Source organism: Nelumbo nucifera, chromosome 4, assembly GCF_055504915.1.
Source record: "Nelumbo nucifera cultivar China Antique chromosome 4, China Antique-T2T, whole genome shotgun sequence".
Taxonomy (NCBI): domain Eukaryota; kingdom Viridiplantae; phylum Streptophyta; class Magnoliopsida; order Proteales; family Nelumbonaceae; genus Nelumbo; species Nelumbo nucifera.
The window spans coordinates 32,105,490-32,177,578 of record NC_142652.1 but is presented as its reverse complement, the minus strand read 5'-3'; the positions used below and the strand labels follow the sequence as shown (position 1 = coordinate 32,177,578).

Genomic DNA, 72,089 nt, shown 5'->3' with positions numbered 1-72,089 from the left:
AAGGCCAACCCTAAACTAGAGGCAGAAATAACATGGTCGAGGTAGACAGGTTTAGTTTTTAGCACAGAGATAGAAAAGAGGTTGAGAAAAAACATCTTTCAGTAGTCTGTCACCTCACAAGTGTTTTACCGGAATCTGACCCTATACCTAGAGTTCACAAAGGAGTGAATATGATTATGAAACAAGGAGAGCAAGGCAACCACCACTTTCCAACATGAAGAGGAAGGTGCTCTATCATTTAGGTTGGCATCCTAGCCATTGGCATGTCTTCCATGAATACCAGGCAGCACATTGTGCCACAGCTTCTAGAGTAAATCGAGAATTTCCACAATCATTTCCCCAATAAAGATGAATTCCTATCCTGAATCCTTGCCATCCCTAGACCCACTTGAGACATTTTAGAGCATACAATATCCCAACCTAAATGTGGTCTCTCTTAGATTCCTCCAGTTCTTGACTACAATGATAAAGGTAGTATACTCCATCCAGTGTGTTCTTTTGAAATGAGAATGCTATCTTAGTATTCCTGTAGTTTGTCATCATCCTTGTTGAAGCGATCAGATCAGATAACTGATGAGGGGGAAGTGGATTGAACTATACTAGTTGAGGAAGTGCGGTCAGTTTGAGTATTGGTGTATGTTGAACTTCAAGATGCTGAAAGTTCTTTTTCTTGTTTGACTTTTGGTTTTTTCATGTCATTTAATTAAGGATCACTAGATTGTTATGTTTGGTATTAGGAAAAGAAATTCATGGAGTGTTTGGTACCTTTTGTTTAAGCAAGATTCAATATAGACTACTAGATGTGGAAAATCATATCATTTTGGCTTCTGTTATAGATTGAGCATTTCATGTTTGGTTTTTTGTTGTATGCCCTAAACCACCAGAGATCTCTTTGTGACTTTTACTTCTGGATACACCTGATGGTCAGCAACTCAGTATTTATTGTTCAGTTCGTAGGATTTATGTATGGAATGATTTATTTGTTTAAATTATCACAGTATCTTTCTAGTCATGCAGCTTCTAAGATCATGTATTTTGCAGTACACCCCTGCAATTGATATTTGGAGTATAGGATGCATATTTGCAGAAATGCTCACAGGGAAGCCTCTGTTTCCTGGAAAGAATGTGGTGCATCAATTGGATCTCATGACTGACTTGCTTGGCACTCCTTCTGCTGAATCCATTTCCAGGGTTGGTTCTTTCTTTCCATTAATTTCTTTTGTTGCCACAAAATTTGTTAATAGCAAATTGTCAAAATTTTCAAACAATTGTAATCAGCAAGCTAGTTAATTTACATATCACTTCAATTTTCTGTTAATTTCTTTTGTTGAGTTATATCAGTTAATTTAGCCAAACTAGGGGTGAACAGCACATTTATTGGAGGTCATGTCTTGATGATGTATGTGGGTACATAAGAATGGGCTTTTGGGTAGTTAAGGCTAGTCAAACAAATATGGGTCTTTTAATTGATGATTGAAGGTTAAACCTTTTTGCTTTTTTGGGCAGGAAGAGGAATTGGATTACTAATTAATCAGCTCTTTGTGACTTTGATGATTCATAGTGATTGTTTAACTTCTTTTGTCAATTTTAACCTGGTTTTGATCTTTCGTAACATCTGCAGATTCGGAATGAAAAGGCTAGAAGATATTTAAGTAGCATGCGGAAAAAACCACCAGTTCCTTTCTCACAAAAGTTCCGTGATGCAGATCCATTGGCTCTTCGTCTACTTGAACGTCTGCTCGCATTTGATCCTAAAGATCGTCCAACTGCTGAAGAGGTAAGGATTTGGTACCTCAGATAGTTTGACATTACAAGTTGAATTTCTATAAACATGCTTAAATTTTCTGTAATCTAATTGTTTTAATTGTTTATTATCTGATACCGGTGTTTCCTACATTTGCAGGCATTAGCTGATCCATATTTCAATGGTTTAGCAAATGTGGACCGTGAACCATCATCAACACAACCCATTTCCAAACTTGAGTTTGAGTTTGAAAGGAGGAAATTGACAAAAGATGATGTGAGAGAGTTGATTTATAGGGAGGTATGATCGTATAGTTTTGCAATTCTTGCTTTAACAGTAATTTCAATTTCTTGAACCTGTACTCATAATTGCTATTCCTTTTAAAGTGAACAGATTTTAGAGTATCATCCTCAAATGCTGCAAGAGTATCTTCGTGGTGGAGACCAGACTGGTTTCATGTACCCAAGGTCAGGCTTCCATATTCATAAAGCTCTAGAGTACTGTATTTTGTAAATAGAGTGGCTTCTTTTTGTTTTTTTTTTAGATTTTATCCTCAGAAGCTTGCTAAATATTTGTGACAAATGAAGTGATTCATTTACTGCAACCTAAACAGCAGTATGCTTAATCTATCTTTTTTCTACCATTGTATTTCTCAGTGTGTGTTTTTTTTTTTCAAACATTGAATACCATAATACTAAGGTTGTCCAGTCACTTTCCTTTTTCTCCTTCATTCACCAAAATCCTTGTGTTATTCTTAATAAATTTAAGATGATCCACTTTCCAAGTTTCATTTATATCATAACTTGTTAATTTGTACATAACTTTTTTCTCTTTTTGTTTTGTAATATAAATTAGCTGTCTGATTTCAGGATCCATCTGAATAAAATGAAATATTCATTTTAGACACGAGAGATCTGGCCTCTCTAATAAGGTGGTAGAGGACCATGGACAATTGGATCCATAACAGCTATTTATATCTTTCAAACCTTCTATTGACCTAAACTTCCTATACAAATAAATATAGGGTTTCAAGTTTGGCTTCTTTTGCTTTACCATTTTCCTGCTTTCTTCTTTGTATCATACTTCCATTGAATTGAATCTGATAAAATCCTCAACATAACAAGGGAGATCGGTGCATGCTTCAAATGGACAAGGATCAGCTAATAGTTTAGCTGACACGTTGGCTAAACAAGGGACTGTGTGGGAGAGAATGTTCTGGGCAGTTTTGTAAGAAAGATTACTGGGGGCTCAACACCTACTTAGGGGTTGACAGCTGTACTTAAATCTGGAAAGTTATTCTTAAGTTATATTAATGAAGTTACTGTTTCCAATAAAAAAATGAATCTGATAAAATAGGCTTCAAGTATCATTCTGTTTTAGCAGATCCATTCATGCTGATTTGAGAAAACATAAATCTGTACTACATGTACAAATGTTTTGAAAATCGTAATTGTATCGTAAATCGTAGAGAAAGTTGAATTGAATCGTGAATCGTATCGTAAATCATAAGATTATTTCTATTTTATACAAACTTGTCAAAAAATTAAATCTAGATATATTAAAAGGCTAAATATATATAGGAAGGTGATTTTACCCTATTTTTGATCTATATCTACCACATATGTACTTAAAACAATAGAATTTATCACTTATACAATAGAAGCCTAAGATGATATGATCATGTTTGACTAGAAAATCAAACAAATCTAAATACAATGGTCCTTTAACTTGCATATGATAGAAAATAAACTCAATTTCTAGTCTTGAGAAAATAAACTCAATTTCTAGTCTTGAATAATGTAAATAAGTCATTTTTTAGCAAGGGCTTTAAAAAAAGTCTCCCATGGAAAAACTAAACATAAACAAGAAAAAGAAACAAAGTAGAGAACTAATTCTTAATTGAATTTATTTGAATTGTAGTGAATCGTAAGAATCATAAGATTTATGAATCAAATCGTAGGATTCAAACAAAAATTGTAAGATTTTTGTAGAAAAGGATTCAGACATAAGATTCAAATCAAAACCCTTGGGAATGATTCAAATTGTGAATCATATCGTAAATAGTAACATTTTGACAACATTGACATTTTAACCAAAGAATTAGGTTTTGTCATTGGTATTACACTGTATTCAAAATTATATTATCCTTTGAACACAATATATTGCCAGAGATAATGATTTATCTTGCCAATTAAAAAATAACTATGTCAGCTAAGGTACATCACTACATGTCTTAACCGTAGCCTCAATTTAGTGTCATGGAGTCATTATATAGTATGTAATAGTGAATCCCTCCACTCTAACCCATTGATTACATATCAACACTATGTCAATGCTTTTTCTTTATTCATTTTGTAGATTTCTTCATCCAATTTAGTCCAGCTTTATAGAAACATTAGATGTCACTTTGAAATCTTAATTTGATGAGATAAATGCAATATCTTCTGTCTTAAAGAACATAATTCATTTTACTTCCATGGGAATCAAAGTTAATAGACACTAGACAGCATCTTGTATAATCTCAATCCATATTTATTGTCATGGAGTCAAATATGTTCAAATATACATCTCTTTGCTTCAAGAACAACTAACACAGTTGTACCTTTTTCTCAACCCAGTGGAGTTGATCGGTTTAAGCGACAATTTGCACATCTTGAGGAGCATCCTGGTAAAAGTGAAAGAGGAACTCCACTTTTAAGGCAGCATAACTCCTTGCCAAGGTAGAATCTTGAACAGAATCATGTGGATGATTTCCCACGAGTGTAGTGTAGCTCATTCAATCATGTGTGTTATATGATTCTTCTGCCTTTCTTTCCCTCCCCACAAAACAGAGAACGGGTTAATATTCCAAAGGATGATGATGCTGACCAAAATAACAATTATGAAATGCGAACAGAAGATTCTGTTCTCCGTACAACCCTTGACAGCCCCCCACGTGATGCAAATGAGGATGCACCAGCTATGCAAAATGGCCCCAGTAAACCAAACTACAGTGCCCGTAGTCTGTTAAAGAGTGCTAGTATCAGTGCCTCCAAGTGCATTGGTGTAAAAGGAAGAATAGATACTGAGGTAAAAGTTGTTCCCCATCTATTGGCCCTTGTTTTAAGTTTCTGAACGATCTTGTAACTATATGCAAATGTTTTTTGGGATGGTACGACATATTACTGGTTTTCAAGAAGATGAAGCCTGTGTTTAAATTTTTCAAGCCATAATCTTTAACCAGGAGCATAGACTGCATCTTGTTCAATGATTAAACAGTAACTTTTGAATCTTGTCTTGGTGGTTCAATGTTCTGATATTAATATTGTATGGCATTAGTCCAGTGGTCAGCCATGAATATGACCAAATGATCAAGTCATGACATATAGCATCTGTTAAAGTGCCTAGTGTCTATAGAATTATGGAGAGTAAATTATTGTTCTACATTTCAACCTAATGATTATATTGGATGGCCTTACTGACTTGGCTTTTCTTACAGGAGGAATCAATTGGCAAAAATGATGACGGGGTTGATGGTTTATCAAACAAGGTTGCAACACTCAATGCCTGATCTATACCTTTGGTCAGATCAATTGAGTGGGATGACTATATTTTTCCTGGCCTACATGCTTCATCTCATTTTGTACACTAATGCATCCCTCTCTACAATCTGCATCCAAGCCGATCGCAATGTTTCAGACAGATGCTAGCTGTGCGATGTCACTAGAATTCTTTCATCAGTTATGCCTGGTTTTATTATTGCTATTCTATTTCATTCTTTTCTGCACAAATTTTATTGCCTGGTAGCAACAACAAAGAACTACAGTTCTTCCAGTGCTGATTAGAAAGTACTTAGGGCTTGGACTTGGATACACTTGTGGCTCCATTGTCCAACTTTCCATACTTCAGTATCCATGCCATTGTATAATCTTTCTTCCTTTTTCCCCTTAAATCTGTTGAATGGGCATTTTCTTTCTTTTTTTGGGGCAAGCCTCCAAATGAACCTAGAATGAATCAAATGATTAAATTCAATGATCGAAGTTTCGGTAGCAATATTGTGTATGAATAGTTCAATTGCGAGAGATCCAGACTGCCAAACCGTACGAAACCACTGAATTTGGCAGTTCGTTGTTTGGTTTTAAAAACGGTTTGTTCTCGATTGAACTGAATTTATAATATATTTGTGTATAAAATATATTTATTTGACATTTAAGCATATTTCATAATTCTTAACAATATACGTATTTCATACATTGTTCGAGAAAGTATGAATGTGGTTTTTATAATTGTAACTAGCAGGGACTCATGCGATGTGCGAGATTTATTAAGCGAAAGATAAATAATAGAAATGGTTATTTATTAAAATATTGCTTATAGTTTCATGGATTTACTGAAATCTATCCTATAGTTAAAATTTTACTAAAACACTACTTATGAATTGATTTAATAAATCTTTCATTAAATGACAGTGGAAAATGAAGTGTTGACCCTAATAATCATTTAAATAAATTTAATCAAAAGAACATAAAAATAAAAATACCATTTTTTGCCATTTATAAGACATAGACAACCACTCTATTGGTTATATTTGGTTAATTTTGTTTTTTGTACAAAAAAAGTATTAAAGGTATTTTTGGAATAAAAAATAATGGGCCTAATGGCAAAACAAACACTCCTTAATAAAAGGTTGATTAAATAAATGAGTTATAAAATATTTGGAATGTTTTAATAAAATGAAAACTATAAGGTATGATATTTGGTTCAGTTCGATCGTAGGCTATCTGCCAACCAAATCGACCTGATCTAGTTGGAGAGTTGGTTAGTTGAAACTGACTGACTTTTTGTGAAAACTAATCTACTTAAGCGAAAGTTAAATACTAGAAAGGGTCATTTACTAAAATACCTCTTTTAATTTCATTGACTAACTAAAATCTACCCTATAATTAGAATTTTACTAAAACACCACTTATAATTTGCAATGGAATTAGTCAATCTTCCATTAGATGACAGTGGAAAATGACAATGTTGACCCTAATGTTCATTTAAATAAATTTAATCAAAAAAAATAAAAATAAAAATACCATTTTTCCCTTAATATGACACATCAACCACTCTATTGGTTAATGGCAATGAAAAAAAAATCATGGGTCTGATGGCAAAACAAACACTCCTTAATGAAAGGTTGATTAAGTAAATAAGTTGTAAAATATATTGGATGTTTTAGTAAAATGAAAACTATGTAGGTTTAAGTAAATATGTAAAACTATAAGGTGTGTAGGAATGGCAACAGGGCGGAAATCATATTCCCCGCCCTTGACCCCGATTTTGAAATTAACCCCCACCCCTGATCCCCAACGGGGATGGGTTCCCCGTGGGGACCTGAATCCCCAAAATGTTTTTAGATAATAATATTTTTTTAAATAAATTTATTTAAAATAAATAAAAATTTTAAATTATAAATAATGTTTTAAATATGTTTTGATATATAATATAAATAATATTATAGTATATTTAATATAAATAACATTTAATATATCGGCGTCAGGTCGGGGCAGGGACCTTAATCCCCATCCCCGACCCTGATTGGGGATTCCTATTAATCCCTATCCCTACCTCGCCCCCGCTCAACCAAAATAATCCCCACCCCCGGCCCCCATCGGGTCGGGGAAGTCGGGTCCCCGTCGGGGATAGGGAAAATTGCCATCCCTAAAGGTGTGTTCTAGTAAATGACCCTAATAGAAACAAATAAGAGTATACAATTATTTAATATTTTTTAACATTTTAAATAATTAATAATAATTCATATTTTATATACTACTTTTAATAATACAAAAATGACAATAATTAATTTCAGTTAGGTTTATTCATCAAACTGATGAAACTGACCAAACCGATCAAATCGACTTGAGTTGCTCGTTTTTTCTAGTATTTTAGGTTGGCTTTGGTTAAAAAATTTCCCAATTCGACCAAGTTGGATCAATTTCACATTGGCCATTTGTAAACCGACCAAAATCGAACGACCTAACCATGGATATATATATTAATATTTTATATTTTTAATATGTAAAAGTGCAAAATTTCCCATATTTCTAGTCTAAAAAGTTTTATATCATAAATTTAATTCTTAAATTTATTTTTTAATAATTACATTGTAATTTTTAAAATTAAATTAAATTTTTAAGTTTAAATCTTTTGAACCAATTGACCAAACCAAAAGATCAACCAAAACTGATACAATTTGAGTGGGTTGGATTTCACAAAAGGTCAATCAGTTTCAGCTGACCAACTCCCCAACCTAACCAAGTCAATTTGGTTGGTCAAATAGCCTATGACCGAACCAAACCAACTCACGAACACTCCTAATTTTAGCTAAATTAATAGTCTCATCTTTGATAAATAAGAATAGTTTAATCCCCAATAATTATTACAAATTTATAGCAAAAATACACAATTACTGAAACTATATTAATAATTAAAAAATACAATAAGTACTAAAAATATATTAACTTAGTAAATAAATAGTATAATCTTAAATAATAATTTAATCTCTAAAAAATAATCAATAAGTTATAACAAAAATATAATAAATACAATAAGTACAATAAGTTTAATTTTAAAATTTCAATAATAGTTGTTTAATCTCCAATAATTATTAAAAATTTTCTGTTAAATAGAAAAAACAAAATAAATTTATACATAATCATTAAAAATACATTTATCACAAAAAACAATAAATAATTACTGAAATACAATAAATATTAATTTTAGTATATTTAACTATATAATAAATACAGATTAAGAGTTTAAAATTATTATAAATAAATATTATTTTTGAAAGTTATTTTCTCAAATTATTACTTGATATAATTAAAATTAGTTATTTACAATATTATGTAAAAATATTAAATTATTTTTAGTTTCAATATTATGTTATAATTATTTTTCTAACTTTCAAGATTTTATAAATTTATTACATCATTTCTTTATTTTAACTATTTAAAATCTAGTTATGTTAAATATTTTGTTATTTAAAATATTTATTTATTTAAATAGTAAAATAATATGTAAAATATTTAAATTTTAAAATATGAATTTTTTATTGAATTCAATTATCCATAAAATCATATTTTATACTATTATTACATAATTTCATTATTAATTTCGTAATATATTAAATTATTATTAATTTCAATATTATGTTATATATATTTTTCTACTTTGAAGAAATGTTTTAAGTTTATTACATAATTTCGTTATTTTAACTATTTAAAATCTTGTTATGATAAATATTTAGTTATTTAAATATTTAAATAATCTATAAAATATATAAATCTTTTGTTATTTGTATTTTATTTATTTAAAGCTATTACATATTATTAAATATTTAGAAAACATTTAAATTGATAGTCTTAAAAAACATTGTTTACATTGTTAGTATATAATTTCGTGATATATTTTGTAAAAACATAAAATTACTTTTTGTGTTTTTAATAGATATTTTAAAGTTATTTTATAATTTTGTTAGAATATTTCTATAATTCTTAAATTTTTTAATCTAAACTTTCTTTAGATAGATATAAATTAAAAGTAGGGGAGAGGATAAATAGGAATTATAAATAATTTAGGAGAGAAACTCTCTACTAAATTAGAGATAACTTTGGAGATAAATAGGAATTAGAGATAATTTTGGAAAAAGTAGGGGGATAGTGGGGGAGGTAGTTTAGGAGAAATTTTAGGAGAAGTGATTATTTAAGTTATTGGGAAAGTGCATATCATTGGTGGCACCTGTGAACATTTCAGTTCCAACAGTTATGCTTGTTATCTGGGCTTTTTAATTGGGTTAAACCCAATAGAATGGCCCAAACTGTATTATTAATCAGACCAAACTGTAATAGAACTAAGGTTCAAAATATCGTTGTGTATCGGCCGTATCGACCGATATGTATTGTATTGGGGCCTTTTCAATACTCCCCGCTCCTATAGGGAGTGTATAGGGTCAGGCCATAGTTCAAAAGGTAGCCGGGACTTAAACCAACCCCTCTGAATCGAGAAAAAATTAAATAAAATATTAAAAAAACACCAATATAGGCCAATATGTTCTACTGGCGTATTGGCATGTATCAATATTTAAAACGTTGAATAGAATGATTTAATCTCTATATTAAAACGATTTGGTTTGGTTTGAGAATTTCTGAAAATATAATTTTTGACCATGATCTTAAATTCAACTGTATGAATATTTTTCTAAAATCACGGAAATGCATGAATAGAATAGAAAACCAAAACTATGCGTGTAAATTGGTATTTGTGCATGCTGCTGCTAATAATATTATAATATGTGGTCATCTGTCCCATGAGTGCTTTCTTCTTATTTCTTACTGTGGAACTAACTTCATCCCGTAAGCTCTCCATGTGCCAATCGTTGTTCTCTCAGACAAATAAACTCGGCACTTGTTACTGACACAATTTACACACACACACAGACTGGGGGTGGGTTGGTCTGGTCCGAAGATTCAAAGGAGGCCATCAATTTTTGTTTATAGAACTCTACAACTTTATAAAATAGCAGAGAACATAAAACCATGAACGAGATTGATATTATGTACAGGGTTATGATCGCTGTCATGGTTCAATAGTTCGTTTCACCACTAGAATGCATTCGCATTGTACTTGGGCGTAGATCGTAGATGAACTTTAGCTGAATTTGCAGATCCTAAAGCAGCATAACATGTATATGTTAAAACATTCAAGTGAAATTTTCTTGAATCGAGAAACAAGATAGAAACTAGAAAGGAAATCAAACTGACTCCAAAGTAGCAGAAGACATACAGCCAGTTATAATTTTGATTTCAGCAGCCCTCCTCTTAAGTTACTTGACAACAATTATGGAAGTGTTTGGCAAGTTTTTTCGTGTGATCTTTATGGCTTTTCAAAGTTTGGGAGATCACATTTGGTTTTTCTCTGTTTGGCAATGAAAGACGGGAAACCAGAAAGACTTGTGTTCTAAAAAGCCCATGGAAGCCCAAAGTTATAAAAAATCTGGAAACTTCCTGTCTTTCAGCATCTAAAATCTTTTATTTAACAGCTTTGTATATCATGATAGACTAGAATACTTACCAAACGGTTTAAATTTTTAAAGAGGAGACTCTAAAAGCTCATTACATCTTTTGGTAATCTAAACTGTCAGAAGATCTTCCCAAAAAGACTTGTCAAATATTCAAGATAATTATTTTTACCAAAAATTGAAGAGATTATTGAACAACTAAGGCTCAATTTGGAAGGAATACAAATATAAATATGTAGAGTGCAAAACCTTCAAATTTGTATTGTTTTGTATGCATTTGTACTATACATACTTGTATTTGTACTCCTTCCAAACTGAGCCTAAAGGAAGAATAAGATTTTGATTGAAAATGCAGCTGTGTGAAAAAACAGGAGTTGTGCCCCTTTCTTCAGTTTTCTTGTTTTTTGAGCAAAATAAGGTCTTCACCTTCACTCTTTTTGTTTTTGTTTTTGTTTTGTTGCTTTTTTGTTTTTATGTTTAAAAATGACATGCCAACCTTTATTGAGGAATATCTACAAAAATTGTAAGACAAATTATACTGTAGAAATTTTGAAGTTTCATGGACATTGTTTTCCAGAGACATCAACCAAAAGCTATTCAATAACCAAAGAGAGTGATCAAAATGTACTAATATTATTTATGAAACTAAGTTAATGAGTTTGTTAAGTCCCAAATTAAGGGTGCAAATTCAGGCGGACTGGCCCGGGGTTAATGTCAACCCAATCCAGGCCCATCCCTAAGAACAATTGGGTCTAGGGCCCAATGTTAGACCGAGCCCAAGGTCAGCCCACAATGAAATTTGATATATTCAGATTGGGTTCAGACCAGGGCTGGACTTGGGTTGGTCAATCATGTTACATTAAAATATGTATATAACACAAATATGTATGCATATATGTATGTATGTATACATATTTATATTTATTTATGTATTTATATATGTGTATAGTTAGGTTGGGCTCAGATTAGAGCTGGATTGGCTAAGGTCAGTTGGCCCAGATTCAACCCAAAAACTAAGGTGCTGTTTGGGTAGACTTATACTTTTGTATTTTTAACAGTAACAAAGTATAAAGTACAAAAAATGTTTTTACTTTGGTGTTTCTATTTTGAAAACTATTTGAGTAAAATATTTTATAAAGTATGCTTTTCGGAATAAAAGAACCATTTCCTGTTTGGTAAAAGTACGTTCATAGGTACTTGCAGTGATGGTTTCTAGTGATTTGGTGGCTGAGACCAGCAATGGCGGTGTAACTACAGTAGCTGCGAACGGAGGTAGGGCCAATAGTTGTATCGGAAGGTGATCACTCATGACCACCCGTTTACACGAAAACGAAAGTATAAAAGCAAAAGAACAAAGTATACAATAAAAACACTATATTGTACTTTTCATATTTTTGTACTTTCAAAAGCATGAAAGTGCTTTATAAATTTAGACCCATAGATTATGAGAAAGTGTAGCCAAATGCATTCGGATTTCCTACCCACAAGGATCCTACAGATGTTCCCATTATACAATTATAGTGTCCTGTGGGTAAAAGATCTGGATTGCTCTTTTACTCTCCCATCTTTGTTGACATGGACTGAGATTCATTACTTATGTGTTAGTTAAGGTGTTATGTGGCATTTAGAATATGAACAAGGGTCAATGGTAATGTTGGCGACAATAACGTATTGATCGAGTCTTAGAATGAAATCCATGAGTAGCTAAAAAGATGAAAGTGTCACCATTGGATTTTTAGCATATAAGTACATTAAATTATTTATATAATTAATTTTAGTTATGTGTTATAGATTAAATTATTAATTGATAATTTATACGCAAGTATGTTTCATCTAACAAAAATAGGGTTTTCTGCTCTAACGATCCTTGAACTTTACCCTATAAAAAAAATACTTTAGATCTTAAGGCTGCATTTGGAAACAATGCGAAGGGAGTGTAAATCCCGGTTCAGGGTAAATTTGCATTTTGATTCATTTTTGCCTATGTTCGGCAACATTACATTTATGCATTGACAAATGACAGACCAATGCATATTGATAATAAGATGTAAAAGTACATCAATAAAAAAGAAGTAAATTTGCATTCAAGTGGGTTTTTGATAAAAAAAAAAAAAACATGTTTTATTGGAATTCATGTTTGCATCCGTTACAGCTAAAAGTCTGTTTGGTAAGAAAGTATTTGTCAGTGCAAAACTAACCCACTTTTGCAATTTATATGAACCGTTTTACACTCTACATATTTACATTCACACTTATTTGCATTGTTTCCAAAGGCAGCTTAAAAAATTTAAAGGTTCATTTTTGCCCTCAAATTACAATGGAAATGCCACTTTAAGACAAAAATAGATGATATTAAAGATGTGAGGGATTTGTTAGACAATGAATAAAATTATAAAGCATGCTTACGTTGCATTACGATGGAAAGGCCACTTCATGTTCACGTTTACAAACTAAAATATAAATTTCTACTTTAACATTTCCATGAATAAATAAAATATGCATTTTCTTTTACTTATTTAAATGGAAAATTGGGGGAGACCTCCTCCTTTTCTTTCTTCTCCTCCTTTTTTGTCTTATTTTGTAGGTTGAAATCATGTTTAATTAACAAACTACCGAAAAATATTCAAGTGCACAAGAATAAAGTGAAAAAAAGTAGTAAAAAAAAGGTTGTATGTGTTGTTGGCAATTCATAAAACTAGGCTTGCATATACATATATATTGACCAGCATCTAAATGTTTTAACTAATGTGCATGGATAGAGCTTTGTCTCTATATGTTAATTACAATGTTGAGAATATTTTTAACTCCAGCCCTATACAGACTAAAGAATGGAAGCCTATCAAATGGAAAGCACCAAAAGGGGGCTCTATCAAAATAAATTTTGATGCGTCTAGAAATGATAAAGGTGATTGTGCAATCGGCTGCATTGCAAAAAATCAATGAGGGAATGTTCTAGAGACCAAAGGTTATTTTATTGGAAAATCCTCAATTAATGTAACAGAGGCTTGGGCTGTGTGGGAGGCCCATAATATAGCTCTTAACTATAGGGGTCTCCCCATTTTCATTGAGGGAGACTCTCTTTTGGTGATTTCCTGCTTAAAGAATAAAGTGAATTAACCGTGGAGACTGAAGACCATCGTTGAGGAGTGTTTGAAGTGGGCTGGAGATTTGGAATGTGGAGTCACTTACAACCATGTTTTTAGAGAAGTCAATCAAGCTATGGACTGGATGGCAAATCGAGCTCTTTCATTTCCTCTTATCACTCTCAGTTTTTGTTCTTCTTTTATCCCTAAGGATTTAAGTTCCATTTGTGTTTATGATGCTTGGGGCCGAGCTACCCCTCATCTTGTGTGGCTCCTCCTATTTCTACAAAAAAAAATGGATATGGTCTAATACAATGGCAATTGGTATGTTATGAGTTATGACCGACAATATACATGGATTATAGTGTGCCCCGTACCCCTTTGTGATATCGATAAGTTATATCCGTATGAATTATACCGTATTGATATTTTAATCATTGTATAGTTATTGTGTTGGCCAGTAGCATGAGTCAACCAATTAGTAAGTGTAGTAGTTTTTTTTTATAGAAAATAGGGGACTTTATTGATTAACTTAAGGAGGGTACACAGTCAGATAGTGCTAGTTAGTGGATGTGGAGAGACAGGTGGGAAAGTAGAGCTCCCTGGATTACATTGTTTGCGTGCCATGCCTTGGACACAAGTTCATGGGTAGTACTATTAGCTTCCCTTGAGGCGTGATACACTTTGCTTTCTGTAAAATGATTCCTTAACTGGTTAATGCCAGTGTAAATCGCCCTGTCAGGAGAGAAGCAAGCAAGATTATCATTGTTGACTGTCGTGGTTACTTGCTTTGCATTTGACTAAAAAATGACCCTCGTATGAGGTAGAGAGGTGGCTAATTTGCAACCTAGTCTTATGGCTTGAGCTTCTACTAATTCTGTTGAAGTGCAACAGATTTTTCTTGTTTGAGCTTTCAAAAGCGTATAATGCAGGCAATAGTGGCTTCCTTTAAATTGGATTTGAAAGAGGCGTCATAGTTGCACTTAACCCATCCCGGAGGGGAGGCTCCCATTGGGTGGCTTGGACTTGAGCTGAGTGGGGATTGCTGGACTGAGTAGAGTGGCTGCCTTTGTTGTTAATGTATTCTTCTACTTGCTTGAGACTTAACATAGCTATTTTATGGGGATCATTAGTGACTTGGTTGAACATCTCCTTGTTAGTTGTTACTCACCTTCCAAATGTTCCAACAAGTAATCATGTGAATAAATGTCTAGTCAACTTTGTTCTCTGTGTTCCACTAGCTAAAATTTTTTCATGTTTCGACCCAATATGAGAAATTTTGAAAGATCATTTCTCATGTTCTGTAATTCAAAGGGGTTGACACCAGACTACTTGTGAAAAATCATAGGACTAGATCATATGCAAGATAGTTTCCGATTCCTTTAGTTATTGCCTCATTGGCACATCTCCAGATGAAGTTCTTGACCTTTGGTGGTACTTTGGCTTGCCAAATTTCTTTCCATGTTTCATTTTTGGGGTTTATCATTGTGAGACCATTCCGCTCCTGCTAGCCTAAATGATACCTAGACTTGGCTGCATACTTACTGATGGAGGGTGATTTGGCCCGACCTCATAGCATGGGTACACGTGTGTGTGACCTTGCTCAAGCGGTGACTCAGCGCGACAGCACAGCAGGCGCAATCGCAACTCGGAGGAAAGGTCCCACCGAGTTCAGCTCGGCAACTCGGCGGAATAGACTACTCGTCAGGACCCGCTTGGCTTGCACCACCACCCTGGGGGCTAAGGCACCCCGAGCTGCCTCCGAGCTCGGGGCCCCCTGACCTTTCCTGATACCCAAGCTCCTCCTAGTGGATCTCGGGCCACTTCCTGGCAGGAACACACTGACCTTATCTTGCCCCAGGCAGCTCGTCGCTTACGAGATAGCCTGGCACAGGGTACCTCGCAGAAGGGTAGTTCGGAATATCACAGGAAGACCTCCTGCCCGACCACCGTACCCGACAAATCTGGAGACAGCAGCCATATCCCTCGTCAGACAGCGTCGTGCCTGCCATCTTCAGAAAATGCTTTACACCTGACAGGCACGTACCCTGCAACGACGGCCCCGCGCGTGCCACCTCAGCCCTGCTAGTAACGGCTGCAGTAGGCTGACAGTGGCGGTTATACCTGCCCTGTCAGAGGCCAGTGGGCCGGATGTAACAGATTTCTACTACAAGGAGCTTAATATATCAAGGAAGACAGGTATGATCAGGATCTTCTTGATCCTCAATACTTGCGCTATATGCACTCTTAGTTTCCATCTTCTCCTTGCTTCTCCTACCAAGTACTGACTTAATCATCGGAGTGTCCCCGCCGGGTAACTCCCCCCGGGATTCTTCTTCTTCTCAGGTATCTTTCAGGAGCCATGTGAGTGCCAACTAGGAGTGACCGGATTGCGCACCATCATTTGGCGTCGTCTGTGGGAATAACGCTTTAAAAAGCCTTTCTCTAAACCTTCACAATTCTTTCTTCCTTAAGAAAAAAAAAACTCAACACTTATGGCTTCCTCAAGCAACGTTGGACGAAGCATGGAGATAGATAACTCTGGGGAATAACCTCAGGTTCCCACGGTCTGCATAGGGCAGTTCACCATTCCTCTCTCGGTGGACGGAGTCCCCAGCCTGAACGTGCCGCGAACAACAGCATCTGTGGGTGTTCCCCTTCCTTCCTTTGTAGAAACGACCTTTGTTGAACCGATTGTCGTTCCTCTGGCGACCAGCCAGAGCCAGCTCGACGACCTGATGCAATGCATGTGGGCCATGCAAGCCCAGGTGCAGCAGCTTCAGCAACACGATCTCTATCAACAGCAAGTGTTGCACCACGTTTCCCATTACCATTACCAGCAGCAGTTCCCTCAGCTGCCTCAACCTCAGCTTCAGCAGCTGCAGCTCCCGCCTCGGCACCCAGCCTCGCAGCAAGCTAGGTCTCGCCACCAGGATGAGCGCCCCTCTAGCCAAGGAGAGACCCCCCAAAACCCTCCTAAAAACCAGGCCTCCTCCTACGACAGACGAGAGAGACCGACTACCCCGGTCTCGCCGCGGGCAAACAGGTCGGGAGGACCCCAGCTCGCCAGATCTACATCACCTTGGCAATCAAAGTTTGAAACCCCGCTCCTTGAGAACCGGTTTGAGATCCTGGCAACAGACTCCAAGCAGGATCCCTCTGTCCGCAGCCATCACTAGCGGACCGGGCTACTTCCTGCACAAACCATTCTGGACAGCGCAAAGGTGAGCAACACGAACGCCGAGCCCACCAAGAAGCAAAGACGCCGCCGCCCAGCTCGCCGATCTATCACCCGCGATTTGCCCAAGCTCGGGGTCAAAGAAGAGGTAAGCTCGACCGAAGTCAAAGCTCCCCTCCTCTCAGTTCCATCCCCCCTGTCTTCCGAACTCCTGGCAGTCCCAATGCATAAAGAATTCAAGCTCCCCCTCTCGACAAGTATGACAGGTCGTTTGACCCAAATGATCACGTAGATGCCTTTCAGTCGCAGATGCACTTAGCGAGAGCCAACGAGTCGTGCATGTGCGTGGCCTTCTCCACCACTTTCAGAAGAGTAGCCCGTACATGGTACTGGAACTTGGCACCTGGGTCGATAAGAAGTTGGGCGCAGTTCGCGCAAACCTTCACGTCCCACTTCGTCACCAGTAAGCGGTGCCCGCGAACTGAAGAAAGCCTTCTCAACATAGTGCAGAGAGAGGGAGAGTCTATCCGGGGCTATATCAAGCGGTTCAACGATGCGTGCATGCAGATACTGCGTCTGGACCCCACCGTGCGCCTTGCAGCAGCCAAGAAAGGCGTGACGCGTAAAGAGTTCAAATGGCACATGGTCATCAACCAACCGGCGATCATAATCGAGTTTCTTAAGCTTGCGGACAGGTTTATAGCCACGGAGGAAGAGATCAACCAGAAGGGTGAGGGCGCACCCGAGAAGAGGAAAAGGGAAGGAGAGCCTTCTAGCCAAGGAGACAATCGAAAGAAAAAAGATGCAGCTTGGGGAACGAAGCCGGGTCAGTCGTTCCGAGCTCCTGTGGCGGACCGAACTGATTACACCCCACTGAACGCGAAGCAGGCTGAAATCCTGATGGCGATCAAGGATGCCCTGTATGTGAAGTGGCCACCCCGTCTGAGGGGGAATCCCAATGAGAGAAATAAGAATCTGTATTGCAGTTTCCACAGAGATCACGGTCATAGTACCGAAAATTGTAAAAACCTCCACGACGAGATTGAGGAGCTCATCCGTCGCGGATATTTAAGAAATTTTGTACATAATAATAATAGTAATAATAATAGTAAAACAGGTCGGCAAGGGAAGCACGGTAAGGATGCTCCCGAGTCCAGCAGTAGGTCGGTTGAACAGTCACAGAGGTAGCCTCCGAAAGAGAGGCCGGTTCAGGGCACCATCAACGTGATAGTGGGAGGTTCAATCGTCGTAGGTTGTACTTCAGCAGTAGCTCGGACGTCAGTTCGTGAAGCCACCCGGGAAGAACAGAATCCTCCAAAACGACCAAGGACAGAAGAGCCAATTTTCTTCACAGAAGATGATGTGCGAGGGGTCCACTACCCCCACGATGACGCACTTGTGATAAAGCTAAGGATCAACAACTTCGAGGTTAGGCGCGTGCTCGTCGACTCGGGTAGCTCAGCAAACATTCTCTTCAAAGCCGCATTCGACCAGCTTCAGTTGCAGAAAAGTGACTTGAAGCCCGCGGACACTCCTTTAGTGGGCTTCAGCGGAGAAGAAGTCCGGCCCCTTGGGAAAATAACAGTACCTGTGGAAGTCGGCACATGGCCCTGCGTGGTCAGATTCAACCACAACGTTCTGGTGGTCGCGACCCCCTCCCCATACAATGCCATAATAGGTCGGCCAATCACCCATGTCCTACGGGTAGTGGTCTCCACCAATCATTTGGCTATGAAGTTCCCTATAGACTTCGGTGTGGGAGTGGCGCGGGGCGACCAGCTTGAGTCCCGCAAGTGCTATGTCGCCGCCCTGAAGGGAAAGACCAAGGTGGCCAACGACCTTGAACTGGAGTGGCCTTCGGAACAAGGTGAAGAACGAGCCGTGCCCACGGAAGAAATAGTTGCAGTCCCGACCTCGACAGCAGACACAGCCCGGACGCTTCAGATCGGTGCTTCCATCCAGGAACCTCTACGATTCGAACTGGTAAGTTTCTTACCTCAAAATTTAGATATTTTTGCATGGTCCGCGGCAGAGATGCCCAGTATAGACCCCGACCTTATAACTCACAAGTTGAACACTGATCCTGTAGTTAGGCCCGTTAGACAGAAGAAATACAACTTAGCCCCGGAGCGGTGGAAAGCGGTCGATGAGGAAGTCGAGAAGCTCCTTGCAGCTGACTTCATAAGAGAAGTCCATTATCCGAGCTGGGTAGCCAACCCCATTCTGGTAAAGAAGGCTAATGGCAAGTGGTGCATGTGCGTCAACTACACCGACCTAAACCGAGCCTGCCTAAAAGACTGCTTCCCGCTCCCCAGAATTGATCGTTTGGTGGATGCGACCTCAGGGCATGAGTTGCTGAGTTACTTAGACGCCTATTCGGGCTATAACCAAATAAAGATGGACCCGGCGGACGAAGAAAATATTGCCTTCATCACAGAGTTCGGTTTGTACTGTTACAAGGTTATGCCCTTTGAGTTGAAGAATGCAGGGGCAACCTTTCAAAGACTTGTAAATAAGTTGTTCGCGCCATTAATCGACAGAAAAGTAGAATGTTATGTAGACGACATGGTCGTCAAAACTCAATTTTCGCATGAATTAATACAAGACTTGATGTCTGTTTTTGAAATATTGCGTAAGTTTAATATGAGATTGAACCCAAACAAGTGCGTATTCGGTGTGACCTCGGGCAATTTCCTAGGATACATCATTAACCGGAGCGGCATCGAGGCCAACCCGGATAAGATTAAAGCCATCTTAGATATGAGACCACCCCGAAAGTTGAAGGAGGTTCAAAGGTTGAATGGCCGCATAGCCGCCCTGAGTCGCTTCATGTCCAAATTGACAGACCATTGTTTGCCGTTCTTTAAGGAAATCAAAAGCAAAGGGTTCAAATGGACCCAAGACTGTCAGCTCGCGTTTGATGAGCTCAAGAGATACCTCGCTAGTGTGCTGATCCTAACCCGGCCCGATGAGGGCGATGTTTTAGAACTGTACCTCTCGGCAAGCGACGAAGTGGTCAGTTCGGTACTAATAAAAGAAGTAGATCGGGTTCAACGACCCATCTATTATGTTAGTAAAGTATTGCAGGGAGCAGAGACGAAATACCCAGAGATAGAAAAGCTAGCATACGCACTGGTAATTGCAGCTCGAAAGCTCTGTCCGTACTTCCAAGCTCACACTGTTATCGTTCTCACCGACAAGCCTCTGAGGCAAGTCTTACTTAAGCCCAGGGTCTCTGGTCGGTTGACGAAGTGGGCCATTGAGCTCAACGAGTACGACCTCTAGTACAAGCCGCGAACTGCCATTAAGGCCCAAGCCTTAGCAGACTTCATAGCCGAGTGCACATTCAGCTCCGAAGTCCCCAGGCCGGTTGAGCACGAGGCTCCCAGCTCAAATGAGCCCGAAGCTCCTAGACTGGTCGAGTCCGAGCCCTGTGAGGTAGCCGTCAGTGTGGCATCTTTCCTAGTTCGGCCAAGCGCAAGCTGGGATGAGGAGCCCTGGATCCTTCACGTAGATGGCTCCTCGAACCAACAAGGCAGCGGAGCCAGAATAGTTCTGCACGGCCCAAGTGGCACAAAACTGGAGTACGCACTACGCTTCAAGTTTGCAGCATCTAACAATGAAGCGGAGTACGAGGCTTTGATAGCTGGACTCTCCCTAGCCAATGAAGTAAAAGCCAAGCACATCATTATCTGCAGCGACTCCCAGCTCGTGGTCAACCTAGTCACTAGCGAGTACGAAGCTCGCGAGCCAACCATGATCGCCTACTTAGCCAAAGTCAGAGAGGCCCTGCTCAACTTCCAGTCACACTTTATCACGAAAATCCCAAGGTCGGAGAACGCTGAGGCCGACGCCCTGTCCAGATTAGCCAGCACCAGCAACATCACCCTGAGAACCGTGTACATAGAGGACTTGCCTCGGCCTAGCATTCTCGGGGGGACAAAGGAGGTCGCTCTCGTCGTTCAAGTAGAGTCGAGCTGGATTGACCCCCTCACGAGCTTCTTGCTACAAGAGACCCTCCCTGCAGATCGCAATGCAGCCAGAATGGTGCAGCGCCAGGCAGCCAAATACGTCATGATAGACGAACGGCTGTACTGGAAATCCTACACGCTCCCCTACCTGCGTTGCTTGTGACCTACCGAAGCCGAGCTCGTACTCCGCGACACTCATGAGGGGTATGCGGCAGGCACTTGGGGGGCAGGGCCCTCGCCTAGAAGGCACTCCGACAGGGATATTATTGGCCAACAATGAAGACAGATGCTATTGAGCTCGTTAGAAAATGTGACAAATGCCAGAGACATACCAATATTCATCACCAACCCGTCGCCGATCTAAAGTATCTCACCAGCCTGTGGCCCTTTGCACAGTGGGGCATCGATCTACTCGGGCCATTCCCGCCAGCAACGGGTGGGAGGAAGTTCTTAGTAGTAGCAGTGGACTACTTTACCAAGTGGGTAGAAGCCAAACCCCTTTTGACGATCACAGCCCGAAATGTTCAAAACGTATTTTGGAAAAGCATCGTGTGCCGCTTTGGATTACCTCGGGTATTGATTTCTAACAACGGCAAACAGTTCGAGGACATCAAATTTCAAGACTGGTGCCAAGACATGGGAATCCGACAGAATTTTACTTCAGTCGCACACCCTCAAGCAAACGGCCAGGCAGAAGTCACGAACAGAGCCATCCTCCATGAACTAAAGGCGCGACTAGACTAAGCTAAAGGATTATGGGCAGATGAACTACCCAGTGTTTTATGGGCCTACCGGACCACGGAGAAGACCACCATGGGGGAAACACCCTTCAATCTCACCTACAACACCGAAGCAGTGATCCCCGCAGAGATCGAAGTACCTACGCTGCGACTAGAAGCATACAATGATAAGACAAACGTAGATGAGCTACGTACCAACCTCGATCTACTCGACGAAGTAAGGGACCTCGCATACATCAGGACCGTAGCCAACCAGCAGAGAGTAGCTCGGTACTATAACGCCAGGGTCAAGAAGCGGAACCTCCGTGTGGGTGACCTGGTCCTTCGTAAAGTTATGGTACCGGAGCCCGGCGCTGGCAAGCTTGGGTCCAACTGGGAAGGTCCTTACCGAGTGAAACGAGTGCTCGGGGAAGGGACGTACGAGCTTGAGACCCTTGAAGGGAAACAAGTACCTCAAGCATGGAATATTGTCAACTTAAGATAATACTATCTGTAAGAACTGAGTAAACCACGAGCCACTCCTCCAGCCTAAGGGCTAAAATGCCGAGCTAATGAAAAGACCTCGGCAGCATATAAGACCTAGTTGCCTCTTGAAAAACCTGTTCCTTTATTGATCGACGGGTTGTGAGGTTGGCAGAGTGAAAGACGCCGATAGGGAAGACCCAAACAACCAATGGAAGCAGAACTCAAGAAGACCATCAATTGGTGCATGTTCTGGGTGCCTTAGGCACGCTAGAGGGATGTTTACGAAACATTCCTTTGCCATGCAAGGAAGCTGACCCAACAGAAATTCTCCCTATGGATTTACCTTTTGTGGAGGAAGTGAGTGCTCCAAGTTTCTTAGATTGTAGGCCCTTAGACAAAAGTGGTAATGGGTAAGAGGTTCATGTTGCTCGAGGTGGGCTTGAAGCCCCCATTGACTTGAACATGAAAATTCCAACCCCAAATCCAAGCCTCATGCAGATTGATGATAATGTCTCTTTGAGTCGGTCTATGGGTTATCTTGATTTATCAATAGAAGAAAATCCAAAGGCTAAAAGAGTTTTGAACTTTGAGCAATATGAGGAGGGATCCATTGAAAGCCTCCTTAAGCGATGCAGGGACGAAGATTGCACTAATCACGTGCATGGGCCATGCAAGATGGTCAAATGTTGTAACACGCCCAAATCTCATAAGGTATCGTACTCCCAACCCCACTCTGTTAAATCCCAATTGTTATTTTTTATTATTCATGAATGTTTGTTTTTGTAAGTGGAGGCTTAGTTGCTTTTCAGCCTTCGGGAATGTCTCTACCTCAGATGGCTCTGCCCATAATTTAAAATACTGAAAATTAAGTGCTTTGGCATTGCCTTGGTTTGGGGGTTGAATTTCAAGACTATTATTTTTGTTTTGATGATAAACAAACAGATCCCGGGAGCTGTTTCAAAACAGCCCCGGGGGAGCCAATGTTGATATTATGCAGAAATTGCCAAGGGCTTGGTGAGCTCAAGGCAGTTCGCTACTTGTAGAATCTCATCTGCTCCCACCATCCTAGTGTACTCTTTTTAATGGAAACTAAAATTGCTTCTGAGAGAGTGATTAAGAGTGTGCATTTGGGTAAGGGTTGGTCCTGGACCTTGGTGGACTTGTTGGGCCTTTCTAGGGGTCTATGTTTGGGTTGAAAAAGTGTTGATGTAAGCAACATTATTTTGAAGGCAAGTAAGTATGGGTTTCATACTAGTGTGACAGAAAAAAAGATGGAAAAGCCTGGTTTCTCTCTTGTGTTTATGGGGAACCAGAGGCCTCTTGTAGACAAGAGTTCTTTAATTTTGTTTACAACTTCACTAATGATGTGAATGGTGTGTGGGTGATTGGAATTGTCTAATATCCCCTAGGGAAAAAATGTGGTAAACATGTGACCATAAATAAAATTAGAGGCCAAATTCAGTTGATTGATGACTGTGGTCTATTTGACATAGGGTTTAAGGGGTAACCATTTACGTGGGCAAACAAATTAGTGGAAGAACATCTTGATAAAGTATTTGTGAAGGCTGATTGGATTCATATGTTTCCTCAAGCCTGTGTAGAACATCTTACAAGGGTCTAGTCGAACCACTGCCCAATCTCAATAAATCTCTTGCATAAGTCCAAATGGTGGCCTCGTCCCTCTACATTTTTGGAGGCGTGGACGACACATAGAGGTTGTAAACAAGTAGTTGACGAGGAGTGGAAGGGTTCTAGGGTGGGATCAAATGTTTATTTTAGCAAGGAAGATCTCTAATATCAAGTTAAGGCTTAGAAGGTGGAATAACAAATCCTTTGGCTCGATTCAAGACAACATTCAACAAATTAAAAGTGGGCATAATACAGTCTAGAGACTGCCCCTAGTCATGACAAAGATTCAAAGAGAGATGAATTAGAAAGAAGATTGGACTTAGAACTCAAGCGAGAGGAAATGTTGTGGCACCAAAAATCAAGAATCTAGTGGCTTAAATGGGGAGATAAAACTCAAGGTTTTTCCATGCCTCTATAATTCAAAGAAGAGTGAAAAATCGGTTGGAAGATGAAGAAGTGATTTGGGATCACATTACTAGATATTTTAAGAGACTATTCACAAGTGAAGGGTCTAGGAATAGCAATGAAATTCTTAGGCACTTGTAGTTTTACTAATCAACAAAAAGAATTATTGGAAAAAGAAATATCGATGGAAAAAATTTCAGTTGCTCCCAATCAGATGGTGCCATCCAAGGCCCTGAGGCTTGATGGACTACCAAACCTTTTTTCAAAATTATTGGGACATAGTTGGCCCAAGTATTTGGATGCAGTTCAAGAGTTCTTCAAATCAGCTTCCATGCTTAGAGAGTTGAACAACACTTTAATCTCTTTGATTCCAAAAGGTCAAAATCCAGAAAGTATAATGCAATTTAGGCCGATAAGCTTGTGTAATACCCCTTATAAGATTATTTCAAAAATCATAGTTAAAAGGCTAAAAGTGGTTATGGATAATTTGATTGGCCCTCAACAGTGTGCCTTTATTCCTAGGAGACAAATTTTGGACAATATATTGTTGGCCCATGAATTGTTGCATTTCATGGATAGAGCAAAAGGAAAGAAGAATTATATGACCATCAAACTCGACATGTTGAAGGCATATGATAGAATGGAATGGAATTTCCTTGATGAAGTGATGATCAAACCAGGTTTTGGGAGCAAATTCAGAGGTTGGATTAGGTAGTGCGTCTCTTCAATAACTCATAAGGTATTGATTAGTAGGTTGTCGTAGGGTGATCACCCCCTCCAGGGGTCTTAGACAAGGGGACCCTCTCTCCCCGTATTTGTTCCTATTGGTATCAGAGGCACTCTCTATGTTCCTTTGAAAGGCTAAAGAAAAGAAAATCTCTAATATTAGAATAAGTAGGGGGTGTATTGCTGTCTCTCACTTGCTTTTCTATGGATGATAGTTATATCCTTGTGAAAGTGAATCTAGCTGAAGGTGATGAAATCTTATTAATTTTGAAAAAGTTTGAAGAGGCATCGGGGCAGAAAGTCGGTCTTCAAAAGTCTGAGGTCTTCTTTAGTAGCAATACCCACCGAAAAGTTCAAAGAATCTTATCTAATTTCCTTAAAGTTAGATAGGTCAGGTTACCAAGGTGAAGTTACCTAGCATATATCTTAGGCCTCCCCTCGAGGTTGGGAGATCCAAGAGAAATTCTTTCAATTATATAGTGGAGAGAGCCTCTAAAAGGGCTAGGGGCTAGAAGGAGAAACTTCTCTCTGGTAAGGAAGTCTTAATAAAATCAGTCTTATCGACTCTTCTAGTTTATTTCATGTTAGTCTACCTTCTTCCAAAGATTTTGTGTGAGGACATCAATTGTATACTAAGGAAATTTTGGTGGGGGCAAATTAACCATGTTGATAAAATTAACTAGGTAAGTTGGGTTAAGTTGTGCAAGCCCAAACGAGAAGGGGGTTTGGGGTTCAAAGACATAAAGAGCTTTGATGTGGCCTTGTAAACAAAGAAATGCTTGTATTTCATTAAAAATCCAAACTCACTCGTGAGTTAGGTGTTGAAGGCCAAGTACCATCCAAGGACCTCCTTCTTAAGAGCTAACTATCCTACTTCAGCTTCTTAGGGTTGGAAGAGTTTAATGGAGGGGAAGAAAATTCTAGAAAATGGTGTGATGTGGCAAGTAGGAAATGGCCTTTCTATTGATGCATGGAAGGACTCATGGATCCCCTCTATTATGGGTTTCAAAATGCCTATTGAAAAACCTTTGGACTGGGGGTGTGAAAAGGTGAGTGATTTCATTTCTATGTCTTACCATGAATGGGATATGGATAAATTGAATAGGTACTTCCCTCATGCTGCCAATGCAATTTCATAAATTTACATCTAAGGAAGAAGTAGAAGACAGAGTTGTCTAGACTCTTCAGAGAAATGGGGAGTTCTCAGTCAAGTTGGCCTACCATCTAGCCCATGGCCTCAATGTGAATTTTGTTGTTAGAACTATTGATAGGGGTGGAGGGATTTCTAGTCTAGAGGAGTCCTTACTTTGGAAGCTGGTTTGGAGTAGTAAGGCTATTCCCAAAATAAGGTTGTCCATGTTAGGAATGGCAATGGAGCGGGGCAGGGCCGGGTTTTGTCTGCCTCGTACCTAACCCTGAATTGAAATTCCCCGCCTTGAACCCCAGTAGGGCTAAAAATTTCAACCCCATCCCCATCCCCGCGGGGAACGAGGATCCCCAACTTTAGCCCACCCCACCCTAGTCATTCTTACTTGTATATTTATAATTTTTTTAAATCTACTTAGAACTATTTTATTTTATGTAATATAGTATAGTATAATATAATATATAATAATATAATATGATATAATATACATTAGCATATATTAACAATTTTATATGTATTATGTTATATAGGCGGGGTTGAGGTCGAGCTTGGGGTGGGGTGGACAAATATTGTCCCCGACCCCCTGAGTTTTGGGTTTTCCCCTAACCTGCCCCAAACCCTGACTAGTGGTAAAAAACCCACCCTGACTGGGGTAGGGCCCCACACGGACGGGTCAAATTGCTATCTCTAGTTCATGTGGAGAGCAATACATCATAGTCTTCTTGTTTTGGCCTCCCTTCTTTGGAGGAAGTGGATCACCATTGTGTTCGGTCTATAACCTTTGCATGGAGGTAGTGGATCACGTTCTATTACACTATGAAACCAATGCTCTGGTTTGGTTGGAATCTCTTTTGGGTTTTCGGCTTTAAGAGGATGGTAGGTGCACTTTGTAATCTTTACTTCTCCATTGGGCAAAGGATAGTCATATTTTGAAGGTTGATAAAAAATTAGTTTTTTTTTTTTGCATTTTTTGTCACATTGTGGCAGTTTTGAAATAGAATAAACTCCTTGGTTCATTTAAACGTAATTGTTGATCCCTCTATTTGTGTTGCTAGGGTGAACAAATTACTATCATATGTACAAAGCTTGTTAGATCTCCTAGTTTTACGTCTGACCTCTCCAAAAAATCATAATGCTAAGGATCACCATATTGGAGCTCCCCATGATTGTTTTGCCCGATTGTTTGTTGATGGTGCTTTCTCTTCTACCAATGGATATGCAAGAATTGGTTTTGTGGTTTTTGATCACCATAAGAAGTTTGGGGTGGCTACCTCGTTTGTGGTGAAGCTGAGATCCCTCTCATTTCAGAAGCTCAAGCAATCCTTGAAGGCCTAGGCTAGTCAAGTCTTTGGGTCTGGATTAGTGCATTTGCTTTTCAGATTTCAAAATCCTGATAGACAGCTTGGATACTCCTTAGGACTGTAAGTTGGGCCAGGTTCAGTTGGGTTGAGGCCAACCCTAGTCCAACCCTAAGTTCTAAACCCCCAACCCTAACCCTAACCCTAACCCTAACTAAATTCCTTCAATCTAACCCAACCCAGCTAGACCTAAAGTCAACTCCAGGTTGGGCCCAACACAACCTTCTTTCCATCCCTTAAAACCACATAGAATTTCTCAATTTTAGATCTTAACTCAACTTTCACTACATATATTAATCCTATGTTTCATTAGTATTTGTTTGCTGACATTTTTTTTGTTCTTTTGGTACAAAATTCATAAAACAAGTGTTAGAAATGACTATAGTTTATTATGAATTGTGACTTATAATAGATCTTTTATGGGCGGCAAACAACATAGAGGAGATGAAGAATAAACTTTTCAAAAAACATAAAATAATGTTATTAAGGTTTTAGTCTTTCCGATTAGGATTAAGTGAAGTGATTATCTCAAAAGAAATACATGATACTATGTGGTGGGTGCTATACAAATATCATTCACCTAAACAAATTAATATATGTTATATATTACATATACTATAGAGCTGGGTTCATGTTTCCTAGGGGGTCAACCCTAGCCCAACCCAAACTAAAGTTAGGTTCATGAATTTCAACCCTAACCCAACCCAACATTTTCGGGTTGGGTTCAGGCCAACCCGGCCCAAGTTGCAGCCTTAATCGAGATCTCCTCCTAGTGAAATCCGGGCTATCCTATTGGACATTCTGGCTGTGAGGCAGGGCTTTAATTTTGTTGTGTTTTGTTTTGTAAATAGGCAAAAAACAATATTGCTCATTTCTTAGCCAATCAATCTCGTGTAAAAGGTTCGTGGTTTTGTAATGCTCCAAGTTGTCGTGCAATTCGATCTCTTTGGATGTTTCTCCCTTTTACGTTTTAATGAAACATTCATTTAATTAGTAAAAAAATTGGGTTCACAAGAGGTCAACTATCCTCAAAGTAATCAATTGTGTTCCAACATATCAATTATATACCAACGAGTCTTTTGAGAAATAGTGAGCGGAAAATTTCTAGAGGGAGATCTCAGGGAAGGTTGAAGAGAGACATTAGAGATTGCAAGGGCGCCATTCTTAATACATAAAATATAATAAATAAATGAATGTATATGGGGATGTAGCTCAGATGGTAGAGCGCTCGCTTAGCATGCGAGAGGTACGGGGATCGATACCCCGCATTTCCATTATATTTTTCAAGTCGTCACTAATTCAATGAGTCCGATTCTGCTACCCACAAGGCCTCAATAACATATAAGTACGAAACAATGTGATGTTCCGGATGTGCGGCTGTAGCGATTTGTGGGTAGCAGATTCGGTCACGGACCAGATGGCCACATCATTTACGAAAATAGGGTACGGGAATGAAAGACGAGAGTGATGATCAGATGTATCGCTCTCATCCGAATCCATCAACGACTATTGGAAACTTTTGGTTTCTCAAGCTTCATGTCAACACATAAACACGTGTATATCCACGAGAGCAACGATCATAAATTCATAACCAGGTGCTTGCGACAAACTGTTAGAATGGCTGTTGCACTCCCATCTTTTCAGAGGCGAAGAACTGTTCCTCCCTTCTAGCGTCCGAAGTCTGAATCTGAACAGGAATGGATCCTCCGTTTAAGCCTAGTAAGTATATCTATGTCTGAAACGAGCTGCTGCTGCTTTTGTCGATTATCCAACAAAAATTTGATAGAGAAATGTGTGGTCTTTAAGCTAATTTATTCATTTATTTATTTCTCCCCTGGGCTTATGAGATGAACTAATTTAGTGTGGGGTAAGTGTTACTGTTTGGTAGGGTTTGGTTTTATTGGGCTTTCCTGGGGGAGAGAGTTAAAGTGGGAGCTGTTGTTGGTCTGGTTTGGTTTTAAATTTTGGTGCTTGGAGTAGAACTAATTGAGGCTATTGTTATAAAACTGTTAAGGGATTAGGGTTTTAAATTGTTGTTTTCTTTTACAGGCTCGTGTCATGTGTCCAGTATCATTTGTTGAGCCTGATGGCTTGTTTTGATAATGGTTTGTGATCTTTTGATTTCTGAGTTCCTTTTTCTTGTCTACGTAGCCTTCTGAACGGAGCTCAGCTTTTTTAGTTAGGCGTGGTTGTTTTCACATGCTTAAATGTACCAAGGGGAGCCCCCACTGCTCACCTAAGTACTAATCTGAGGACTCTGGAGGTAGAAAGCAAAACATAAAAAAGGAAAATAAGAGAAAGCCCAATCTTTATGTTATATATTGTAGTCTATCCAGGATTCTCCCCATTCAACTAAAGATAAGGACTTAGAGATACCGTTGAAAGAAAGGTGAGTTGATGGTAACATAGATAGAAAGGTGATGTGGAATTTAGGGGTGCAAGTGTGCAACTGATTTGGGCTTTTATTGAACAGTTCAGGGTTGAGTTCGATTAGGCTTGGTAACATTGTAACAATGAAATACACTTCAGCCTATGTAAGAGAGATAACAACTCTACTCTGATAGAATTGCCTTCACCTACCTACTAGTAGCCGTCGAAGCTCTACCACTACCAGTATAAGCTCTATGACTCTACCACTACCGGTAACATTGTAACAATGAAATACACTTCAGCCCATGTAAGAGAGATAACAACTCTACTCTGATAGAATTGCCTTCACCTACCTACTAGTAGCCGTCGAAGCTCTACCACTACCAGTATAAGCTCTATGACTCTACCACTACCGGTAACATTGTAACAATGAAATACACTTCAGCCCATGTAAGAGAGATAACAACTATACTCTGATAGAATTGCCTTCACCTACCTACTAGTAGCCGTAGAAGCTCTACCACTACCAGTATAAGCTCTATGACTCTACCACTACCGGTAGAAGCTCTATCAGTACCTGTAGCAGCTCTACCACTACCCGTAGAGTTTCTACCAGAAGGGGTACTACCAACATCACCAAACAAAACACAAATCACAAGTGTCATGTACTTTCATAGCTGAAAAATTAATATACAAGCGAATACTAAGTTAATTCATTCCATTCCCTCTTACCAAGTCCTATATAAGGTATTAACTTTTTTTTGAAGAGTAAAGAAAATATCTTTATTAAAATAGAAAAGCGAGTGCAAGCTGATTGGGTGTCAAGATGACACACCAAGAGAGTTAATCAAAATGGAAAAGATTCACATTACAAGCTTGGATCTCAAGAACATCCCAAAAGTTTTCCATCAAGTCTGATGGAAAACTTATATTAATACCCATCCCCTCTCATTAAATCTTATATTTACTGTATATTAAATAAATGAGTGGCTGAAGCTATTGGTTGTTATGCTTGTAAATTCCCTGGAAGCTTATAAAGTGGTATGCCTAGTTGCATGCAAATTCAGTTAAGAAACTAGCACTCACATTCGAGCTTTTGAGCTGAACTCAAACTTATTGAATATTTAGTCGAACTGAATATGAACCGGAAAATAGAGTTTGACTTGAACTTGAAATTCAAATATAGGAGTCATAGTTGTCAAGGCAACAAGGCGCCCGTGGAGGCTTGCCTTACCTAACTGCCAAGCAATCTTGAATATTGTGTTATAAAATACTTTTGTATTCTTAATTTTTTGGGATTACAATTATAAAAAAGACATTATTAAACTAAAATATTCATTTTATTTGTTTATATACTAATTTCTTTATTATTATTTCTTATTTGTTAGGGTTTAATCAACACAAGCATTGCTAACTACTGTATTGAATCCTCAAAGACTTTAAAACCTGAAAATAAATAAGAAAGAACTTAAAATTTTGTCTAATCGACACATTTTCTTCAACTTCTTCTTCTTCTTCTTCTTCTTCCACCTTTTCTTTTCTTCTTTTATTTTTTATTTTTTTTATCAATAACAGGTAACTTTCATTAATCGTTAAGAAAAAATAAGTACAAAAAATGGGGAGATAAACTGTCCTAACTCCCCCAGACGAGGCTGGAGCCCCCAAAGAAAAATTAAAAGACAGAATTAAAATTGAGCCCAGAACAGAGATTCCCTAGTCACCTCTTGCTTGGCTCACCCATCAGCAAACGAGTTAGCAGATCTCTTCAGCCAACTGTACTTTAACTCAATGTCCTTAGCCAGCCACTTGAATTTTTTTCTTTTCATTGCTGTAACTCCACATTCCAGTTTTATCTTCTTTTGACCATCCTATTACCACCTCCGAGTCACCTTCAATTACAAGCCTCCTTATATTCATTTCTTTTGCTCTTTGAATTCCTTCCAAGGCAGCAAAGACCTCAGCCCTAAGGCAATCACCTTCACCAATTGAGCCTGAGAAAATGGCTGAAACATTCCCATGCTCATTCCTGAAAACTCCTCCAATACCAGATTGCCCTGGGTTCCCTATACTATTGCCATCAAAGTTCAGCTATTCTTTTCTTCTTTTCCTATAATCAAAATAGGGGTTCATCCCCTATATTTTTTGAATTGTCTTTTCTTTCTTCTGTTTTCTTCTCTTGAATATGTTGATTTTCTATTCTTTAACATGAAGTTTATACTTTTCTTATGAAAATTATGGATAATTATTAAGTAAACATGGTTATGGAACCTAGGGAACTACCCTAGGATATATGTTTTTACAAAACCCATCTCCTAGGCGACTAGGTGACAAGGCTCCCCTTGTTGCCTAGCCTCGCCTTGGCACCTTGAGAACTATGATAAGAGTATTTCAGCCGAGCTGAGCTAAGACATGCCAAAGTTTGACTCAGCTTGATTCGATTGCACCCCTGATGTTAATGATAGCATGGAAAAACAACTCTGATATCAAGCCATATGGATCTATTTTAATTGCTCTTAGAACAAAGATAGAATCTGGCCAATTCAGACCATCCATCAGATTCTTTTCGTCTGGTTTGGTTGGATTATGGGTAGCTCATATTTGGAGTCCATCCCTTAGTTTGGGAATTTATTTGGACACATCCCAATCTTGACAAAGTGATCTTGTCCCTAATTATTTATTACTCAAGTACCTATTGTCTTTTCACTGAGAATGTGACTGATTATCAAATATAGGATGTGCTCAAATCCGTTCCCCTTGGTTTTTGTCATCTTTTCTACCTAATATGCTTTTTCCTCTTAGGATTGATTATGTAAAGACCTCTCATGAAAGGTACCAAGCTAATATTGCCATATTTGATGAACAAACATGTCCAAAACAATAATAGATCTTAGTTTGCTAAACCTCCCTAAAAATGGTTTGTCTTGGTTATGTTGCCTATCACAATATGTGTATTTGTCAAGTCAATATTATTTATTGTAAACTTGTCTAGCTGCACTTTCTCAAGTCCATATGCTTTACAAGTCACTACACTAAGGATAAGGTTTGAATTGAGAATGCTCTAGCATTTTATTAGTTCAGTGTGTTTGCAATCAAATTTATTTACATGGATTGGCTAATACCTTGTACCATAAAATGAATTAGATTTCAGGTTTTTCTTTGTAAGTCAAACTATTCAATTACCAATAACAAACTAAAAATTCATATGAGGATATTGAATTTTTCATACGAATGCTTTAGGTTTTCCAGAAAATTTGATGCACAAAAACCGGTTACATGAATATGCACAAAAATCAGCTATCCCACTTCCTGTTTATAGCTGTGTTAATGAGGGAGCTCCGCATGCACCAAAGTTCAGGTCTACAGTTTTGATTGATGGAGAAACTTATACATCATTTAGGACATTCTCAAATCGCAAAGCTGCAGAGCATGATGTTGCAAAAGTTGCATATGAGCATATACAGAAAAAGACTAAAGAAAGTTGTCCTATAATTCTTGAGGTATGTTCAATGGCTTTTCCTTTTTGTGATTGGTGTGCCCGGGATGCGTCGTCAAACACCCGTGGCACCAGTTTAGAGATTTGTAAATTTTTCCAATCCTCACATAACCTTAAACAACGTAGTACGTGGTGAGGAAGGGGTCAAATCCACAAGGAAGCAAGAATAAAAATTATTATTTTCGTTCCGGACAAATAAAAGGAAAATAGATATGAAATTTACAGAAAATAAGAACATAAAATTTATTAATGCTGAAATTAAATGTTTTGAATTGAACAAGACAATAATAAAATTCAGAAATTAAAGAACATTGAAATCAACAAAAAAAATAAATAAAAATGATCCAAAATTTGGATCCAGTGGCGGTAGCTGTTCGGGAAGACGAAATACACGCTTTCTCCCTCTGTTCAACCCTCAAACCCCTCGAGACACCTTAGCCTTGAATCGGACGAATTCGGATATGCAAAACACAAACAAACATAAATTAGATCTAAAATATTACCAGAATAAAAATAACATAAAATAAAATAAAGAAAACGAAAGGGATGGCTGATCAAATCCAGTGGCGGTAGTTGCAGATTGGATGGGCTGCTTGCAAGAACCCCTCCTGACAAGATCTGGGCGTCCTTCCCTTCTACAACCCTTGAACTCCTCAAGAAACCTTAGCCTTGCGAACTAGGTGAATTGACCAACCCCTTCTCAAGGGCCCCTTGGGTCCTTTTTATAGAGAAGGGTGGACATAATTAGGATTAGAGAGGAAGAGATGGGCAGCTCTTGGGTTTATGCAAAAATATGGGTGCCCTAGGGTTTGAGAATGGAGGGTTAGGATTATTCTAAGGAGAAATCTAAGGGTATGAGGGGCTGCTAAGGCTTGGATGGTTGAGATTAGAGGTTAGGAGAGAGTGGAGGGTGGAGATTTGATAGCTTAGGGCGGCTAGGGTTTGTTAGAGGTGAAAAGAATGAGTGGGGAGGTGCCCTAGGGTTTGCTAAGGAGAGGGGAGTATGCTAATACAGTAGGAGGGGCGCCTATCTGGGTTTGGTAGATAGGAGGCGTGCCTATCTGGGTTTGGCAGATAGGAGGCACCCTCTTATGCTCAGTTTTTCACATAAACACCCCATCTCTCAACTGGAATTCACACCAGCTTCCTAAAAACTGCATTTCAGCCCTGAAACTTCCCCAGTTTTTCCTAGGATTTGCATAGGGACCCTCAGAGGTCACAATATTGAATTTAATTGGGAAAATGACACATTTTGACTATTCTAAGGCCTAAAATACCCTTGAAATGATGCCCTTAAGGCATCAAAATACAGAGTTATCACACCCCCAACTTGATCATTGCTACTCCCTTAACAATGCAGCCTTAAAATCCTAATGAGTATAAAAAGAAGTCATTCCCATAGCAAGATCATCCTTGGCAAAATCAGCCAAGTATCCTAATTCCAGAATTCTCAAACTTTGTATAGATCAGTTTCCTCAACTTTTTCTGTTTGGGAATCTCTTTTAATGGAAAAACTTGAAAATTTCTCAGCAAAATTTTTAGTTATGCATTTCTAAAGGCTTAGCTCTTATTATTATTATTTTCAATTTTTTTCTCTCTTTCCTTACCCCCCAACTTAAGTGCCATTGTCCCTAATGGCATGACTAGAATGATGCAAAAGGGACTTGGGCCAAAGGGAACAATCAAGAGGTAAGGATTCAATAGGGGTTCGGGATCTGTCAATTGGTCTTGAATCAAGAAAACAAAAACTCTAATCCTAAAAGCAAAAGCAACTGAGAACTACGTTGGGTTGCCTCCCAACCAGCGTTAAGTTTAACGTCTTCAGTCAGACGCATTCACTCATTTCTCACATCTACACTCCCAGACTCACTTTCTTCTTTACACAGATAGGGCTGAGATTGGGCTAACCAAAGGGTAGACAGGGCATCTACAAGGTCGTTCGCTACCTCTACCTTGAACTCATCTTCCCCTAGGTTTGGATACTTAGTGGCACTAAATACATTTAATCGGACTTTCTGCTCCCAAAATGAAATGTCAATTTCTTCCGATTTACAGTTGATGTTTGCATTGACAGTTGCTAGAACCGGATGTCCTAAGATTATCGGGTTATGGTTCAGTTCCTCGGTTGGGGTCATGTCTAGGATGATAAAATCCACTAGGAAGTAACAATCCTCTACTCTGACAATGACATCCTCAATAACACCTCAAGGAGTCTTGACTGATCGATCAACTAGTTGCAAAATTACCGGTGTAGGTTTTAACTCGCCGATCCTTAACCTTTCATAAATAATAGAGGGGAGCAGATTTACATTGGCCTCAAGATTCAGTAGGGCCCGGTCAAAAGTGATTCCAGAGATGACACAACTTATTAGAGGAGCACCAGAGTCTTTCATTTTCTGAGGGAGTTGGTTTAGGAGAACCGCACTAACATTTGGGGAGAGCATCACTTTTTGTGGGGCCGATCATGGCTCCCTTTTTTGAGTACACAACTCTTTCAAGAATTTGGCGTACGCCGGGACATGTAGGATCTCGTCAAGGAGAGGGATGTTAATATGGGCTTGCTTGAATAATTCCCTGATCTCCTCGTTGCGAGTCTCTTTCGTCTTTCGCAACGGTCCGGCTGTGAGTGCGGTTGGAAAGGGAACTACCGGTCGGTTCACTATAGGTTCTTCTAAATTTTTCTTTCCTTTTTCTTCCCCCCCTCCCAACTTATGGTCTTCTTGCTCCTTTTCTTCTTCACTGATGTTTTCAAATTTCTTTTTCTCATACGGGTCCTCTAAAATCCTCCCACTCCTTGAGGTCATAGCCTTGGCATTTTCAGACTGAGGATTCTTAGGAGGTGGTTGAACCTGCTGTGGAGGAAAACCCGGTGACTGATTTTTAGGATTCGTAATCGATTGACTCGATAGTTGTCCTACTTCTCTCCTCGCATTGTCTTTGGTTAGTCGTCTTATTTGGCTCTCTAATCTAGCAATGGACTGCTACTGAAGCTGCATGAATTTGTCATCAACTATACTGGTCTGAGGAGGTTATGGGTAAACCTGACAAGGTTGGACCGGCTGGTTCCTAGGGTAAGTCTGCTGGAATTGTCTCTGCATTTGTGGCCTTTGAAATTGCTGGGCCATGGAGTTAGATGGATGGTATTACTGGGACTGTGTGTTAGGTTGATGTGTCATCCAAGAAAAGTTAGGGTGATTTCTCCACCCAGGGTTGTAAGTATTTGAAAATGGGCCATTATTAGGCCTGAGGAAACTCTGGGCTGCCTGAACCTGTTTTTGGATAAACTGCGGAAACTGGGCCGCCGTTGGACAATCATTAACTTGGTGGGCTTGGCTGGCACAAATGGAACAAACTTCAGGATAAGGTGTAGATGGGCCCGATTGTTGGTTATAGGTGAAGAATTGATCAAGCTTTTGGGCTAAAAGATCTACCTTATCCAATTTTCTAGAGATTGCATTCAGCTCCATTCTTGCCTCGGGCTCTATACTGTTCCTGACCTCGTAGAGCCCTACCCTCTTTAAGGGTCCCACCGACCTCTCATAGGAATATAATGATGCATTGTTGATGGAATTTTCACTCAATGTTTTGAAAAGAGCATATGCTTCATTCTCACTTTTACTCATAAATGCCCTCGCACAGGATGCATCTACCATTTGCCTGTATTGATCAGTCAAACCTTCATAGAAGGCTTGGACAATTTGCCACTTGGATAGGCCATGGTGTGGGCACTTTCTCAACAACTCTTTCGTTCTCTCCCAAGACTCGTGAATTTGTTTACCCGATGTTTGGGTGAATCCAGTGATGGCTCTTCTCATGGTGTTGGTTTGTCTTATAGGGTAGAACTTTCTAAGGAATTCTTGTTGCATTTTTGCCCAAGTTCTAATAGGTCTCCCTATACTTTCCAACCAGTGCTTGGCCTTGTCTTTCAAGGAGAAGGGGAAAAGAGTTAATCTAAGGGCATTGTCATTAAAGTTTTGGATCCTTACAGTGGAACAAATTTCCAGAAACTCATCTATGTGTTTGTATGGGTCCTCACTCGGGTTCCTGTAAAAAGAGGGGAGCATATGGATTGTGCTTGATTTAATCTCATACTGCAAGGCTTGGGTATCCGACAATTGTATGCAGGATGAAGGGTTATACTGGGTCGGAGTGAAATACTCCTTCAGCATTTTGGGTTGTTCATCATCGATCCCAGCCATTTGGTTGTGTTGCTGGTGATGGAGGTATCTCTCTATCTCAGGTATTAGACCTGTTCATGGGTCGGGTGGCCCGACGGGCCGGCCTGGCCTCCGGACGGGCTTGAGCATGTGTTTTAGCCCGCGGGCTTGACCTCGGGCCTAAAAGCCCGAGCCCGACTATTTTACGGGCCGGGCTCGGGATTTGTTAAAAAAGCCCGGCCCGGCCCGACTTTTCCCAAACTACCTAACCCTAAAGCGGCTCTCATTTCTCCCTCTCAACTCTCAGAACCGGTGAACCCAACTGCACCTGCGAAACTCAGTCACCGACGGCCGACTCCACCAGAACTAGTCATCTCTCTCTTTGGCGGTGATCTCTCTCTCTCTCTCTAGTTGGCACCGTTTTCATCTTCTTTCTTCTCATTCTCAATTCTCTCTCTTCTTAGAACTAGGTCTTCTATCTTCTCAGTTCTCTCTCCAGCCGGCGCCACCAGAACCCAGGCGCACCGTTTTCATTCTATGAACTCAGGCACCGACGGCTGGCATCACCAAATCTAGATCGTCTCTCTCTCTCGAGCGGTGAGCTCTCTTTCTCTCTCTCTCTCTCTCTCTCTAGCCGACACTGTTGTCATCTTCTATTTTCTCACTTTCTAGGTTTCTATTCTCACTCTTAGGCTCCCAGGAATCGGCGAACTCAACAGGCACCATTCTCTTAGACGGCACCGGCGCTCAGACTCCCAAGTCGGGCTTCAGGCTTGGGCCCGGACTTCTGGCTTTTTTGAGGGCCGGGCTCGGGCCCAAGTTTAGGCCCGTTGGTCGGGCCGGGCTCGGGCTCGGGCCTGAAAAGTTTATGTTAATAAAGAGCAAAAGCCCGGCCTGGCCCGACCCATGAACAAGTCTATCAGGTATGGGTTCTACTATTTCTCTCCTCAAAGATCTCCTTCCCAACGTACACTCAAAAGTCCCTTTTTCTTCTTTTTTTTTTTTGAAAATTGAATTTTAATTTCAAATTTAGATTTTGAAATTTAAATTCTGAAATTTAAACTCAAATTTGAATTTTTAAAATTTTTATTTTCTCTTTTTTTTTTTTTAATTAAGCACAAACAAGTAAAACACACGACCTAGGGGCTAAACTAAGGTTTCCTAAACTAGTGGTTCAACCAATGTGAATCCTCTTAGGTTTACTTGGAATTACGCAATTTCCTTTGGTTAGCCAAGTAAGAGGTGGGGATGTGGGAGGCTCTCCTTGCTCTCGCAAAGACCTAATTAAGTAACCACAAAACTCACTTAGGCTTAGTTGGTTAACCTCTTTCCTTAGACAGCAACTGCTGGTTATGGAAAGTAATCACAAGCTTCCCTAAAATTCAACACACTTTTGAACCAAATGTGTGTGGCCCCCTAAAGGATCTTGCTATCCAAATTTTAAATTAAGGTTTAGGGTGAACCGCACGTGAAAGGGTGGTGGTTTTTAGGCCAAGGAAGGGTGATGAAATCCCCACCTTATCTTATTTAAATTGGGTTGCCCTTAAATGGATTAACGGAAAAACACAATAAACAAAATAAATGCAACTAATTACAATGCATGAATAGTTATCTCTAATATGCAGTTTAGCAATAAAATGATAAAATGAATTAATTCAGCAAAGAGAGCAATTAAAAAAAATGAAAAACCCTAACACATTAACAACTAACAAGATGATTTCAGCAGTTAAATAATCTTATATGATGCATGCTCTAGAACATATCAAACCCTAAATGTTGGAGTGCAAATGAAAAAATTGTAAAATATTATTTTTTTTAAATTCGAAATTTGAAATTCAAATTCAAATTAAAATTCAAACTTTGAAATTTAAACTCAAATTCAAATGAAAAACCCCAACACATTAACAACTAACACGATGATTTCAGCAGTTAAATAATCTTATATGATGCATGCTCTAGAACATATCAAACCCTAAATGTTGGAATGCAAATGAAAAAATTATAAAATATTATTTTTTTTAAATTCGAAATTTGAAATTCAAATTCAAATTAAAATTCAAACTTTGAAATTTAAACTCAAATTCGAAATTTTGAATAATTTCCTAATTAACAATTAATTACTCAATTAAATAACTAATTAGATCTAAAGTCGAAACAAAAGAAAAAAATTAATCCTAAAAAAATATAGCCGAATCTATTAAGAAATAAAAGTAAAAATAAATAACCAAAGATTCGAAAACACTAATCTACCAAGATAAATTCGAAAATAAAAAGAAAATTCAGAAATAAGTTGGGACGACCACACCTGAATCGCTACCCAATATTTTTCTTTTTTTTGTGCGTAGTTCGGCAGTGTTCCGGCACCCCGCCTTCGGCTGCTACGTCTTGCGAAAACAAAGAAGAATTATGAGAGTTTTATTTTCAATGATCAGAAAACTAATGAAATAAAAAAATAATGTAAACGGATCCGAAACAAAGAAATAAAAATTTTCTATCCGTTGCTTCCCCGGCAACGACACAAAAAACTGCAATTCAGCCCTGAAACTTCCCTAGTTTTCCCCAAGATTTGCACAGGGACCCTCAAAGGTCACAATATTGAATTTAACTAGGAAAAAGGCACATTTTAACTATTCTAAGGCTTAAATACCCCTGAAATGATGCCCTTAAGGCATCAAAATACAGAGTTATAAGTGATCATCATTTTTTTTTTAATTTGGATGGTTTATTTTGCAACCTTGTATTGTATCTTGTGCTATGCAAATTCAAAGTAGGGTTTCCTGATATTGATTGATCCTATGAGCAACTTGGCTGAGTCATAATTTTTAAATTTATTTGGTGATTTAGATGAGTAAGCTTCAATTTTTATCTGTTTATATTTTTTAAATTCGTCACTAGAAACTGAATGATTGCCTTATTGGTTGTCTGCTCTACTTTTGTGTTTCATAGTACTCTTTCTTTTGTTTTATTAGAGACTAATTTTGAAAGTTTTTTTTTTATCAATACTCAGAAAAAACATTTCGTTGAACTGATTAAAGAGGCACAACAAGAAGTTGTGAAGATTACAAATAAACACATAATGTCCAAACCCCCAAACTTACAATTGAGCCCAAAACATAGTGTCTATGTACTCCTTGTTTAGCTAAAGTATCTGCCAAACTATTGGCCGATCTTCTAACCCAATTACTTTGAATCAACATATCCCTGGAAAGCCTTTTGAACCTCCTAAGATCATTTCTTAGGTGCCACGAAACTCCTTCCCCTTTCTTTAACCAATCCACAACTCCATCCCTAGTTCCTTGGCTTTCTCAAGCCCATGCTATGAGTTCTGTTGATGCCACATCATTTTGCCCAACTGGGCCCGAGGAGAAGGCACATATATTACCTTCTTCATCCCTGATAGCTCCTCCAATTCCAGTGGGGCCTGGATTACCCACACTACTCCCATCAAAATTCAGTTTCAACCAACCGCAAGACAGGGGAGACCTTCCACCATTGTAATTTGTCTTCTAGAAGAAGAGGCAGCTATAGCCCCCCAAGCCCTAAAGTTTTGACCAGTCCATCGTTGAAAGTCTTGACCTAGTGAGCCACTCTTAGAGTTTTAATCAGTGCTTCCTTGTTCCTCTCCTTTCCCCCAAAGATTCTAGAATTTCTTTCCTTCCAAACTGACCAAATAACTGCTGCCTTTGTGCGTTCCACATCAGCTTACCCCTTTTAGTAGAACACCAATGTTCTGAGAACCGGAGAAGAGAGAGGTTCACCGTTCACTTCACGGGTCAAAGGTTTGATTGAGGTTGAACCGTGATGGCGTGGCATATACATATATATACTACAGTTCATATAAATACTATATATAATATATTTTACAACTTTTAATGTACTTAAATACGGTGGATGTATGGTAAGCTTCTTAATTTTTAAAACAAATGACTAGGGTTCAAGCCTTTTAACTTGCATTTTCTTTAAAATACTTGCAATAATAGTGTAATATGTATAATAAATAGTCATTAATTAGCATAAGTAAAGAGGTGGATTACTGGGTAGTTAAGTAATTTGTGAAAATAAGAGATCTTGAGTTCAAATCTTGTTAACAACATTTTAAAATTTCGCTTGTGTATGAACTCGGGCGGTTTCATGAAACTGGGACCGATTTTTCGGTTCAATTGGCCGGTTAGTCGATTTTCAGCGAGTTTTGAGAAAGTCCGGTTATTGGGGTATGACCAAACCGGTTAGGGCCCCGGGTCATGGTTCAACCGGCTGGTCTGGTCCGGTTTTCTAAACACTGTAGAACACCTACAAATAGAAGGGTTGAACAGCCCTTCCAAGCCAATAGGAGAGAACCACCTGCAACCAAAAAGTAAAGCAAACCACTCCCAAATAAAGCCAACAAAAGGATAGAAGATTAGAAGGGGAACTGCTGTCTCATCATTAATCTTATACAAGCTGCACAAGTTGGGGCACAAACACTAGCTTAGCCTCTTCCTGTGAAGCTTATCACAAGTAATATTTTTTTTATTAGCAACACAAAAGTGATTTATTAATTATAAAAATGATATGTACAATTACAAGAATGCCCATATAGGGCTGAAAGAGAAAAGAAGAATAAGAAGTACAAGTAATGTACAACAAGGACTATACTAATAAGTACATCAAGTTATAGAGTCTCCACACCCCCCCCCCTCAAACTAATGCCTAGACATAAGCATCAGTTTGTCTATAAGAAAGAGGTGTCGAACTCTAGTCATAGCTTTGGTGAAGATATCAGCAATCTGCATGTCCGAGGCTACATGAAGAAGTGATATAGACCCAGTAGTGAAGAGATCTCGGATAAAGTGGTAGTCCACCTCGATGTGCTTGGTCCTCTCATGGAAGATAGGGTTAGATGCAATCTTGATAACACTCGTATTGTCTGCATAGAGAGGAATAGGAGTAGGAAGCTGAATGCCAAGATTCATAAAGAGAGACTGTAACTAAACAATCTCACTGCAAACCGAGGACATGGCCCTATACTCTGCTTCAGTTGAAGACTTGGAGACTGTTTGTTGTCTCTTATACTTCTAAGAGATGAGTGAATCACCCATAAAAACTCACCACCCAGAAGTGGACCTACGAGTGTCTGGACAACCAGCCCAATCCGCATCAGCATATGCTCTCAATTGAATAGGAGAGGAGGAGAAGAACAGTCCCTGGGAAGTTGTGCTTCTAACATATCGAATGGTGCGATGAACAACAATCATATGAGGCTGACGAGGAGCAGAAACAAATTGACTAACAACCAGGACGGCATGAGAAATATCAAGTTGAGTCATAGTAAGATAAATGAGGGACCCCACAAGCTGGCGATATAAGGCAACATCAGGAAGTAATGAACCTTCAGATTTAGATAGCTTAAAATTTAGCTCCATAGGTGTATCGACATGCTTTTCATCATTATGACCAGCAAGTTTAACAAGGTAAGAGGCATACTTCTGTTGACAAACAAAATACCCTCGATCACTACGATGTACTTCCAGTCCCAGGAAATATGTGAGAGGGCCCAAGTCCTTCATGTGAAAGGACTTATGAAGTAATAGTTTCAATTCACGAATGCCTTCAGCATCATTCCCAGTCAACAACATGCCATCAACATATAGTAGGAGAATGGTAATACCTTGAGGCTGTCGCCTAACAAATAAAGAGTGATCAGGAGAACTCTGTTTATATCCAGTAGCAACTACAACATTGCGAAAGCATTCAAACCATGCCCGGGGAGCTTGTTTTAGACCATATAGAATTTTTTGAGGCGACATACTAAAGAAGGATCACTGTAGTATCCAGGAGGAGGCTTCATGTAGACCATCTCCTTCAACTGATCATGAAGAAAGGCATTCTTCACATCAAGCTTGCATATGGTCCAAGACTAAGCAACATACACTACTAAAAGAACACGGACTGTGGTGATCTTTGCAACAAGAGCAAAGGTTTATTCATAGTCAATACCATATTCCTGACTATATCCCTGGGCAACTAAACGTGCCTTGTATCGATCAAGAGATCCATCAAGCTTCAGCTTAATGCTGTAAACCCAACGACTCCCAACAATGGATGCATATAGAGGAACAGGCACAAGATCCCAAGTGTCATTCTCATGTAAAGCATGAATCTCCACATCCGTGGCTTCCTTCCTATGAGGGCTACTATTAGCTTCCTGGTTGGAGCAAGGAACATCTGTGGAGGATAGGACAGCAGACAAAGAGCTATGGTTTAAAGGAAAACCATAGTGGTCAGGAGGTCTAGATATATGAGTAGAACGACGAAGAGGAACAGAAGTATGAAGAGTGTCTGAAGTAGAGGTATCACTTATAGGAGTAGTGGTAGGGTGACGTAGGGGCTGGAGCACGTAACCGCTTGCGAGAGAAGATGAGAAAGTCCTCAACAGAAGGAGGTGGAGCATCTTGTGAATCAAAGTTTGGCAAAATAGAAACAGATGGTGCAGACAGTCTAGCAATTCTAGCAAAAAAGGAAATGTGCTCAAGGAAAACAACATTACGTGGTATACGAATGCGACGAATAGAGGGATCATAACAAAGAAATCCTTTGTGGTCAGGACTGTAACCCACAAAGGCACACATGACAGACTGTGCAGACAATTTAGAAAGTTCACGAGAGGAAAGATGAATAAAGCACACACATCCAAAAACATGAAGCATAGATAAATCTGGAGAACGATCAAATAACTTCTGAAAGGGAGACATATTACCAAGAACTGAGGAAAGAATATAGTTGATAAAAAACATAGTTATACTGGCTGCCTCTACCCAAAAGGAAGGTGGAGTATGGGACTCCTGCAATAATGTCCTCACAACACTAAGGATATGTCCATTCTTGCGGTCAGCCACACCATTCTGCTAAGGAGTATCTGGACAACTTCGTTGCACTTGTATTCCATGGTCCTTCAAATAGGATAAAAAATCTCCATCAGTGTATTCTCCCCCTGAATCCGAATGGAGAATACACACTTGTGATTGAAACTGAACCCGCACCATAGCATGAAACAACTTAAATATTTGTATCCAAGCCAAGAAGACACAGAAGCTCTCCAGATATCACTATGTATAAGCTTGAAGGGAGAGGTAGCATGCTCAGATATGTGAGGAAATGGTAAGGTACGACTCTTACTTAAGCAACAAGAAACACAAGATGTATCAATGGTGTGCAAGGAAGGAACTTTATTCTTAATAAGGCCTGAATCAAACAAAAATTTTAATTTTTCAGAATGTAAATGACCCAAACGTTTATGCCATAAGTCCCAAACATTATTTCTATGACTCAAAAATGAACTAGAAGTGGAGGAACTGAAGTAAACTGATGATGCTGTTGTTTGAGGCTTCTCGAACTCCAATGCAAACAGACAGCCCAACCTGTGCCCCTTCCCTTTAACCTTCCCAGTGTTTCGGTCCTGAATCAAACATCCATTCTGAGAGAAGATGAGAATGTTACCTTCATCAATTAATTGGCCAACAAAAATCAAGTTTGTAGTGAGATTAAGAACAAGAAGGGTCTTGGTAAGAGGGAAAGATGCAGTGGGTGAAAGCTTAAGAGACAGATCATTACTACCAATGATGTTTAACTTTTCACCATTGGTAGTAACAATATGTTTGTGATGGGTTTTAGTAAGGCTACTTGGTTGGTTAGGGTAGGCTCCTATCATGTGGTTGGTAGCTCCAGAGTCGATGATATGAGAAGAAGAAGCACAATAATCAGAAAACTCACCAGGTAAGCCAACAACAGAAAGAGCAGAAGAAATAGCAAAAGTTACTAGCTGTCAATTGTTTTCCTCAACCATAGATGCCAGAGAATCACCTTTAACAAAAGAATCACCACCAGTAGTAGATTTCTTACTCCCATGTGCTACAGCAGCAGTGTCAATTCCATAGGTTGATCCTTCCAGCTTTATAGGAATAATATCTTCTCTATTGGTGGCTATTTCAGCAAGAAAACAACAATCCATGCACAAGGATATTAGAGACAACCAAATTCAGCAATCAAGAACTCAAGATGACAGTCCAAAAAAGGCAAATTTTGAGATTGTCAAGTCTAAAACCCTTCACATATGAAGCTGAAGTCTGAATCAAATAAATGGGAAGCAAGAAAACCCTAGGATGACACCAGATCTAGGGTTATAGGTCGATCGAGTCAGCCGATTGAGAGAAAACCGTGATTTACCAACACATCAGGCATCTTTTTCAAGAATAAGGAGATATCTTGTGCTGATCGAAACAGTCCCTAAAAATCTCCAAACCAGAAACTGAGTGTAGGATTAAGAAGAGCTTGAGAGGACCCTTCAACCTGGAAAGAAAAAATCAAATCGCAGGCTGATGTAGAAGGCCAAAAGCCCAAAAAAAGTTACAGTCCAAAAAGGAAACTGTACAGTGTTACAGCCCCAAGAAGAAGATCAAAACTCCTTCGAAAACTTCACCAAATCAAATGTTGTTTGTAGGTAGAATAGATCAGGTCTAGGCGACACCAGATCTAAAGTCCAAAGCTGTTGCAGTCCAAAAAAGGAAACTGTACAGTGCTGCCGCCCCAAGAAGAAGATCAGAACTTCTAAAAACTTCACCAAATCAGATGCTGTTTGTAGGAAGAGTAGATCAGGTCTAGGCGACACCAGATCTGAAGTTTGGCCTTGAACCAATGGCTCACAAGAGAGATCTAACAAAATCTCTCCTGCTGGTTGCGCAAAGAAGACTGAACAGAAAAGGGTTGATTAAAACAGCCCTAATATGACAGGATTACTGCTTCTAGTGAGTTTCACAAGAGAGAGAAAATAGATCAAAGAGCAACCTGCTCTGATACCATGTCAACACTTGTCTGAATAGAGAGAAGAAATAATCTTAGAGGTGTCAAGAATGAATGACCCCCACCTCAAAGAGTCTCTTATATATTAAAAGATATGTACAATTACAAGAATGCCCATATAGGGCTGGAAGAGAAGAAGAATAAGAAGTATAAATAATGTACATCAAGGACTATACTAATAAGATACATCAAGTTATAGAGTCTCCACAGTTATCACAAGTATTAATGCAACCATGATACACTTCCCAACAGAAAATACTGACTCTAGGAGGGATGGGAGAACACCCAATTTCTTTAACAGGGAAAGAAGAGGAAGGTGGAGGTGAGGAAGCTACAAGGGAGTAAAAGAAGGATTTATAGGTGAAAGTCCTAGATGAACAAAGGCTCCAGACCCTGCTGTCCTCACCTCCAACCCCAAGAACCACTGGATTCAATAAATAGAGCAAACCAGAAACAGGGGGAATTTGAAAGTTATATTCCTTAAGTTTGAACTTTGAATTTTTACATGTGATACAAAGCTCTTAGGAAGATCCCCACCCTTAAAATTTATGCTTTTTTAATTATAATCTGTGTAAAAGGGAACAAAGAATTTTTGGAGAAATATTAAACTCATGGATTTATTTCTTTTCATTTAAATTTTTATGAGCAACCTAGACATCCAGTTTTAAACTTTAAATCATATTAATGTAGAGAACTAGGATCAAATCCTGGTAGCCACATATAGTAATTACTATTTCTTTTTATCTATAACTTGCTATCATTGATCAAATGGAAAAGGGGAATAGTTACTTTGTTAAGAAGAATCTTCTATCATATTAGAGTTACATTGTATGAAATACTGTATAAAAGAAATGGTAAACTAGTTCAGGTCAAAGTTTTATATTTTGGATTTACTTTCTTTGAGGTGCTCCCAAAACACCTTGAGGCGTATGCCAGAGGCGCTGACACCTCTGAGGTGTATGCCTCATGCACGTTTTTCATGAGGTGTGCTAGAGGTGTACGCCTCATGCACACATCATATAAAAAGGCTGAAAAAAAGAAAAAAGAAAAAAAAAAAGGAAAGGAAAAGAAAAGAAAGTGAAGGGAAAGAAAAAGAAAGAAAGAGAAGAAACAAAAAGAGAAAAGGGTAAGGAAGGGAAGAAAAGATAAGGGGAAAGAAAGTGGTCTGCCCCGGCCCCTTCAGCTGGGGGGCTTCACCCCCTGCCCCCCCCCCCCCCCTTTTTTTGATCAGCAAAAAGATTTTATTTAACAGAGAAATATTGAAATACAGTAGTTATAGGTTGCAGAAAGCATTAACCCAATCTGCAAACACTACAAAACCCCCCCACCCCCCTTTTCCATGCAGCCCAATTTGTTTTTTGTGTCAGGGGGGTCTTGCTCCACTCTGGCTCGCTCGCCTCCGCTTCGACAAGACCCCCCTTTCAACTAGTGCTATGCATCTTTATTCTTCTTAATATAAAAGATTTTTATTAGAAATAAAGAAAAAATGAGATCCCCCCTTCCTCTTCTTCCTCCTAACCCCCTCTTAAGGAGGCTTACGCCTCTTACGTTCTGAACTATACGCCTCACGCCTCTAGGTAGTGGAATGCCTCACGTCATGCCTCCACATTTTAAACATTGCTTTCATTCACATCTTTTAAATTTTAATAAATTAGTTAAGTTCTTTTTGTAATAAATAGTGTGTAAAAAGGCCATTATCCAATGTTGGTCCCAACTATCTAGGTCTTGGGAGTGGTAGACTAGATATGGTCCTAGGCTTTGGCATATATTTTGCATGAAGTGGCTGCTTTCAGATTAGAGCATGTGTTCTCACAATTGTCGTCGTCGTCCAAGCCTTATCCCAACTATATGGGGTTGGCTACATGAATCCTATTTCACCAATCTGTTCTATTTAAAGCCATATCCATTGTTAAAATCATTAGTGCTTAAATACTTTCTTACTACTTCTACCCATTTCCTTTTTGGTCTACCCCTAGCCCTTCTAGCCCCTTCAACTTGTAACAAATCACTTCTAACTGGTGCTGTTGATGGTCTTCTATGCACGTGACCAAACCATTTTAGTCCACTTTTTCTCATTTTATCACCTATTGGGGCCAAGGTTCTAAATGTTGGCACAGTTTAGTATGTCAGATGGGGCGTATTGGACTTTATATTAGGGCACTTTATTTTGTTTTTTAGTTTTTTTTTTTTTCAAACCTGTTTAGGTTGGTATAAAGCCTGTCTACCCCTTGAAATGAGTCAAACCCCAAAACACCTGTTATTTCATGTATTGATGACCCGTCAATATGATACGTATCGGTCAATACATTGAAATATTTTGATCTTTGATTGGGACTACTCCTAGATTCCTATGGATGACTTCATTCTTGGTCCTATCCTTTATAGTTTTTCCGCTCATCCATCTTAGCATTCACATTTCTGCCACTCATTTTCTGGAATATTGTTTCTTGACTGCCCAAGATGTTGCTCCATACAATGTAGCTGGCCTTACAATTGTTTTATAGAATTGTCCTTTTAGTCTAAGTGGTATTTGCCTATACATAAAAGTCCAGAGTAACCCCTCCATTTTGCTCATCTTGCTCTCTAGTTCTTTGGGTGACATCCTCCTCAATCTCTCCCTTATTATAAATTATTGAACCAAGGTACTGGAAGTGGTCACATTGAGTTATCTCTTGGTCTCCAATCCTAAGTGTATCCTGATTATGAATTGTTCTCACAATTGTCCAACAAAATATATTATATACTATTGTACTCCCTTTTTCCTTTTACTAAAAAATATTTTTCGTAAACAATTAAATTAAGTATCATTTCCAAGGAGCTGCTAAGCTTTGTTTTGATGGTTCCTCCCTTGAGGTCTTGACCCTTTAGGTATAGGTAGAGCTTTCATAGATAATTTGTGCAACATTATCATGGTTTCTTTTTCTTCTTGGTAGGTAAAGAGATTCAGTAAATATTGAGGTGCCCAACCAATGTATATGTGGTGGGTAAATAAGAGGAATTAAGAATTCAAATTATGAGGTAAGGAGATCCAAGTCTGAAGTAAGAAAGGTTACAACATTAAAGATAAGAGAGAAAAGAAAGAGTAGAGGTACTGAAAGCAGAATTGTGTGCAATGTTGTAAGGACTTGTGGTTGGAACAGCAACTTCTTTGTTCTTCTTACCCCCTCTTATTTAGGCTTACCTTGGATAAAGAGGCCACTAGAGGAGAACGTGATCTTTCTTTCAACTTCAGTTTTCGTAGAGCCTTGTCTGATGTAGAATCTCAAGACATCTCTTCTCTTCTGTCCTCCCTTTCTTCTGTTTTCCTGACCCCTTGACTTATAAGAGAATTTGGTGACCTTAAGCAGATGGTGAGTTTTCATCAAATCCTTTTTCTATAAGTTGGTGGCAGAGCAACTAACTCTCCTTTTCCCCATAAAATGATCTGGCTTTCTGCAGTCTCCTAAGAGTTTTTTTTTTGTGTGTGTGTGCGTGTGTGGGAGGCTTCTTGTGGCAGCATCAACGCTTTCGATATGATCTTGAGGAAGAGGAAGGGACATCTTTATGTTGCTCCCCATGTGTGTGTTTTGTGTTTGAAAGAAGGGGAGTCCTGTTGCCATCTTCTCATAAATTGTGAAATTGCTCAAAGCCTTTGGCAATTTTTCTTGGATACCTTCTACAGTTGCAGCTTCAATTGGGTTCCTCCTAAGTCTGTGTCTGAGTTCCTAATTCAATGGCCTGGTTGTACCTTGAGTAAAACAGGTGTTCTATATGGGAAGGGTGTGATCCATGCGGTGTGGTGGCGCATTTGGGAGGAACACAACAGAAATCTTTGAAGACAAGTGTTCCTCCTTGGAAGAGTTAAAAGGGAGGGTATTTCTGGGTCAACTCCTGGCCGAAGGTTACAAATCTGTTCAGAGGCATTTCTATGGGAGATTTAGAAAGAAACCTGGGCAGGTCCTAAGCTCCTTTGGTCAGGTAGCTGCTCACACTGCTCCTGTGACTCCAAGATCCATTGCAGAGTTCATTCTCCAGTTTGATAACAGCTGTCTGAGCAGGCTAAGCCATAGGGGACAGGTGAGGATAGGTAGCAGAATTCTAACCTCCTCTGGAATCCTTGTTTGGGACTTTAGTAGGCCCCTTGAGGAGGCTGAAGCAATTGAAGCTGAAGTGGAGGCTTTGCTGGTGGGGCTGAGGACTGTGATATCCCTAAATATCTCTTCAGTGGTAGTGGAAGGAGATTCAACGGTTGTCATCAGTTGGATGTTAAACCAGCAGGAGGGGCCTTGGAGATTCTCCCATCAGCTCAATGAAATCAGAGAAATTCTGCCTCGGGTGGTCTGTACTTTTAGGTGGATCCCTCAAGAGTTGAATTCTGTGGCAGATGTTCTACCTAAATCTGGGGTGGGCAGGGATTTTTTGTATAATGACAATTTGTTTTCTTTCTAAGTGGTTGGGAAGGTATTTTCGTTCTTTTGATCTTTTTGAGCGGTTATGGTGAGGTGTATCTCTTATACATCTTGTATATCCTTCCCTCTTTTTGTTAATGAAAGTTACCTTTTTCTCAAAAAAAAAAGTTGATAATGCTAGTAATAACATCAATTATGTATTCCATATTTTACTAATAGAGCATAACTAGTATATTAGAGGCCCACTGATTATACTCTCGTTTCTTTTTTTTTTTTGGTCTTTAATATTATTTTGCAGTTGTTTATTTGTGAAAAAAAAATTCTTGGGTATTTTTTGACATTTTTTGCTATACATGGTATACTTTCTCATTTCTTATATTTGTTTCAGGAAACAATAGTTTGCAAATCTGTCCTCAATGAGTTTGCAGTCAAAATAAACCTTGAGAAACCAATATATAAAACCACTCAGTCAGAAGGGCAAAACCCAGGATTTATCTCTTCTTTGCTTTTCAATGGTAAATCATATACTGGTTGTGCAGCCAAAAGCAAGAAAGAAGCAGAACAATTAGCAGCACGCACTGTTATCCAATATTTTCTTGGTATATTTTTCCCAGTGGTTTAACTCATAGTATATATATTTGTAATTTCTTGCTAACATTTGAATGTGCTCTACAGGTAATCCTGTGTATGAGACTCTTCTTTCTGGAATTATAAAATCTAAAGTTAGAGTTTTTGGCATGATGCATAAAGTCAAGGAATCTGGGACTTCTACTAGTGCTTCTATAGTGCAATTGCCTACAACTATAGGACAATCTCAAGGACACAATTCGAATGCTCCAGTTATAAATCAACTTCATCATGAATTTAGGAAACCAAAGCAAGAACAATTAAGTGAAACCAGTGCTGCCTTAACTGGAAATGTCAATGATAGACCACTTGGTAGCAGTGTGGCAGGACCAACTGGTTCTGGGTATGAGTCTGCCTATGTGCAGCCTCCTGCAATAGGCTGCACATCCCAAAACATGGCTGATAATACTAGTATTGGTACTAAACGCAAAAAGAGCAAGAAGGGCAAGAATGCAGGACAAAAGAAATTATGCGAAGGGTATGTTAATACTTTCTTGTCTGTGCAGTCTAAGCTGCAAGTTTTCTTGATCTAATATGCTTCTGCTACATTTCCCATATCTGATGTATTGTAAATTACTTTCTTTAACTTGCATGTTTGTGAGTTTACTGGTATTTCTCTGATTCTTTTAGATCCTGGGTGATATATTGTGGTGAGTTAGCATATTGTTATGCCATAATTTGTTACAATGGTATAATTTGGCACCTCTCAGTTTCTCTTGCCCCATTCCCTCCACTTTCGTATGGACATTTTAAATGCACCTGTATTTTCCTTTATATTTATATTTTGGAATTACTAGACCTTAACCTGTGTTTTTCTTTCCATTCAACTATTTATCTGTTTTCATAAGTCTTCAGAAGCTTGAAGCCTTGTACATGCATGGAAGGAAATTATGTCATTTTTTTCTTGTTTATTTTGATCTCAACATAGTATAGGGAATCCAAGGCTGTTAGGTATTGGGGGAGTTTTTAGAAATGAGGAAGGGAATGTTTTAGCCATTTACTTCTCTGTTTTTAGGATTCCTATTAGGGAGGCTAAGAAGTTGGAGAGATTAATGAGAAACTTTCTTTGGGAGCCAAGAGAGGAAAAAAAGGATCACTTAATAAATTAGGGAATAGTTTGTAGGAGGAAAGAGGAGGGTGGGCTGGGTTTAGGGAATTTAGTTCTAAAGAACAAAGCTCTCTTAGGAAAATAGTTGTGGAGGTGGCCTATAGAAAGGGAGAGGCTGTGGCACAAGGTGATAGCTAGTATACATGTAAGTTTGGGAAATGGATGGGATGTTGGTGTATCGCACTATCGCGTCGAGCTATGTTGGCAACTCCTTGGAAAGCAATTCAGAGTATCCTCCCTCAATTCCTCAATTTTGTCAGGTATGATGTCAACTCTGGCACTTCTGTTTTGTTTTGATGGCATTTGGGTGGGCAATTCTGCTCTTAAGTATCTTTTTCCTTCTCCCTATTCCCTTTCTCTTTACAAGGAAAAAGCTATCTCTCACTTTCTTCCAACACTTGTTTCACCTTCCTCTCTAAATTGGGACTTTGGGTTTCGTAGGGGCTTGAGGGATCATGAACTCCCTTGTATTTCAAACCTTTTGTCAATACTTGAAAGTGTTTTTCTGGACCCCCTCAGATCTGATGTGAGATTAAGGGAAGACAAGATTGGAATGTGGAACTATAGAAATAAAAGGAAAAAAATTCAAATGGCTGGCTAAGGACATTGAGATAAAATGCAGCTGGGTGAAGAGAACCGCTAACTCATTTGCGGGGGAGTTGAGACAGTTTACCTCCCTCTACTTGTATGTATACACACACACACACACACACAAAAGTTGTAGGCATTACAAATATCCCTTGGGCCACTTTGAAAGAGAGAAAGACATTACAAAGCAAGCCCAATGCACTTGGCTTCTACTAACTAGGGGTGTCAATTGGACTGTATCTGATCCAATCCAATACGAGTCCATTACAAATGGACCAGGTCCAATCCAATCCAATAAATAATTTGGACTATTAAGTTTGGACTGGGCCAATTCAATGTATTATTGGACTGTCCAATCTGTCCAAATTGATCTTGATTTGGATGGGGTGCAACCCAAAACCGGGGTCCATTGACACCCCGACTAGTAACCCCTTGCTAGCCAATGTATCAGCCAGTCCATTTGCAGATCTAGGCACCCAATTGATCAAAAAGTTGTAGTCATTACAAACATCCCTTGGGTAGGGTCACGAATACTACCCTACCACTTTGAAAGAGAGAAAAGCATTACAAGCAAGCCCAATACAGTTGGTTTCTAGTAACCCTTGCTTAGCCAAAGTATCAGCCAGCCCATTTGCAGATCTAGGCGCCCAATTGATCTTAACAGTTATGTTTCTTACTAAACTTTTGATCCGCCTTAATTTATTTCTGTATCCCCACACTGTTTTTTCACTCTTTTCCAACCATCCAGTTACAACCTTGAGGTCTCATTCAACAATCAGATTATTTAAATTCATTTCCTTTGCCTGTTGTAGTCCTGATGGACTGTGATTGCCTACACCGCTTCCATGAACATTTAGTTTGATACAATCCTTCTCAGGCAGTGTCCATTCTTTAAGGACTCTTGAGTTTCTTGATGAGCTTGCCACCACTTCTCCCCACTTCCTCCACAGATCATGTCAGTAGTTACAGAACAGTTTCATGGATTTGACCCAATGTACCACCCTGGCCATTATACATTTGAATACCACTTCTTGACTCCCTTCCTGCTCCTTAAAGATTCTCATGTTCCTTTCTCCCATATTGTCCATACAGTTTCTGCCCGAGTACACCTCTACAACATCCTTCCCTTTTCCTTGGCCATGAAGTTGTTCCTTGTATTTGATCCTATGTTTTTGTCAGAAACACACTGATTGCTATTAGGGAAAGTTATTGAAGAGATTCTTCTTTGCCTAGGCTTGCAGGATGTATGTGCCATGGAAATGGCATTTTAATGTTATCATTACACTTCAGGCATCATAAAAATTGCCTATATATCTTGTTAACTTGTCATGTTGTAAGATATGTGCTGTCAATAGGTTGGGTCTGGTCGTCTAGGTCAGGTCAGGGTAAACTGAGTCCTGAACTGATAAGAAGACACACAGACCCAGTTTCAACCCAGATCCTATAGAGTCTGTAAGTAATAGATCTAGAACTGGCCCTTTTATTGTCCAAGTACTAAGATTAAAGACCTGCCAGTTATAATTGGGTCTTATCAGGTCAGACCAGATAACCCAACTAATTATAGGGCCAATTTGCTTGCTATCTTTTCTCAAAATATCCTATTATCTCATAAAATGGGCAATTTTAGACATTCTATATGAAATATTACAGGTAAACCATGAAAAACATATATAATGATACATCATACATGTACTGATGATACATGTATGATGTAACATCTTACATTACATCATACATGTACTGATGTAACATCTTAGAAGGTAGTCCAATGCTGATTCTATTATAATCAATGCTTAGAAAACATACCCAGAACTGACCCTATTAATAATTGAGGTGTGCAGGTTATTTGGTCTTGTTCTGTTGCTGATTTTCTATGAACAGGAACGCTTACTTGAGGCTGGAGTTTTTTTTTTTTTTTGATAATTAACAGGGTTTCATTTCATGAATAGAAAAAGAAAAATATGTACAATGAGGATCCCAAGGAGAGGTTGATTAACTCTCCACTATACAAATATTTACAATTGAACCCAATACAATTGCTCCCTGTTAACCCCTTACTTGGCTAATACAATTGAACCCAATACATTTCATGAGAGTCCCCTTCAATAACCACCCTTTCTAAGTTAATCTCTTTTGTGCTTTCAACTCTATATAGTACAGCAAGCAGTTTAACTCTTGTAGAATCCCCTAGACCAACAGGACCTGAAATTAAGGATATTATATTACCATATTTGTCCCTAAACACCCCTCCAACCCCCGGGGGCCTGGGTTACCAAAACTGTTTCCATCAAAGTTTAGCTTTATAAAGCTATCTTTGGGTGGTTCCCATGCTTTTGAGGCATTATGTTTTTGTCCTCACTGTTTTTCTGGCTTTATGCTTGGATCTTAAGCTTGTTGTAGCCTTTAAGGGTTTCTTTCCAGCTTTGATAATTGAGAACCATAAACAAGGTTATTCTGTATGAACAAAGCTGCCACCTTTTCAGTTTTTGATGTCAGTCTACCATATGCATGCTATTTTTTTGGTAACCAGATAAATTTATTAATAAGAAGAAAATAGATATATAGTACAAAGCATCAAATATACTCTTGTATGAAAGGCCTCACCTAGGTAACCTTTCAATGCATGCAACCATACTCCACTCTACTAGAGTCTCAGATAAAGGTGAAAGAAAGCATAAGCCATCCTGGAGACATTAGAGCTCAAGCCTGTTCAACATAGTGAATAGAGGCCAGTGATTTACAAGGCACACCTGAGGCATGCCCAGGCGCACAAGCAAGGCACATTTTAGGGTAGGCGCCTCGCCCAGGTCCTAGGTGCAGTACTTCCAAAAGGTGCATGCCCGGTGTGCCTTGCGCCTTATCCCAGGCATGCACCTTTTTACACTTTTTTGCTTTCTTCGAACATAGTGGCTGGGCCAGGGGCTCCGCCCCCAGATGCAGACCACACCTCTCGAGGCAAGCCGAAACAAGTCCATATTAGGGTCTTAAATTCTTAATTTTCACACAAAAATAATTATTTTATAATTTTAATTGCCTTCTAAGAAAATATATTTTATTAAGATGAATGAATAAAATATAACTGTGTGGATTGTCACAGACATGGTTGGGTCATGGTAAGGAATATTTTATAAAATATAAGCAAATAGGGGGTTGGAACTGCATGAGTTGGCCAAAGACGTGGTTGGGTCATGGTAAGTGGTATCAGAGCAAGACACCCAGTGGTGGGATTGTCACAATATGCCTACATTATAATCTTATGCTGCTCATTTTTAATTGTATTAATGATTGATTACAATAAGAATTGCATCTGTTGTTATGTTCAATCTGATGCCTAATTCTGACATTCTGTTAATATATATTTTTTTGGATAACATGGTTGGGTTGCTAGTACAGTTCTCTAATTAGCCAAGTTAAAATATCCAGTTCAGATTGCATTTTAGCAATTCTCTTGTGTTCTCTACTTCTCTTTCAATCTGTAGATAGTTAAGCAGTTTTCCTCACTTTGCACCTCAAGTCTCATATTTCTATTGCTTCTGCTTTAATTATCTACTTTATCTACAGTGTTTTCCACTCTTCCCAGTGAAGGTCCTGTGAAATCTACCATGTTAATAATTTTGATGGTTTTATGCAGCTCCCTCTTTAATGATTCCAGTATCCTTATTTCTTGATAGCCTCCATATTACCCTCTATAAAATGTCTGATTGACAAATATAAGAAACTCAACTGCCTAAAGTGCAGTCAAGCTCATAAAAAAGTAGTAATCTGAGAAACATTTATGGAGCTGATCTCCCACCTTTTGGATTAATGATGTGGTTATAAGTTGGAATGCATCAAGGCCAGATGTTCAACGTTCAGGGCCTTCAGGCATACCATTTATGGAGCTGATCTCACTCTTCCCTTGGAGCATCTAAACACAATTTGAATGGCTGCTTTATTAGGAACCCAGATTAGGAGAATGAACTCTTAAAAGCTAGGCTGGAGAGATCATAGTAAGGGTGATCTTTGACCGGGCTTAGCACCTAGGGTGAGGGATTTTACATAGGCCTGGGCCTGGAAGTCTTGGGTCCAGCTTGGCCTGCAAATTCCTGGGCTTGGCTGGGCCAAGAATCATCATCATAGCCTTATCCCAACTATATGGGGTTGGCAGCTACATGAATCCTGTTTTGCCATTCCATTCTATTTAAATGCCATATCTGCCTAGCCAGGCTAAGAACAATCACCCCAGTATGTTCTATAGATATTCTACAGTAAACATATCATTCAAATGCATTCCAAGATCAGTTGATGCTAGTGGGTAGAGGCCAGTTGGTTACATTGGGTGTCCATCCCACGCTAAGGGTAATTGTATTTTGTTTTTATATCATGCCTTTACTATTTATTCTCTTTGATCCTTAAAGTTTTCTTATAGATGTATAAAAGAACTTCAGCCGCACATCTCCCTCAGCTTGGTGTAGGTCCACTTCTTGATAAGAGTGCCTTAGGCGGTTGGGCCCTTGTGCTTTATTGTCTTTAACTTCGATGCCCCGTAGTTGTTAAGCCGCACATCTCCCAGTAGGCTTTTACTGCTTGCTTGTTATATTACTTTCTAACCTTGTATTTAGCAATGTATGTTCTGCTTTTGTGGTTTATTCAATACATTAATTATTTTCAATTTTGAAAAAAAAATGCAGCTCACAGATAGCGGGACTCCCTCAGAATCAGGCCCAATCATGTTCTGTAACCCTATGAGTAGTGCCAATATTCACAAAGATCAAAGATGCTCCTTTTTCCTCGCCCTTTTTTGGGTAGTGAGAAGTGGTCTTGTTCTGCCTCATGCAGGAAAGTTTTGCAAAATTAGCAAGCTTTGACAAGAGTTGTCAAATGGTGAAACGGGGTCGAGGTGGTTGTACTATTGTGTTTTGTTGGACACTTGGATGTAGATCACCAGATATTTGCCATCTATGTTATTTCCAGTCCAGGCATTCATTACCCCTGTTGAGGTTACTAATGCCATTTGACAACGTACTGTCATATGTAATTGAACTTGTTTTTTTTTTTATCAATAACACTTTCATTAATTCATCAATAGAAGATTTACAAAAGGAAGACAAACACGCTTATCTTCCAAGAGCAACAAAAAACCTTAAGAAAAGGAAAAAAGAAAGAAAACACACTAAAGTTACAGCTTGGCCCAAAAAAGTGAATCTTCTATTGATGATTAGAGAAAGTTTAGTTTCTGGTGGTTAGGTAGTCCATTTATGCTACACGTTACTTGAATAATATCCTGGTTATGAAGCTCAGGAATGTGGTAAGATTACCTACATATTAATGATGAATTGATGAGAACGCTCTTAAGATAAATACACACACACCCCAATGAGAGCGTGCTCAGTGGATTACCATTCACATTTTTAGTTTGTTAATTTATTTACTTGGTAATGGTGAATGGTGATAGTGAATACATGCATTTGGGTACGGAATTAACGTGCCAAGGTAAGGAACAATTATCTCTGCATTTTTTCTATTTTTTTGGTAGAAAAGGAGACACAAGGTTATGTTACTCCTGAGTTCTGACAACTCAGTCAACCACATTCCTTCTTTTAACACCGGTATGTGCAGGGCCTTTTATTTTGAAAGATCATGTTAGTTATTTTTGGTGTTTCTGTTCTTTTATCCTTCAACCCAGTGATATTTGTACCAATGCCAACTGGTGGTTTTTCTGATAGGTCTATACCAACTAATGTCTAGGAACCAAAGTTTACCACATTGGTACATAGCACAAATTATTCAGTCGATTAAAAACGACGTAGTTAAATGGTTAAAGTGTTTCTGCAAATGATCAAAGTCTTCTCTAACATGATTCTTTTTGGGATAAACTCCGAATATACCCAACACCATGGGGACTGGGCAATGTGTCGCTTTACTACCCAGACTTTCTAGTGCGTCAGATTCCTCTCTGAACTTTCACAACTGAAGCAAGACACTTCTCCGTTGGCACAGAAAGTATCCTAATTGATGATCCAATTAGATTTTTACATTATCTTATTTCCTTTTTCAATTTTTTTTCTTGATCGTGGGAGATAACATAGCTGGACATCAACGCCTTTATTTTTCCTTGAACAGGGCGGATAATCTAGTTGGAGCACCAAGGTCTCTGTTCAACGGCAATAGTAACATGTATTGCCTACAAACTCTTGATAAACGGAGTTTTTAATATTAGCTTACAATCTCCTATTTAGATTGAACTGTCTATATATCTGAAAGCAATTGTAAGAACATAGTGCTTACAATGTTAGAATTTGTCCGTTTTTCCCGAAATCTAATATCATGCCTTTGAAACTATAATTGATTATCTTAACCTTAGACATGAGAAAGTTTGTTTAACTATTCAATAGATTAACTAAAAATTAATTAAAACAATATAAAATGATTAATAAATAATGGAATTGAGAAAGGGAAAAATTACAGATTACTACCCTGTACTTTGGGGGTAGTGGCAATTAGCCCCTTGAATTCGTATTTACGACAAAAGCTCCCTTGAATTTCAGATTTTGACAAAGACACCCTCCTTTAGCATTTCATTAACTTTGAAAAAGAAAGTTCTCGTGTAATTGTTTAAACTTTTCTAAATCTCCAAATTACCCTTTTCTCAATGAATTTTTAACGTTTTTCATTTCCATTTGTTAGTAGTTTAGTTGGTATTAATTACATATTATGTTTATTGGAATTTTCAAGTTTTAAAAAAGGTTTCTTGTATTTTTCTTGCAATTTCTATTTTTTATAGAAGTTTCTTGAGTGGGTATTTTGGTAAATTAATTTTCACCACTCAATTTAACAGAGGGTGTCTTTGTCACAAATGAAAGTTCAAGGGGTAATTGCACTACCCCTAAAGACTAAAGTACAGGTTTATAACTTACCCAAAAAATCATAAATTATTATTATTATTTAAAATAATTACAAAATAAATAAATAAATAGTTAATTATTAATTAATGAAAATTATACTTATTAAATAAAATAATAATAATGGTTATATCATAATCAATATTTTAATATTATTAAAACATAAATGAATATTAATTAATTTAGTTAATTTGTTATCACTGACATAATAACAATTAATGAATAATTAATAGAATAGAATAATTAACTATTATAAAAATCAGTAATATATAAATAAAAATTTTATGAAATAAATTAAATTAATAAGAAAATTATGAAAAATGATAAAAGATTTTATTTAATTTACTTATTTTTATTACATTATTGACCTTTTTATTATACTTTAATAATATTTTTATTTTTATTTACTATATCTAAAAACTCTAACGTGTCACTCAAAATGAGTATAGTGCCAAATAGGTTGTTAGAAAACAAAAGCAAAAGTGCAACACAATTAAATGGGACCATTCGTACCATTTCAAAGTATTTATCCTTATCTTTTATCAAAAAAAAAAAGGTATTTAGCCTTATCAGCAACCAAAGCTCTGAAATGCCTCCAAATGGTACAGTGGACTTGCTGCGAGAGATGTCAAGAGCCGCCAAACAGGCCCTTAGGCTTGTAACCTTGATATCTCTTTCATGGGTTCCCATGAAATGCATGTAAAATGTTGAAAAAGGAAATATGTAAAGGAGTTGCAACCGAGGTGTCATACAGTGGGTAGGCCTTAGCAAATATGTAAAATTATAGGGGGTGTCGTAGTACATGACCCTTAGAAAAAAAAATAATAGTTAATCAGGCAAATCATATGCAAATGAGATTCAAATATATATATATGCCATATTCCACTAGTACTACTATGGTCCGAAGAAGAAACAGCTGAACAATGTCAAAGTATTGCAACATAAAAATAAATTCCAAATTAAGAGTCGCTCCCTCACATATATTCGCCCACCCAGAAGAACTCTATTTGTCAAGAAAATCAAGAATCCATTTCCTTCTAATATCTGAAGGCATCTCCATGTACCATTCTCTAGCAGTGGGCTTCTCAAAAACCTCAAAGAGTTTCAAATAGTCACGACAAGTTAGCCCCTCTATGGTGTTTATCTCGTCCAAGAAATTGGAAATGGAGTACTTTTCTGGTTTACCTATAAGCACATTAATTGAGTCCACTAGCTTATCTATTCTTGCATTTGCAGAGGAATTTAATTCTTTAATTAACTCGGCATTGTAAAGATCATCTGCATAAGCTGCAATGAGTGCATTAATAATGATATTCTCTTGTTCCAATTCCAATGCACAGACTGCAATGATGACTTTCAACAAGGTGTCTCTATCAACCATTGCTCACTGCTAAGAAATGTGCATTTCATAAATGACCAGCACAACACAAGCAAGTAGAATTGGACCACATAACACATTAGAAAAAATAGTAGTCAACCACGTCATATCACATACATTAAAATTCAAATAAAACATTTCACAATTACAACTACTATGGTCCAAAGAACAGTGCTAAATATTGTAAATAAGTTACAAATTAAAAATCACTTCCAAACATAATCAGTCACCTAGACGAACTCTACTTGTTAAGAATGTCAACAATCCAATTCCTCCTAACATGTGGAAACATCTTATTGTGTACCCTATCCTACAAGTGACACTCACAGAAACTTGAAGAGTCCGCTATAGTCACATTGAGTCAGCCCCTCCAAATGGAGTACTTTTCTGGTTTATCAATAAGCACATTAATTGACTCCACTAGCTTATCTATTTTTATACTTGCATAGGAATTCAGTTCATTAATTGATAAAGTCAAAAATTTCTCTTCCTACAGGCTTCATGTCGAGTGGTTGTAGTAGAGCCTGCTCAACTTCAGTATTGGTACTTGGTAGCATGACCAATGTCTTGGTCCATAGGATTCTGAAACTCATAACATTGTTATTGTCAATTTCATTCTCAACATCTCGAGGGGGAGGGGGGTCTACATTTCTCTTCCTATGGGCTTCATGTTGAGGAGTTGTTGTAGTAGAGGCCTGCTCAACTTCAGCATTGGTACCATGACCAATGTCTTGGACCGTAGGATTCTGAGACTCGTAACGTTGTTGTTATTGTCAGTGACATCCACCACATCTCAAGGGGGAGGGGGGTCTACATTATGTGCTAATGATGTAGAAAACCAGCCAGCTGTGATGGTCCCCCCAAAGATCATATTGAGATGAAGATACTGGAGTATGGAATTTCTTTAACTTGTGGTTGACCTAAGGTGAGAGTAAATACTAGTGAATCAAATCCAGATAAAATATAAAAGAAAGATCTTCAATTAGACAGAAAAACAAATAGCGTTTGGGTAGTACCACCAAATCATAGTAATTCAACTATGGTACCGGAAAAACATGATATTGGAAAAAAAAACTTTTAACCAATCAACTGCTATCACAAAAGTGGTAACCAATCAGGTGGTACTCATCAAAATTCACCATAGCGTGAGGTTTGACTGGTCAAAGCTATTCCAATATCATACCTTTTTGGCATCATAGATATATCCTTATATCATATATTTTATACATGTATGATATGATAATATTATAATATAAAATATTATATATTAAATATAGTGCATATAGCGACATAGGCCCAAAGCCCCACCCAGCCTGGTCGGGGCCTGACCCATGATCACCCTATTGTGACCCAACAAGATACCATAACATACAGGTACACCATTAAAATTAAAAAGCAATAGAAAATATATCATTTCTACTTCACACATATTGAGCTGAATAAGCAGAACATTGAAGTCAGCAAAACTCAACCTTAAGTTGAGCCAGTTACGAGTAACTAGTAGATGAATCAACAATCTGTGACAAATACCTGCAGAAAATATATAGACAAGCTTCAGTATATTGTTGATATAGTCCACCCCATTCAAGTACATACAGTTCAAGCACCAACTACAAATCAGTATGATAGGAAACAACTGCATGCTTCATCCATAGTATAAGAAACAGTCCATAGGTAATCAATAAATAAGAAAATGTAGAACTACATGCAGTGAGATAATGCAAGTCCTGATATAATGAAGAAACGGCCAATTTAGATAATCAACCAAGGCCTGATATAATGAAGAAACAGCAAGTCCTGATATAATGAAGAAACGGCCAATTTAGGTAATCAACCAAGGCATGCAACTGAAAAAGAGAAACAACAGGCAATCAAGCAATTCACTATAGTTCAGTTGAACTGGAGAAACAATGCATATAATAAGTAACAATTTATTTTAGATAAAGAAACAGTTCATAGGTAATCAGAAAATGAAATAATATGGAACTACAGGCAGTGAGTTAATTCTCAGATGGAAACTAGAACAAACCCCTCCCTCTCCAACAGGATAGGTGGGCACAATTTTTTCCCCTTCCCTTCTCATATGCTGTCTTGAGAGTTCTGTTAAAACAGCTGAACAATCTCCAATTATGCCACAAACATGAAATACCTAACAGCCACTTCCATTATAATTCCTAACCTCGCTAAGAAATCTGTGAAATTATTTTTGATGCTTTTCTTTAATGAGAAAAGTACGAGTCCAGTGTTAAAGTATTAAAGAAAATGATATCTAACAATCAATCGCTAAATATTTAAAGGTCAGGTTGGGACTAAAATTGTTGTGACTTGTGAGCTAGGCTGGTTTAGGCTTGAGGCTAGGCTTGGAAAAATTCTTAACCCAAAGCTCCATCAATAGAGAGTAGAGAAATCTGCTATTTTTGGTGCATGGAATTTGTATGAGTATGACAATAAAAGTGTGGATTAGAAAAGCTGGTAAGTCTGGTAGATATGTAGGCAAATAAAAGTAAGAACTAAATAACCTTTGTTTCATTGTTGAGGATGATCAAGGCGGATCTCAACAAGCAACTCACTAACACAAACCAAAATGAGACAGAAAGAGAATAATCCAATCTCATAGCTGGACCAGCCTGTTGTATAGTGTCCTTAAAATTTTCAGCACAAGACATTTGGATACCAGAGAACCTGTTGTAGGAGTAGCATCTTAGTCAATACTAAAATTACATCAGTGCAAGTTTGTTTCATTAGAATAATGAAGATTTTGAGACTAATAAGAAAGATACAAAGACAGAAGACAATCATCTTGAGTAACCAAATTCAGAAAACAATCATGAGGAGAAAATGAAATATGGGATATATTGAACTATTGCAATTTCAATTTCTTATATTAAAGCATCCACTTATCATTTCAAATTGAACAAGCATCTACTATCAGCATATGGCATGGCCTGTTTCATTTACCAACTAAAGCCATTTGGCTATGTGACATAATATTTCAGAGAAAGAACAGCTTGTCTGATTATGTAATATACAGAAAGAATCCAAATTCAGCATAAGAAGTTAGAACAAGATAATAAAATGCACAGCACATGCTTGTTTGATTACATCATGAAGATTCCGAGATCAACAGTATAGAAACAGAGGGCAAGCATATTAAGTTACCAAGGTCAAAAAACAAGCATTCATGCAAATTCAAAATTGAACCTATCCTCATTCCAAATTGAACATGGGATGTGCATATTGAAGAATCACATGATCCATTCTCATGCAACCCCGATTTTGATTTTACCATGAGAATAGTTCTATTCTCAACTTATTTTTGTGAATGCAATGTTTGATTTCCTTGGGTTAAGGAACTCAGCTTTCCAACCAACCTCAATATTATTTTAGAAATGAAAATTCAAAAAGCTTCTACCAAATTGGAATATGCAACATGAATTTCATATATGCATTTAGATATGATGTCCCTTTTAAGAATGTCAAACAAGCATTTATATGGTGGAAAACTTAAAAAATGTTAACTAATTATTATATGTTAACTCATGAATTTCAGGATAAATAAACTTATAAACATAGAAAATTCGAAATTAATCAATTATTCACTGACATTCCTCGAACTAAAAAAATAGCCCACATATAAAGTTCGACTTCTGCAAATAAAGAATGTCAGGTGTAGAAAAATATTTATTCTAAAATATTTCTGAGCAAAGAATATAGATTGTAATATCAATAGGGCCAGTAATGGAAAATTAGCAAACAGTTAATCCACGCAAGATACCAGTAAGGGAAATTTGAAGAACAAAAAATTGGTATGTGAAAGATGGAAGACTGTACCTTGTAGCTTCCTCAGAGAATATGATGCAACGTCCCCAAATCCCTGCAGCAAACATCAAAAACTCAGACCATTACAAGAATAAAACAAACCCTAGAGGTCAATCCAAACCCTACCTATAAACGTAGCATCAAATCAAAACCCCTAACCCTAGATGGAGGAAGGATGAAATTGAAGAGTTCGGATTGGCGCCCCACTCCCACATCTCAGCGTGCATTGGGAGTATCTCCGGAGATGTTCCCGATGTACGGTTGCAGTGAGTTATTTGGAACGATGTTGGGAGAGTGGTTGGTAGCAGATCTGAACTCGAGTTAGAAGACCTCTAATCCTCTATTAGTTCAAGATCACGTGTGAATCTTGCACACGAACGAGAGAGACGAGCGGGCAGTTTTCTCTCTCCGGAAAACTCTGTGCTCATCTTAAAGATAGTTTGAGTAGACGATATTGCTATTATATTATACTGTCCCTATGATCAATATAGAGTTTAGAGGAAAAATATAGGGTAAATTTCTTAAACTACCCTTGTGGTTTAGTGAATTGATAAAATGTATCTTTATTATTTGAAAATTGTTTAACACTATTTTTATTATTTTTAACAATCGACTAATACTTTCCTTATCATTAATGTTCCGCCATAAACCATTCAAATGTGCCATCGTATGACTATTATAGCTTTCAAAAATATCAAAGTTACCCATTTATGTTTGAAAATGCCCTTTTCATTTGAGAGAAACCTTCTCTTCCTCACGCAACTTCCATTGTCATTCCCCATTTTCTTATCGTTGAACACCATGATTTCAAGCTCTACTTCCATTGTTTCCAACTATATTCAACTTTCGGTCTAAGATTGGTAATTAGGCCAACGATGTGTTTCACGAGTCATGGAGCTCGGGCGCATCATATGTGAAGCACACTCAATTGGAGGTTTACTAATCACCGAATATAAGAAAAGGTTTGGGAGACAGCTGTACATGTGGAAGAATCTCCTAACTGATTTAGTTATTTGTAATACACCCCCTCAAGATGGAGCATGAGGATGACGGAAGCCCAACTTGGGAAGCAAGGAGAGGAACCAGTCACGGCCAAGAGTTTTGGTAAGAATATCAGCCGGTTGTATGGATGATGAAATGTGTGTTGTAGCAATGATCTTGGAGAGCAACTTCTCACGTATGAAATGACAATCGATCTCCATGTGTTTCATTCTTTCATGAATCATAGGGTTGGCAGCAATACGAAGAGCAACTTTGTTATCATAGAATAATCGCATGGGCTAAGGATGAAGGAGACCAAGATCTAAAAAGAGGCGTTTAAGCCATAACAACTCAGCAGTTGCAGCTGCCATGGACCGATACTCAGCTTCAGTTGATGAACGGGCAACAGTAGATTGTTTCTTAGTTTTCCAGGATAATGGTGAAGAACCAAGAGTGGTAAAGTAACCAAATGTTGATTTTCGGGTAGAAGGGCACCCTACCCAATTGGAATCACAATAGGCTCGTAGTTGAAAATCACAGTTGGCAGGTAGCAGAATACCACGCTCAAGGGATCCCTTAAGGTATCGCAAGACATGCATGGCAGTATCCCAGTGTTGTTGGTGTGGGTCTCCCATGAATTGGCTCAAGATGTGAATTGCATATGTTATCTCTGGACAAGTGATCGTCAAATAAATGAGACGGCCAACTAGTCTTCTATATTGGTGGGGACATTTAATTGGTGGACCAACATCTTGTCCAAGATGATGTTTTTGCTCTAAGGGAAAAGCACTGGGTTTGCATCCCAACATGCCACAATCTTTAAGGATATCCAAAGTATATTTGCGCTGACTAAAGAATATGCCATTAGAGTCTCAAGAGACTTCTATCCCCAAAAAATATCGAAGTGTGCCAAAGTCCTTGATGGGAAAACAATTATGGAGATATTCTTTGAGAGCAACAATCCGAGATGGATCATTTCCAACAATAACCAAGTCATCAACATAAGTAAGAATGGCCAAGAAGCTACCAAGCCGAATGTATGTAAAGAGAGAATGATTAGCCGATGACTGAGTGAATCCCCGTTGTTTTAGTGCATTTGTAAGAGTCTCAAACCCGTTACGTGAGGCTTGTTTGAGACTGTAAATGGACTTGTTGAGTCGACAAACGCGATTATCTCCTGTTGGAAGTAAGCCAAGAGGAGGGGTCATATAGACTTTTTCATGCAATTTGCCATGGAGGAAAGCGTTGTCCATGTCCATTTGGTGAAGTTCCCAATCACGGGCAACCACCAAGGCTAACAAGCACCGCACAGTAGTAAGTTTAGTTACAGGTGCAAAGGTTTCATTGTAGTCCACCCCAGCTATTTGAGTATAACCTTTGGCTACTAGACGTGCTTTATAGTGCTCAACTAAACCATCAGGCTTTCATTTAATTTTGTACACCCACCGGCAACCAATAGGAACTTTACTTGGTGGAAGAGGTGCTAAAGTCCAGGTTTGTGTTCTTTCTAGAGTTGCAAGTTTCGTTGCCATGGCTTGGCGCAACAAGCAAGTTTGTTGGCCTGAATGTAAGTTGTGGGTTCAATTGGTGAGTCTAGAAGTGTAGTGGTGAAGGCAGATGTGGGATCCATGGTAATACAATGAGATATGGGATGAGCAGTGGAAGGAGGATTGGATTTGAAATGTAGTCAATGGTGGGTTTGATGGTAGGACAATGAAAATCAACTAAGTGAGGAGATGGACATTTGGTGCGGGTGGGTCGTGTTGTGGTAACTTGTATGGGAGGTTCAAATTGCACACTAGGCGAGCCTTCTTGATTTGAGCTGGTTGAGGGACTATCATCAGAGATGATGGGCTGCAAAGGACTAGTAGGAGGTGAAGAGAAGGTGACCTTTGTGGGTAGAGTGGGAACCATTGCCTTAGTTTGATTTACGGGGAAATGAGCACCACCATCCATGGCTAAACAAGGAATCACTAATTAGGTGTCAATGCTAGTGGATTAAACTGTAAATGGAAACTTGTTCTCAAAGAAGGCCACATCACGATAGACAAATATCTGTTGAGAGCTTATATCATATAGGCGGTAACCTTTATGTCCTGCTGTATAGCCAATGAAAACACAAGAAGTAGCTCATGGCGCAAACTTGTCTCAACCACGTTTGAGAGTACTGGCATAACAAAGACATCCCAAAACTCGAAAGTGCTCATAAGTAGGTGGTTTGTTGAATAGTAATTCAAAGGGTATCTTGTTACCCAATAGTGGTGTGGGTAAGTAATTTATTATGTATGCTGCTATCAATATGCATTCACCCCATAATTTAATCGGTAGATTAGCTTGGAAACATAGAACCCTTGGTACTTCAAGGATGTGTCGGTGCTTACGCTCAACTACCTCGTTTTGTTGGGGGGTGTCGACACAAGAGTGTTGATGCATGATACCATTAGTAATAAGACATTCTTGCATCGGTCTAGAAAAAATTCAGATCCGTTATCAAACTGTACACACTTTACATGAGCATTGAATTGAGTATGTACCATAGAACAAAATTGCTTGAAATAGAAGTAGCAATCAGACTTACATTTCATCAAGAAAACCCAAGTGGCTTTAGTACAATCATCTACTATTGTCAGAAAATATCTGGCACTGGATAGAGATGGAGTGCGATAACCGCCCCATATGTCACAATGAACCAAGTCGAATTTGCTTGAAGCTCTACTTATGCTTATTGGAAAGGGCTATCGAGTCCGCTTGGCTCGTAAGCATGTATCACAACACTTGTTTGGGGTTGACGTGATTTGCAGATCAGGAATCAACGATATACAATTGTAAGAAGCATGTCCTAGGCGAGAATGCCATAGGATCGAGGAGGGATGTGTTGATGTAGAAGCTAATGATGTTGACGATGAAGCTGATGTGAAAGATGTAACTTCAGTATGAGGTACAAAATGATACAAACCATCACGGGCTAGGCCCACTCCAATCAATTTCTTGGAGGTCAGGTCCTATATAGCACAAAAAGTAGGGAAAAACATAACCACACAATTCAAATCAGTCGTGAGTTTACTAACTAATGGAAATAATGTTGCATTGTAAGTTTGGAATGAACAAAGTGCCCTTCAAAACAATCTCAGGTGTAAGTGGAACATTTTCTTGGCACTATATAGATAACAGAGTGCCATTAGGTAGCTGCACTGGTCGTGTAGTGATTTTTTTTTGTAGTTGTAGGAACCCAAGGACCTGAGCCAAAGGGAACCATATGGTCTGGGATGAACAAAGTGTCCTTCAAAACAATCTCAGGTGTAAGTGGAACATTTTCTTGGCACTATATAGATAACAGAGTGCCATTAGGTAGCTGCACTGATCGTGTAGTGATTTGTTTTGTAGTTGTAGAAACCCAAGGACCTGAGCCAAAGGGGACCATATGGTCTGGGGCTCCTGTGTCTAATATCCATTGAGAACGAGAATGAGTACTTGCAAAGTTTGCCGAGGCTCCCTGATTCTCACCATTGAGTAGATTCATCAGTTGATGATATTGTTCTGTAGTTAATCCATAGACTTTTTTTTCTTATCCCATAACACTTGATGATGGGAGTTTGGGGTTTGACTAGTCCTTATCAATGATTGAAGGCCTTCCAGATCGCTTTGATTCCCAACCAGGTGGGTAACCATGTAATTCATAGCATCTGTCCTTATTATGTCTAGGTTTCTTGCAATGATCGCACTTGATCTTAGGGCGATCTTTAACGCTTTTACTATTGCTGGGTTTGGATGGTCTAGCTACATGAAGAGCAGCTACTTCCATGGTCGATTCTTGATGTGAGACTAATGTTTGGTGTCTTTCATCTTGTGAAACCATGGCATAAGCTTTGCTTACCGTGGGCAGGGGTTCCATACTCAAGATGTAAGATCTGATATTGTTGAAGTGGTTACTAAGTCCCAACAAGAACTAATAGACCTTTTCTTTATCTCTTTCAACCTGGAAATCATTTGAAGCTCCGCCAGGGGCATGAACAAATCAGTCCCGGTGCATCGATTGAAAGTTCATCCTAGATTGCTTTCAATTTTGTGAAATAGATGGAGACGGAGAGATTCTCCTGTCGTAATAATGCCAATCCCTGCTTCAGTTGATAGATGCAGGGTGCATTCTCCTGAGAAAACTACTCTTCAAGATCTTTCCAAATCTCCTGAGCGCTTTCTACATAAGCCACACTTTCATGCAACTCTTTTGCCAAAGCATTGTAAATCCAAGAAAATACCATAGAGTTGCATTTCATCCAGGCATGAAGTTATGCAGTCTTTGTCCCGTTTGGTTTCTTGAGTGTGTCGTCAATGAATCCAATTTTGTTCTTCGCCAAAAGTGCATTCACCATGGCCCTTCTCTAGGTCGCATAATTGTCGCCGTTTGATGGGCAAGAAACAAGAACCATTCCTGAACTGTCTGATGCAATCAAGAAATATGGTGAAGACAGATCTGTGTAGGCTGGATCTCCGTTACCTATTTCTGCTGCCATTTCTATAGAGGAAGAGTAAGAAAAGAAATAAAGAAAGCAAAGGATCGTTCGCAAAAAAAAAACAGGGGGTTGTTTTTCAGAAAAACAGGGGATCATTTTCACGGAGTGTTGTAGACTTCGTGAATGCTCGAAGCTCTGATACCATATAAGAAAAGGTTTGGGAGAGAAAAAATTAATTAATTCATTGATCTTGGCATATATATATATACATGTGTAACTAACTAAGTCCACTTGTACAAGACAGCTGTACACGTGGAAGAATCTCCTAACTGATTTAGTTATCTGTAATACCGAAGCTCTGGTATCTTTGAGTTACAGTGCTTGAAGCTCAAGACCTCCACCTTGCTTCGAACCATCCATCGACAACGATGCTAGATATACGAGTGAAAGCACAATTGAGGTTTTAGTTTATACAAAGTGGGCGGGTTTGCAAGTAACTTGTTTGCATTGATCACTTGATCGAAGCGACGGACAACTGACCAATTGGGTTCTTTGTAAACTTAAGAGACTCAATAGATTTGGGCACTTGTTCGAAATTTATAAGATCTCCAACCTATCGCCAATCTTGCCATTAGAGGTGTCAGTGTTGGAGGGGGTCAATGCAAATGACGATGGCGGAGCCAAGGTTTAAAATATCGTAATGTATTATGTCATATCAATCGATATGTACCGTTCCGATAAGAAATGGATACATGAAACATGTAAAAATCATGTGTTCCATTTCTTTTCGTATGTATTAATTGATACGGGCCCGTATCAGGCTGTTCCGGATATGTATCGGTCGATACAAAACCAAATCGTTTCGGTTCCCCTTGTTCCATTAATTTATATTTAATACCGAATCTCTCTCTCATTAATGTCGCTTATTACTACTATATTTAAGCCTAACTTATTTATTAATTAGTTAATTACTCCTATGTTTAAGGCAAATTTAAATTTAAAATTGAATTTTAGCACCTAATTACAATTCTCTCATTAATTCTATTAATTATTGATTCTCTCTCATTAATTTTGTCTTGTTAGTGTAAAAACTAAAAATATTAACAATAATAAGACTTGAACCCTAGTTACTAGATTTTAATGGCCATAATTTCCCCACTAAACCACTTCAATTTGTTTGCTATAATTATATGCATTTTTAGTTTTAAGTCAATTTTCTCTTTTTTTAGTGGTGCTTATTAATAAATGCTGAAATTAATTATTAAAATTTATATACTAATAAATATTAAGATAATTATATTGGTTATTTGAAAATTGATGTATATATATTCATATTTTAGTTTTTTTTGTTTTTTTTCACATTTTAGTTATTCCATCATTTTTCAACAGTTACTAATTATATCTCGATGTGTCACATTTTATATAAACATTAAATTACGTGTTTTTACATTTAAATGACTTATTTACAATTATATAAAACTTGTAAGTATTGTTAATAATATATTTTTTATGATTTATTTGAAT

The 72,089-nt window shown here is 38.4% G+C and overlaps 2 protein-coding genes, 1 long non-coding RNA gene and 1 other non-coding gene across 7 annotated transcripts in view; 3 read left to right on the top strand and 1 right to left on the bottom strand.

Annotated features, from left to right (window-relative positions):
- MPK17 (MAP kinase 17) overlaps positions 1–5,776 on the top strand; it is a 26,692-nt gene extending 20,916 nt beyond the window's left edge. For both annotated transcript variants that reach the window (XM_010276376.3, XM_088902626.1), the window contains exons 5-11: positions 1,042–1,191; positions 1,622–1,777; positions 1,904–2,044; positions 2,138–2,211; positions 4,363–4,464; positions 4,576–4,813; positions 5,223–5,776. In XM_010276376.3, the coding sequence (XP_010274678.1) occupies positions 1,042–1,191; positions 1,622–1,777; positions 1,904–2,044; positions 2,138–2,211; positions 4,363–4,464; positions 4,576–4,813; positions 5,223–5,294 (933 nt within the window). In that variant the 3' untranslated portion in view covers positions 5,295–5,776. The remainder of the gene's footprint in view (positions 1–1,041; positions 1,192–1,621; positions 1,778–1,903; positions 2,045–2,137; positions 2,212–4,362; positions 4,465–4,575; positions 4,814–5,222) is intronic.
- A 22,914-nt stretch (positions 5,777–28,690) lies between these two features.
- On the top strand, positions 28,691–28,763 carry TRNAA-AGC (transfer RNA alanine (anticodon AGC)). The gene has a single exon. It is a non-coding gene; the product is annotated as a tRNA-Ala (tRNA).
- Positions 28,764–29,028: 265 nt separating this feature from the next.
- LOC104609938 (double-stranded RNA-binding protein 4-like) lies at positions 29,029–58,146 on the top strand. Its single transcript, XM_010276375.3, has 5 exons — positions 29,029–29,208; positions 33,097–33,356; positions 51,121–51,331; positions 51,408–51,837; positions 57,726–58,146. Exons 1-5 carry the CDS (start codon positions 29,187–29,189, stop codon positions 57,781–57,783), a joined length of 981 nt encoding a protein of 326 aa, XP_010274677.1. The 5' UTR covers positions 29,029–29,186; the 3' UTR covers positions 57,784–58,146.
- A 1,644-nt stretch (positions 58,147–59,790) lies between these two features.
- LOC104609937 (uncharacterized) lies at positions 59,791–65,553 on the bottom strand. 3 transcript variants are annotated; one of them, XR_737352.2, is made up of 5 exons: positions 65,293–65,553; positions 65,146–65,188; positions 63,834–63,996; positions 62,787–62,844; positions 59,791–61,323 (listed from the first exon to the last, which is right to left on the bottom strand). It is a non-coding gene; the product is annotated as an uncharacterized LOC104609937 (long non-coding RNA). The 3 variants fall into 3 exon arrangements; XR_737351.2 differs by having other exon boundaries at positions 65,260–65,552; XR_016085303.1 differs by lacking the exon at positions 65,293–65,553 and having other exon boundaries at positions 65,146–65,279.
- Between the last annotated feature and the right edge of the window lie 6,536 nt (positions 65,554–72,089).

Bases quoted from the DNA above. Each gene is read 5' to 3' on its own strand.
- LOC104609938 (XM_010276375.3), top strand. From the start codon at position 29,187: ATGGATCCTCCGTTTAAGCCTA. The intron at 29,209-33,096 runs GTAAGTATATCT...CGAATGCTTTAG, and splicing joins GGATCCTCCGTTTAAGCCTA to GTTTTCCAGAAAATTTGATG. The intron at 51,332-51,407 runs GTATATTTTTCC...TGTGCTCTACAG, and splicing joins TGTTATCCAATATTTTCTTG to GTAATCCTGTGTATGAGACT.